At 31.2% G+C, this 60,377-nt stretch overlaps 4 protein-coding genes across 7 annotated transcripts; all 4 read right to left on the bottom strand.

Moving 5' to 3' along the window:
* Positions 1-20: 20 nt before the first annotated feature.
* LOC134240491 (glycine receptor subunit alpha-1-like) lies at positions 21-7,807 on the bottom strand. Its single transcript, XM_062722580.1, has 8 exons — positions 7,627-7,807; positions 6,151-6,221; positions 4,736-4,803; positions 4,153-4,379; positions 3,379-3,461; positions 2,882-3,028; positions 2,092-2,429; positions 21-996 (listed from the first exon to the last, which is right to left on the bottom strand). Exons 1-8 carry the CDS (start codon positions 7,713-7,715, stop codon positions 832-834), a joined length of 1,188 nt encoding a protein of 395 aa, XP_062578564.1. The 5' UTR covers positions 7,716-7,807; the 3' UTR covers positions 21-831.
* A 2,626-nt stretch (positions 7,808-10,433) lies between these two features.
* On the bottom strand, positions 10,434-24,990 carry LOC134240490 (glycine receptor subunit alpha-2-like). 3 transcript variants are annotated; one of them, XM_062722577.1, is made up of 9 exons: positions 24,915-24,990; positions 23,167-23,357; positions 21,949-22,019; positions 17,047-17,114; positions 15,694-15,920; positions 14,761-14,843; positions 13,400-13,549; positions 11,275-11,612; positions 10,434-10,849 (listed from the first exon to the last, which is right to left on the bottom strand). In XM_062722577.1, exons 2-9 carry the CDS (start codon positions 23,238-23,240, stop codon positions 10,688-10,690), a joined length of 1,173 nt encoding a protein of 390 aa, XP_062578561.1. In that variant the 5' UTR covers positions 23,241-23,357; positions 24,915-24,990; the 3' UTR covers positions 10,434-10,687. The 3 variants fall into 3 exon arrangements, with proteins under 3 accessions (XP_062578561.1, XP_062578563.1, XP_062578562.1); XM_062722579.1 differs by lacking the exon at positions 24,915-24,990 and adding an exon at positions 23,816-23,852; XM_062722578.1 differs by lacking the exon at positions 24,915-24,990 and having other exon boundaries at positions 23,167-23,370.
* An 8,597-nt stretch (positions 24,991-33,587) lies between these two features.
* Positions 33,588-47,282, bottom strand: LOC134240489 (uncharacterized). 2 transcript variants are annotated; one of them, XM_062722575.1, is made up of 15 exons: positions 47,206-47,282; positions 46,787-46,872; positions 45,597-45,671; positions 45,323-45,397; positions 44,662-44,799; positions 41,705-41,788; positions 41,242-41,331; positions 41,101-41,145; positions 40,316-40,366; positions 38,659-38,709; positions 38,289-38,516; positions 36,405-36,603; positions 36,220-36,312; positions 35,246-35,353; positions 33,588-34,725 (listed from the first exon to the last, which is right to left on the bottom strand). In XM_062722575.1, the coding sequence occupies exons 2-15, from the start codon at positions 46,834-46,836 to the stop codon at positions 34,051-34,053; spliced, it is 1,962 nt and encodes a 653-aa protein (XP_062578559.1). In that variant the 5' UTR covers positions 46,837-46,872; positions 47,206-47,282; the 3' UTR covers positions 33,588-34,050. The 2 variants fall into 2 exon arrangements, with proteins under 2 accessions (XP_062578559.1, XP_062578560.1); XM_062722576.1 differs by lacking the exon at positions 40,316-40,366 and having other exon boundaries at positions 33,589-34,725.
* Positions 47,283-49,335: 2,053 nt separating this feature from the next.
* LOC134240488 (uncharacterized) lies at positions 49,336-59,481 on the bottom strand. The gene is made up of 13 exons (XM_062722574.1): positions 59,318-59,481; positions 56,502-56,585; positions 55,648-55,770; positions 55,118-55,201; positions 54,810-54,902; positions 54,624-54,668; positions 53,064-53,138; positions 51,949-51,999; positions 51,468-51,695; positions 50,615-50,813; positions 50,435-50,530; positions 50,214-50,321; positions 49,336-50,104 (listed from the first exon to the last, which is right to left on the bottom strand). Exons 2-13 carry the CDS (start codon positions 56,579-56,581, stop codon positions 49,451-49,453), a joined length of 1,836 nt encoding a protein of 611 aa, XP_062578558.1. The 5' UTR covers positions 56,582-56,585; positions 59,318-59,481; the 3' UTR covers positions 49,336-49,450.
* Between the last annotated feature and the right edge of the window lie 896 nt (positions 59,482-60,377).

Genomic DNA, 60,377 nt, shown 5'->3' with positions numbered 1-60,377 from the left:
TTCGAACCCTCGTAATGTTATTTTTCTTACCAACGACAAGTCTTGAAACTTTATCTTAATCATATTACAATGTATATAAGGAAAATTAGTAAATCTCAAATAAATTTTCCAGAAATACGAATGAAACACCTACTATGCATTTTCAAATTCAAATTTCATCAACAAACACATTTTTAGAAACAAAATTCATAGTTTTTCAGGTTTTTGCAGAAAGTGCATAATTATTATAAATATAAGGTACTTAAGTTTCTTCCATTCACTTCGATCATTTTATAATGCATAGCGTAATTAGATTTTCATTTAACTGCAAAGCACCATAAATTATTTCTAATGTCATATCATGCTAATACACATTGGAATCTATCGTTAAATTAAAAGAACTTCGATTTCTTTAAGTTTGAAATTTTAGAATACTTTCTTGAGGTAAAAATTTCGACATTTTTAAAGACCGTTCCGAGATCTTCAGAGAACCTTGAATCACATTTAGAGGTAAAAAAAAATGAAAATAATTGCATGAAAAGATTTTATTTTTTAAGCTTCATTTTGAGACTTTTATCAGGTTATCAATTAAAGAGTTATCCTTCCTGGCTAAGGATCGGAGTACTTGAAGCGAAATTAGTTTTCATGTTATCGCGCTCATTTAGTGAAAGCATGTAAAAAAAATATTGAATTAAAACTAATCATTGAATACATGTTACATGTACAAGCATATGTTTAGTGAAGTATCCATGAACCTTTGGTAGGTAATTCATGGATTAATAGATCTACCGTGCAAAATATATCTCCATTAATTTGAAATTGGGTTAATTGTAATGCTTCATAGAGGATCGTTCATTTCGATAGATAGGCACTCCAGAAAACAATGTTAAATAATATATAAGACACAGGGAAAACAATTCGTGAAATTCTGTCCACACGACGAGCTCTTTCCATAAAATATTCAGGACAAATTTCTTTATCGTTGGTTTCACCATTCTTATCTTTCTTCTCGCTTTTCTAAAAAGAATTACATGATAATTTATTACAAATACATTAATCTTCAGTACTTTGATTTTTCTTTCATATGGATTTGACCCGAGTGAAAAGTAGTTTTGCAGACAAGCAATACAGGTATTTTCTTTTAATTTTACCAGTTCATATTATAGTTTTAAATATCTAAACATACGATTATATTAAACTTTAATAATATAATATGTTGTACGATACATGATTAGTTATATGATGTATCGTCAACTTTCCTTACTTATGTAGCAATGTATCCTTAATACCTGAGTCTTCTATGAGTAAAAAATTCTCAAAAGGGACCTTAAACAACAAAAAATATACTGTCAAATCACTTATTTTCGTGGGAGCTTTATTTTCGTTGTTTTCGATATATGGATCCACGAATTTATAACCACAACAATGTAAAATTTCCTATGAAACATTTCCAACCACAAAATCAAATCCCCACAAACCAATATTTTTCCTCAAGCCTTGAAAATTTGACCAACGAAAATATGTGATTTTAAAGTAATCCTTTTGCACCGGCATATGAACTTAATGTCTCAGTTGGTTCGATACCCAAGAACATAGATTGTATAAATAATTTTTAAGAATGCAAGATATCTACATAAAAGTTGATAAAACAAGGATATCAACAGTCTTGATTGAAACCATCATTTCTCAAGTTATGTGGTCGCTATACATGTATATACAATGAAAATGTCAGCAAATGACTTTTTTCATTCTAAATATGAGGTCATAATTACACGCTTAATAATCTACAGATTTAAAATTTTCCATTTTTCCTGATCATGTCAAGAAGCACAAGGCGGATGCGACCGGTCGATAGGAGTGTTCATTATTTAATGGTACCTGATACATGTATCACCTTAAACGTTTTTGAGGTCCTTGCTTGCTCTGCTCCAGATTTATATTTTTTTAATGAATTTTGAGCTTGCATACTATTCGTTATCTCCATATGTCTTATAAACATAACATGTATGATACGATAAGTAAACCGTTGACGAAACATTTATGTTCTAAATTTTTAATGATCATGTAAAATTAATGATAAATTTGAATTAAAACTAGGTTAACCGTTTCTACCTTGACCTGCTTGTGATGTTTTCTAGTCTGAACGTTAACATAAGCGTATTCGAGTAGCGCCGCAAATACAAACAAGAGCCCAAATGCCATCCAGACATCTATTGCCTTAATGTAGGAAACACGTGGAAGAAAATTCCGGACACCAGCACTTTGCGTTGTCATGGTAAGCACACAAATAACCCCGAGCGAGACTCTCGCGGGAACAGCATCAACGTGAATCCAAAAAGAGATCCAGGAGAGAGTGACGATAAGAATGCTGGGAATGAACACTTGTGACATGTAATATCCCAGGTTTCGTCGGAGATATAATTTAGCCTGAAGTCCAGAGAACTCAACATCTGAAAAATTAACAGACTCTAAATTGTTTGATGAAACAGAGAGAGAGCATAATTCTAATTTTATTGGTCTGTGTCTGTTCGGTTCCGATTACTCTTTAAAATGGATTTTTGAGCTTGTATTGCGTTATCTATCCATTTTTTCATTGTTTAAATGCATTTTGAAATAGATTTTTTGCGTTATCTCCATATTCATGTTTTGAAAATTTAAAAGCAAAAAGCTAAATTCGTTTTAACTTTGAAACTTCAAAAATACAGAATACATATGTTATCAATTATACGTCTTGTTTTTTTTCTGGTTAGAAATAAAATGCTGTCTTACATTAAGATACCAACAGTATCAAGTCAATATCACTTAAATATATATTTCAGAGTGAGATATTCAGAATGCTTTTCCAAATGCAAAGGACCTTAAACCGTAATATTAATTCATGAAGTGTTACATTGGTACATACTAGATGGGTTGACGATGGAGTACTTGAGAGTTTCTACTGGCTTGTGCTGATAAAACTGTGGTAAAGAGTACTCATCGTCTGTTGTTTGAATTATGAAGGAATTCTTCGGCTCCCACATTAAATGCACGTTATCAATAGAATATCCATCTACAAGTTAATATAATTTGTGAGGTAAATATGTAGATTTGTTTGATATTGTACTTGTTCAAAGACCAAATCATGCAAACAAATGGAAGATATTTTCATTTTTTTCAATTTCGGTGATTTCGTTACTTGCTTGCTTCCAAAACTTAAAAAAAATAGAATAGAATTTAAGCGGAACAAAATCGTGCTTTCACACATTGACAAAAGCATCACGTATTCAAATCAAAGCATAGCGATATCTATACTTCTCAAAAAAATATGATTTAATTATTTTTTTCAAATTCATCTATTTCTACTACATGTATTTTGAATTTGAATATTAAACACTTTGTCTTATATCTGCATGTACTCACAACTTTCTGCTAAAATAGAACAAATTTGGTCATCCATAGGAAAAAATCTCAGATCCATCGTGCAAGAGAGTGTTAAGGATACTCTAATAAAAACGAAAGAGGAATGCATCATTGTCAAATTAGTTAATGCTGCAAAGTAATCAACAAGTTCGTTAAAAGTCAACATTTCGCAAATTCTATGTCAGACAAAATTAATTTGTCTGCAAATACAATCTTTTATCACTTTGTGTCATATGCATTATCTTTACACTTAATATTGTATGGATACTCAATTTTATCCGATCATGACAAGGGACCCAGATATACTAAGAGTGCTTACTCCTCATTGGCACCGAATCCCACCTAATTTCACATGTCCTTAATGTTCTTTGCATAGACGTTTTATTGTTTAATGGACTTTTAAGCATTGTCATTGTTTGTAAATTTACCATTTCATATGCATAAATTTTTTCACATTAATTGTTCTTGTGAGTATTAGCTATTCAAGAGTTCTTTTCTGTTTCAATTGAATCAAAGCATTTCAGCAATGTTTGAACCTTTGATGAAGTCTGATTGAATACTAATCAATTTGAAAAAAGGTAGTTAAGAAGGAATTCATTATATTTTTACACTGACATAATTTATACCGTAAATACCAATGTACTGAAGAAACAAACATGTACACATATCTCTTACAGTAGGATCAATACTAATAAACGCCTTTAATAATTATTAAATCAAATTATATCTTTGAAAATAATGGCACTAAAACTCTAAAATAAACTGAATTCAAACCTGATGCTGTATCTGACACGGCCATCATTAGTTATATGGAGAAGTTTGTTTGGGACAGTGATTGCGTGTAAAGTAGCTGTTTTTTCGTTTCTGAAAAACGTATCGGGGAGCCAGACATCGCTCATCCGCCTGTGGTCCAGTTCCAACATGCTGATATTGCTGAGGTGAGAAAAATTTAGGCGCGGATCTATCCAAGTTTGTCGAAGAATGGCGTTGAGTGTGTAATCCTGTTATGATATTGAATATTCACTTGAAATTTTGTTAAATATGAATTCATCAAAAAATAGTTTTAATCGCTAACACTTTACTAAATTTTCAACGGTTGAGAATAATTTTTGCAATCGCGTTTCCGGAATTATTTTTTTTTATAAACAGTGATATGATAAATGAAAAAACACTGAAAGTTAAATATCAACATCATAAAAAAGAAAAACCCATTGTGTTTTGTAACCCAAACCAGACGTTTCGCAAATGTTATATATTTTTTTTTTTACAAAAACTATATAAAGAATTATGCTTTTAAAAATTTACATAAGTGCATTAAAAACCGGGTAAATATAATCAATTGTAACAAACTGCTTACCATCGATACTTCATTAATTGAGTCGATACTTATAACCGACAGCTGGACATGAACTCTTGTTGCCTCATCTATGATTCAAGATAGAGTTCAGTGAGTTAAAAGTTCAGCAATGTGTCATACGTATACCTCTAGCAAATAATTTAAATTTTAATCGTTGAAATTTTTCTTTGAAAAACTTTTGAAAACTCAAACTAAATTGCAGTGAAAATAATTTATTTAAATACGATGTGCCATTATGACTTTCATTTAGACCTTTGAAATGACTTAAAGTTAATATTGGTTAAAAATATAACAACGTAAATGAAAAAATACTGATAATTACATGTAAGCTACTTCAACGCATAAACTGCTGTTCAACTTGATCATGACATGAAGACATATTCATGCATGTATATCATAAAGTAATTAAAAATCCACTAAAAAATTATTCTTCCTATTAAAACATTCATAATTTCCTGTAAAACACACTTTTTTATATTACGCAATAGACATATTTTGTATAATTATGAAAAGAACATAAGTGACTTTTGGCAGGAAATAATTATAAGAAAAATATTTTCTTTTTTTGTGTTAATTTTTCCTTTTCAATTTTTGATTTTTCATACTTAGATTTTTATGCCCCAATAAGGAAGATTCGAGGTTATGTAGTTTTTGCCCTGTCCGTCCATCTGTCTCTTTTTTCATTTATTCGCATAAACTTTAGAATTGTTAATAACTATTGAACGGGTAGAGGTATAGCTTTCATGTTTCATAGGTGAATTCCTTGTTACAAGACCTATCTTTGGGTAGCACCTAATTTGATCTTTTGGCCTTGGTATTTGACTTTTACAAAAAATATATCACTTGGCCATAACTTCTTGAATAGTTGGTACGAGAACTTTCATACTTCACATGTCAAACCATTATGAAAAGACCATTCAGAGGGTGCAAATATTTTTAACCTTTAGACATTTTGATTTTGACCTGTGAGGTTGACCAACTTATTAAAAATTGTAGACTTGATCATAAATTTTAAACAATAAGAACTAGGTCTTTTATATTTCACAGGTGTACACATGTATTCCTTGTGCCAATTGTGATAAGACCAATATTTTTACCTTGACCTTTGGAGTTTGATTTGCATTTAAGAACCCCAAACCCGCCATAAGCTGCCATACAGGTGCATCAAACCCTTTTCCACAAACAGTTATTGTTAACTGTATATTTGACAATTAAATGCTTTAATTTGCTTGTACTCTTCATCAAATTGAAACAAGAGATGCCTTTATCACTAAATAAAGTCAAGTTTTTAAATAGAGGCAGTTTTTTTTTAATCTTACAAATAAACATACCTCCCCCCCCCCCCCAAAAAAAAATTGCACCTAATACGATAAATCCCTCGAATTGGACATATTTGTGTAATTAAACACGTATACTTCTCTCAAAATCAGGTGCAATTCTTGGGTCATATTCTGTTGTGTTCAGCAGGGTATTTAATATGTCTCTCCTGAAATGGAATTTCAGAGATTAATTTTTCGACAAAGATGACACATTAAAATCCTTTGATAAGAAAATGTATTTGAATTTTTTCAAAGAAGTATTTCTATTCATAATGCAGTTGCATATGTTTGGATATTTCTAAAACAAGGTTTTACTTTAAGTCTGACTCAACATCTTTTAGTGGATATGCACTCAACATGTTTAATTTTAAAAGTTGCAAAAATACGAAGGCTGTGTCTCTGCATACGGAATTTATATCTCTCAGTTGATTCGATACGCAAGGGCATGTTCTACGAATGAACAATTTCTAAAACTAGGTAAATTATTGACAAACAAGTTGATAAAACAAGAATACCAGAAGCATTGTTTAAAGGCATCATTTCGTAAATTATATGGTCGATACAGTGACATTGTCAGCAATTACATTTTATCGAGGAATTTGCTGTCTGTCGTTTTTCATACTAATTGTTAGTCTATTACTAGTATTTATATACTATATACGGATTTTTCCGTTATTTCCCGATCATGACAAGGAGCACACGGCGGGTGTGACGAATCGACAGGGGATGCTCATGCACTCCTCTATGGTACCTGATCCCACCTCTGATGTTTTGGAGTTATGAGTTTTCTCTGTCCCTATTTTGTTTTGTTTTATGGATTTTTCTCATCTTGAATACTGTTCTGATCGGTATCGCCATCTGTTTCATTTCAAAATAACAGTGTGCATTGAATTTCCCAAATATTTTCTGATATGCAGCAGAAAATGTAGCTGCAATTATTTAGTAAAAGAGCTTTCCTGCATTTCTTTAATATTTTCATATTTAATTTCAACATTCTTCATGTAAGCTTATTTAATACTAAATACCAATTAATTCGATGCACGAAAATTTATATATCGAAATATACAACTCCTCATTTAATATCTTCCTCAAGTTTCTTGATCTATCCTAATAAAGATTGACATGCCTCATGTACTGAGCCGTGATGAAGAGGAAAACAGAGAAATTTGTATATTTAGAATATAATGATGTTGATTGCAACTGCCATTCATTGCAATGAAACAACAAACCACACACACCTCTCACTGCAAGCTGTTCACGCGTTATTTGGAGCTGTGCTGTGGTTTTAAAATCCCTAATTAATCTATGTCTTACACTGAATATTTTTCAGATTTTCTCATAATTGATTCAACCTAAATTTCACATTCGACTTTTATCTGTGGAAATCGAGAAATATACAAAGCCCCAATAACAGACTTAGTACACAAAATGGTTCAAACGGAGAAAAAAATATGTTTTTTTACATTAAAATTTACTGTGTTTATGTACAGTGTACATTCTAATACAGACTCATTAATAAGCATGTTATCATTGAGGAAAAAATTAAACAGTAATTAATGAACATTGACTTACCTTTTCATTGGTTGGATACAAACCAGGTTTACCATCAAGAAAATAATAGTCAAAGAAGTATGATGCTTATTCTTCATTTCTTCTTGCATGAAAATTCTGTCTGAGGAAGTTGGCGCGTAATATTAGAGATTTAAAGAGCTTCCTTAAGTTTGCGCGATGGGAAGGTATCAGAGACATGCACGCGAAATATATAAAACGATAATATGAGGAAGAAAATCAAGGAAATTTTCACAATACACAAGAAATCAAATTGATTTTATCAATTATTATAAAAACATAAATACTTAAACTACTAGTATTCAATTTCTAATTCAATACATCAAAAGTCATTTTAAAAAATCATTTTGATGAGCATGTATTCGTTTTTTTATTTGCCAATCAGTTGAATAGCGAACACAAAATCAACACAGTTTCAATTCACTTGAGTCATTTATGTCCATTTCCTGAAAACAAACTAAAGGGACCTCTTGCGGTTTGAGGTCACACATCAGAGCTCAAACGTGATGTGGGTGCCACTGAATGTATTGAACAACATACAATAATGGTCTACACTATGACAATTAAAAGTGGGAATCAATAATTCATCAATCTGATTGTTTGGAACTATATATCTTAAGACACCCAGTTTGATAATCTAAGAGAAGGGTAGAGGAACGAAAAAAAAACCGTTTGCCAAAGCCTCTTTTCCATAGAATGAAATATTATATTAATATTGCTTGTTGTTGAGAGTATCATTGAAAACATTTCCCAAGTAAACCATTGTCAACAGAGGTGGAACCGAAGGTACAACTTCATCATTCAGAGTGCAATAGTGTTTCTCGACGAATCAGATTCATCTTATTTACATGAAAGTATAATACAAAGTATATGGAGATAAAGAAAAGCATAGGAGCAGAGCAAACACAGACCTCCAAAACATCAGAGTTGGGATCAGGTGCAATGGAGGAGTGAGCATCCCCTGCCAGTTGGTCACAACCGCCATGTCTTCATAGTCATAACCAGGAAATAACGGAAAATCATTAAAAATTTGGTGTCATATAATTGCCTAACAAATAGTATGAAAAGTGCCAGTCAGTTTTTGACTTAATGATGAATTGTTGACAAGGTCGTTGTTTCGACCATGAATTTACAAAATGATAACTTGAAACAAACATGCTGATATTTTTGTTTCAGTTTTCTTTGACAATTTCTAGATACGTTTTTAAAATTGTTCATGCGTAGAACACGCTCTTGTGTATAAAATCAACTGATAGATATAAACCCCGTATGCAGGTGATAAAGGTATACTGCTGCATAAGTATAAGGGAAGTTGATGATTGAAATGTTAAAGTCATTGCGTTTATCATAGAGCTTGGTTGTAAGATTACGTAATGATTAACGTTCTTTTCCAAGTAAAATATCGAAATATGAAACAGATGTGTCAGACGTTGTGATGTCTTTCATCTCAAGCTCATCGAGATAAGAATGGAAATAACCATTGTTGATAGACGATACGTCGCTGATAAATCTAAATGTTGAATTAAAGGCCATAGCAAGTGTTTTCTTCTTTTATTTTCATATTTAAGATTTTTGACAAATTCTGCTTTGTATGAATAAAAAGTACGTGCTGATAAAAGGGCGCAATTGGTACCCATGAAAAAAGATTTTTGGAAGACGTGGTCTCCAAAAACCACATAGATATTGTCAATAAGAAACTCGAGCATATTTTTAATATCAACGTCAGAGTACTTGTGTGTACAATCAGAATAATTTCGCAAATGATCAATGACAAGGTAAATAAATTAACAAGTTCCATTTTTATTGAAAAAACATCTGTAAATGATATCAAAAAGCCTGGACTTTTATTTATCGCCGGGAATAGTTAGTATATAAAGTTGAAAAGATTTTATTTTGTTGACTTTGGAAAAATTTTTGTGTTTTCAAATGTTCCAAGTGTTCCCTGGAACTTTTAGCGGCGTTGAAAGGGTGCTGTGTCAACTATTACGATTTGTTCTTATCCTTTTTTTTCCTCATTTCCTCATACTCGTATAAGGGACAATGGGTAGTACACGTTCTTTGTTATATTGTTCTAGTATTGAAAATTTGAATTCAATGGTTAATTTACTAAAGGAATTTAATGAAAAGATCAGGAAGTATGCAAAATTTAGATACATAAGGAAATTAAAATCAGCCATTAGAATTTCCAATACGGCAAGGAAACATTCTTAATATTTTCCTATATCTATTACACTTAGTTCTATATCTGCACTATTAGAAATTATAATGACATAATTAAGTCTTTTTCAATAAATTCGGATAAACGTTGAAAAAACGGGATATATTTTTTCAAGGCAACAGTTCCGGATGATACACTGTATTTGATCAAGGTCATCATAATAATCACCAGGGGACAGTTTTACGTATAGTTACACCTCGTATATCTTGGTGAGGGGACCATATGAGTGTAAATATTCGAAACGATCTTCACGATTTAAAATTAACTCTGAAAAATAACCCTTTAAAGTCTTTTTAATAGCAATTTTGGGGACGGCAGTTTTTTCATACAATTTTATTAAAAGTTTTATTATAAATTGATCTTTTTTCTTTGATTAAATGCTGGAAATATGTATCCCATTCTTATTCAAAAAGGATTAATTGCCAAAATGCCACTGTTTCGACTAAAAAAATTCTAAAATAAGTTTTAACATTTTCATTTTGTAGTTGAAGAAAATGAATTGATGTATTTTTAGCAAGCAAAAGGTCTTGGACAATTTCCAATAATTAAGTTTCAAACAAAGTCATCAAGGTGTAATGAAAAGGTATACAGATAGATTAAAAATAATAAATATTTTATTAAGTCAATAAAAAACACATATAAATGCATACAAATTTTATAAACAGTGAAAGGAATGGAAGAGTCCCATAAAAAGTAGACAATACAATGATTTGTAGAATATTTCGTGCGACAAAATGCAACAATTCTATTTTTTGGGTGTGATACATAAAACAAACATGTGCTGAGCAATGTTCTTTTGGGAAGATTCGTTGATTTTTTTTTTTTTAGAGTTTTATCAAATATCTATTATTTTGATAAATAAACACCCCAGAACACGATGTTGAACAATATATACGACACAGGAAAGACAACTCTCGACAATCTGTCCACATGACGAGCTCGTGCCATAAAATCTACATTTTTCCTTTCATCAATGGTTTCATATTTCTTATCGTCCTTCTCTGGCATCTAAAAATCACGGAAAATATCTCTTATCTTACAAATGAAATAAATGACGATTAAATTTTCTGCTGAGGTCTTTTTTCTCAAGCACATAATACTGAATGCTTGCTCTCAGAGCTAGACTACTCAGAAAGCATTGATTGAAATTGAATATATATCAGCCTTCTTATCTTCAATCTTCATTACAACAAATACATACAAAAGAATTTTCACATACTATCAGGGATACTAACTAATCAATGTTTATTGCATAGCTTTGTGAATTGAATTGATTAAGAGCCTTTTACATTGTTAACTGAAAAATGTATATGCTTTTCAGAAAACAAATTTAAACTTCATAGTTAAGCTTTAAAATAATCATGCTTTAAGTATTAAGTGAATAAAGAGATGATTTTTCTGAACAGTCCAAACATTAGTAGTCAAATTGTTACCTTTGTCTGTTTTTGATGTTTTCTTGTCTGAATGTTAATGAAAGCATATTCAAGAAGTGCTGCAAAAACAAATAACAACCCAAGAGCCATCCATATATCTATCGCTTTTATGTAGGACACACGTGGAAGAGAGTTTCTTATACCAGAACTTTGAGTTGTCATAGTAAGCACGCAAATGACCCCAAGCGAGACTCTCGCAGGAACAGCATCCACATGAATCCAAAATGAGATCCAGGAGAGAGTGACGATAAGCATGCTGGGAATGAACACTTGAGACATGTAGTATCCCAGATTTCTTCGGAAAAACAATTTTGCCTGGAGACAAGAGAACTCCACGTCTGAAAAGAATGGAAATAACATTTTAGATGCAGAAATGTTTGTCCATCTTAAAGTGAATGCTGTCTAGCAATTTATTTAAATTTGTTCAAAGCTGATCGTTTGATGGAAGACATTTAATGTTAAATACATAAGTGTTACTCAACTGTTTGTGCCATTTGAAAATTATATGAAAATAAAAGATCTTACCATGGGAAATAAATTACAAGAATTACAAGAAATACATGCGTTAAATATGAAAGCCATATAGCCCTTTCAACTCAAAAGTTATTAGCAAGGTCATTTTTTGCGGACAAAGAAAAAGATAGACAGGGAGACGGACAGGGCAAAAACTGTTTGCTCCCGCATCTTTAATTACAGTGTCATAAAATGATAGATGAAAATATACACAATTCTTTGCATATTTTACAGAGTTAAACTCACGATTTCTCTATAATAGCTTCTAAAAATCATTGCTTAGACACAAGCCTTTTCTCAATTGTCAAGAATAGTTCGCTTGTGTGAAATATATGTGTGTTTTAAGCCACAAACTCATTTTTTTTATTATAATTTTAACTCTGCCAAGAAAATCAATTATACGATAAAGCAATTTTACATTAAACTCGTACACAGAAACTTCTATAAAATTTGAAGGTATGTGTAAATTTTGTAAAACTAGTACTTTTAAACACCAGAAAAATAATCATGTCAAAGTACACTAAAAATGTTTTATAAAATTCTTGAAGTAAGATTAAATTTTTACTAAAGATACACCTTTTGATTAATGATAAAGTTTAAGAATCAAAAATTGCAAATGATAATAATAATTTGTTTTCAAATGATTAAGAATAAAGATTTTGATCAGCAAACGAATGTACACGTGGTTGAAATATGAACGGAAATTGTTCTTATCCCATGATAATCCCCCTAATAAAAGCTTTTATTTTACCTTAACTCATTTCTATTATCGAGGTAAATCAATGGAATGAGTTTGTTTTATACTTCCGCTGCAGAGATTTAATCCTGTAGAAAATATGGTTGTCGATAACCATAAATCCACTGGGAAATGTTTATCTATAGATCAATTAGTGTTCTTGGAGGTATTTTTCCCACAAGAGAGACCGCCTTAATTACAACGTAGAGTATTATCTACTACAGTAACTTTGAGTATTTTCATCTTCGGATTCTTGATTTACCTTTATTGCCAAGAGGTTTTTGTCGCGGGAAATCTTAATCTTGTTAACTCTTCATAAACACGTTAAGGTTTAGAGTAGTCGATAGCTGCTGTATAGGATAGTGGTAATGCCAATGGTTCTATAACAGAATGATGAGGGTTCTGTAGAATGCCACAATTAAGTAGTTTGGTTCCTCAGTGGACACTTCTTTCAATGTTTAAGTTGAAAGATTGATTTATTGAATGTTTTTAATTACCTATTCAAAACTTTGTTTTTACTTTAAAGGAGATGTCACAAATTTCAGCTAAAAAGCTTCAAATAAAGACCTTTCCTCGGCTCTCAGGGCCACTGAGCAGTTAAGAATGTACCATTATCTACCGAAACACGGAACCTCCATTTAAAGAGGTAAACTTTCACTTCAAGGTGTCTTTCTGCAGAAACAACTCCTACGTGTACCTATGTTTATTGACCAAAGGTCTGTCGAGGTCGGGATTTGAACCCACGACCTTCCGATTACGGAGCCAGCGCTCCAAAAATATTGCCTACTTACTTCTGGAAAAGACTTGCTGGGAAACAATAAGAATCCACAGTTACATGTAAAAGATAAAAAAATTAAAAAATCATTTAAATCATACTGAAAGAATTTATGGTTGAACATCCGAGGGTTTCCAATGGCTTGTAAAAATAGAACTGAGGAAGCGTCTGTTCATCTGCATGCGCTGTTCCAATAATGACAGCGTCATCCGGGTTCCACATCAGCTTCACATTATGGATGGAATAGCCATCTGTAAGTCAAAATTGTTACAACTGTTTATAAATAGTCTGGTTCTTAATCTTTGAAAAGAACACGAAATATTTCGACTTTTGACTTCAATATTCTCAAATCAACAGCTGCTTAACAATCCTCAAAGAAATATAATGTACCTTCTTTACACACATGCCTTAATGGTTAATAGACATTGAGAGTTTATCATCTCAATGTGTATTATTTGTACATTCAACAAAGTTTCCAAACCCTATGACCCTATAAAAACTGTCTATTTTTTTTTTGATATGGATGAAAACTTTTCCAATTAAAAGTGTATAATTTTTGTCTAACTTTAAAAATGTTTAAAGTAGATTTTATTTAACTTTTGTAATTCAAACATACCAGAGGGCTAGAGCTCTTCAATGTAATAGTGTAAAGGTTGATTGATTGACTGTATACTGTTAACATCCCATGCGAGATTTTTTTACTCATATAGAGACGTTACCATATACCGGTAAAGAGCTTCAAATTTGACCATTACTCGGCACTCCAGGCCATAGAGCAGTGGAATGTCTTTATCGTGCCAACACCGGCGCCTGCCGTGACACGGGACCTAAGTTTTTAGGGTCTCGTCCGAAGGATCCGAAACTTTCACTTCAAAGTGCCGAGCGCATGGTAAAAGAACAGTTGCTTCCCAATTTTATCGACTTTTTAGGCCAGTCACCGAGATTTAAACTCACTACTTCACGAAGCAAGCGTTCTGCCGACTGAGTTACAGTGAATGGATAAGTGTAAGTCCTTCAATACTGAAATAGTAAAGAGATATACTACTTTTAATTGAGCAAGACCGGTCACGAAAGCCTAGAGGTAGAGCGTTCGCTTCATGACCGGGAGGCCCATGTTCGATTCTCGTTCGCAGTGCCGCGTCGTGACCTAAGACGTGAACATAGGTAGTGACTGTTCCTTCGTCAAGCGCTCCGGACTAAAGGTGAAAGTCACAGGTCTTTTGGATAAGACCTTGAAAACGTAGGTCCTGTGTCACTGTTGGCATTGGCACGTTAAGAACCTTCACTGCTCAAACGCCCTAAGTGCCGAGTACTAGTTTAGGTCTTAATTTTAAAGCCCTTCATTGGCATACGGTGACGTCTCCATATGAGTGAAAAATTCTCGAGAGGGACGTTAAATAATATACAATCAATCAATCAATCAATCAGTCAATCAATCTAATTGATCAAGAAGACTACTTACAACTTTCCATCAGGATGGAGCAAGTCTGATCGTCCATAGGGTAAAATCTTAGGTCCATGATGCAGGAAAGTGTTAATGATAATCTATATAAATATCATATGTGTGTTATTCTTAAAGAATGTTATTCCTAATCATACAAATAATAATAAATAACATGTTCTTTTAAACAGAGTTTCTTTAAATCATAAAAATGTCTCGTTATGAGTGAAAATTCGCAACGACACATAACATCATACAATCAAAGCAACTGAATTTTTCTCTGTTTTGAGAATGCTACGGATGTCGTTTTTTGGTTTTAGATCTTTTCTGTAAATAATATACCAGAATATATATATATATTTTTTCTATATTAAATATGTCGAAGTAATTGATTCCTCCGATCTTGCGGCACAAATAAAGGCGTTATAAACGGTGAACTAAATCCCTTATCTCTTTCATGAATTACTTTGATCACTTCGCAAAATATTTCTGGGCAACCTCCTCCGCGACATATTTGTTTTGATGTGGTTATAATAACTGCCATTATGTCTAGAAAATTGCTAACGGATCGACAGATGTGTGTTTTGTCCTCCCCCACGCCTAAAGTTTGTCAGACTTTGATGCAATCAATTGACTCAAGGCTTTTTACATCGTTATTCACACGTGTGACGGGATTACATATTGTATATAAAGTTCTTTCAAAGATGAAATAGAACAACTAATGCACAGTTTTTCGCAAATTCCATCACCAAGCTCATAAATTTGGTATGGCAAATGTAATTCATCTCCATGATTAAAGATACCACATTATTTTGAAAATTAAATCATAAACTTATTCGTAAAATGATATTTTTTGCTAGTAGGTTAACAAATTCTATAAACAAAATTGACATGTACAACAAATTTGGATCTGACATTCCAAAACAATGTATTAGTAGACACAAGCCACTTAACCTGATACTGTATATTATAAGACCGTCATTGTAGATGTGGAGAAGCTTATTTGGAACTGTAACTGTGTGAATTGTTGCGCTTTTCTCGTTCTGGAAGTACGTATCGGGAACCCAGACATCTCCTATATGCTTCTGGTCTAGTTCCAGCATGCTTATATTACTGAGATGAGAGAAGTTTAGGCGCGGATCCATCCAAGTTTGACGAATAAAGAGGTTAAGTGTATAATCCTGTAACATAAAAATATTCGTGAATATGTTAAAAATAGAAAATATATTTTACACACGGCAGGTGTGACCGGTCGGCCGGGGATACTCACTTCTCCATGGCACCTGATCCCACTTCTGATGTTTTGGAGGTCCGTGTTTGCTATACTCTTCTTTTATATTGTTTTATTTACTTCTGATCTTGGATGTTGTTCGTTATCTCCATATGTTTCATTTATTGTTTTTATTCTTATTTTGATTTAGTGGAAAAATATATATGAAATATTTTTCTTATTTCACACTTACCCTGAGATGAAGTGGTTTAATCGTTTGTGCGTACTTCGATACGGTTTATAAATATGGTCTAATCCAAAAGTACAGGACTAAATTAACAACACTTTTAAGGCAAATGGTAATGTCCAAATGCATGCGAAAATTTCCCAAAGTAACGTTAAACAAGCAACAAACTTATATTATTTTAAGAGATTAAGATGTCATAAAAGTCTCTTAAGATTTAAGAGATTGAATAAATAAATGAATTTTACATAATTCAAGAAAACATTGTCAGAGAATTTTCATTTTATAAAGGTTTCAGGTATTAGATTTATCCGGCATTATTTCTTTATTGCATAAATAAATGACATTTATTTTGGTTCATCCAGGTTTTTTTTCTTGCAGTATTGTCGTTTAAATATACCTTTTACCAATTCTAAAGTTGTTTTCCTGTGAAGGGAAGGCTTTTGAAAAATTCATTATGTAATGAACATAATAATATGGCAATTTTTATTAGCATCTATTCATATTAAACTATCAAATTTTGTACTGCAATCGATAAATAATTACTAATTGATTTTTCATGCAGGATGCTCATTTTTAATCATCATTAATGAGCAGTTAACAAACCATAATTTTAAGATAATTACAGTGCCTGTTAGTTTGTTTTGCATCTTTTCAAATGATTTAAATTGAAAAAAAATTCAAGGCGCACAATGTAAAATACTCGCATGATCTTTAATTATAGAGACATATCCATTAGAACAGGTATCAGATTATTTTACTTTTAAAAAACTGCACCAGTTGAATATGGAGTGAAGTGAAAAACTCTGTCACATGAAACACGTGTTAACGTACATCACTCTCGATTACTCACCATTGACAATTCATTGATTGAATCAATGCTGATGATGAAAAGCTGGACATCAACTTCTGTTGCAATATCTACAATTTACAGTAAAAAAAAAGACACCGTTAATGAAATAATGCCTCAGATGGAGTTCATATAGATAAAGGTATACTGTATACGAAACAATTTTTTTAATTCAAACTTTTATTTCAAATAAGAATCATATTAAACATAAGCCTATAGGATATTGTAGATTAAAGATTATACCAATATCAATGAGTTCACGAAGAAAACATCAATTCGTCATGAATTCTAACGAATATTATGCCAAACCTTGGACTTGAAGGAAGGTCTAACTATTTTGTCAGAATGGATTATGTTTTTTTTTTTTTAGATCTATATATAATAAAAATTCGTTTTAGACAATTAAAAGGCAAAATGCGAACCATTCATCCTTTCGTGTTCACTTAACCATATGCCATGAAAGAGCTCGTGACACTTCCTGAACAATCTATTACGGTTCCAGCAAACAGGGCATGTACATGTAACAATGTCGTCTTTCTTTTTATTATTGTATTTTGGAAGAATTTGGTTTAATTCTACGACTGAAAATCCAGCATATACTCTCAGTTTACTTTCCATGGAGGGAATTCTTTAAAATCACATTACACTATTTATTATGCTAAAATTTATGTGCCAGTCAACCAAGACTAGAACTTCGTTCATTTGGTAAATTTGAAAAAAAAAGTCATTACAAACAAAGATTAATTGCTGAGTCCAGCAAATGCTCTACCAAGCCATAATCTTTAATCGTTACAAAAATATTACATGCTCTAAAATGGAAACCTCAAACATACTTATTAACGTAGCATACTTTAGAAGTAAATCAGGTTTAGATCTTCAAAAAATTCTAAAGAACTTTTAGAAACTTTAAAATCACGAACATTTTCAAAAGACTAAAGCAGCTTACAAATTTTCTATACTTTATACAACAACTCCTCAAAATCTGGATTATAAGTCTTTTGATATTATAGACAACTGCTTCCTCAATAAAAATGAAACTTTAAAATGTTCACTTCTTGCAATCAGCATGATTACATGTACGTAGAAAAAGACTACTTAGATTGTACACACGGGTACTCTGAAGTTGATAATTTTATAAGAAGGATGTAGGAGTTCTTCATAATATTCTTTATGTAGTATTTAGAACAACTTTGTCAGCAAATTTTGGAATTCCGATGAGCACTTAATGTGCACCTTTATCATCTTACCTGTTTATTTATTCCTATGAAGCAAGAGTTTATTTAGAACCTTCGATTCTAGGCGAGAATGGGAAACATGTTGTGGTCTTTGGTTCCACATTCAAATAAATACGAGGGTTGATCCAAAAGTCATGCCACATTGTCAAAATCTTTTGTATTTGGTGTCATATTATCAAATGCAATATACCAAAATATGCACATATATAAATCTAATTAACATCGAAACGTTTGTCTAATAATGTTAAAATTCAATTAATTTCATAGATGATTACAACATCAAGAAAAGGGGGGTGTCGCCGCGTCAAATCTAAACATCATGTTTTAAAGAACATTTTTTTAGGATGAGAAAGACATTAAAAAATATTCTCAGAGTGTCTTATCGCCTAAAATTTTTAAAAGACAGAATGACTATATGTTTTTGTAATGACCAGTTAAGATTAAATGACGACATTGTTATTTCTTATTTAAAAATTGTGTTTGACACTGATGCATTGAAAAAAGAAGATGTCATAATGGGGGGAAAAAGCCGTCAAGAGCTGTTATGGATTTTGCATTTTTACGTCAAAATGAGAAAATTACCAGTATAGACAGCTACACTGATTAATAAGACTCACAATGATAAAAAGGTAAAGAAGAGTCTTTTTTGTAGATGATTTTGCCGATGTTAAGGAGTGTGATAGGTCATTGAATTATTATCAGAAGACAGGAAGACTGGAAGAGGAGAGGTCAGATGGAAACGTTTAACATACGGTGTCTGATGTTGTCAAAAGACATTCGTGTATCTGTTATATAAATGGATATGAACACTGTCTTATTATACTGTTCAAGGAATTTTGACAAAGAAATTTGTTATGAAAAGAGTGAATGTACAATGGCTACCAAGAATTCATTTAAGAACAGTTATTTGTGAACGTACACTGAATTCGATAATCTCAAATATATTTTATTGGGAAACGTTTTTAAGTATTACAGCGCGTACAGTATATCCAGAACATGACGTTATTTAGATGCAGCGACTACCAAATTTGCGCATTGTATATAATTATTAATTAAATTAAGAAATGAATTTAATTTTTGAAGATTCATGAGGTTATGAACTACGACGCTTCATGCCAGCATATTTCATGAAGCGTGTTAGCGCTTCATGATAAATATGCAGGCGTGAAGAGTTGTAGTTCATATACCTCATGAATCTTCAAAAATTAAATTCATTTCTTATATTTACATTATTTTTAGATGACTTGTCATAAATTTACGAAATTCAACTGTCATTTTTAAAGCAAAACAGTGTGCACTATATTTTTTTTTTTATATCAAGTGCGGTATTATGACGTAACAATGGAGATGTCCATTCTTATTCGTGGTACATATTTAATGTAGTTCATGAGAAAATGAACTGCATTTCATTTTGTAAAGAATCATGGGGAAATTTACTGGAAATGTAAATATTACCTTTTAAAGTATTTTTTTATTTGAATTCATTTTTGGGGGGTCTGATTTGAAATAAATTTAGCTTCCATCATATATAATTTTGTTGTTGTACGTCGACTAGTAGCAATTTAAATGAGCTTATATTAACTACAATTTTTGTTTATTGATCAAAATTTTTATTTTGATCAATAAAATTTCAATTTCAATATATATTATCTTTGTCCTTATTTATATCAGTTGAGAGAAGAGGGTTCATAAATGAAGTTGTTACATTACTTTTGGACCAACCCTCGTAATATCGACGATTTATATCTATAAACAATGTTTTCATTCGATTGCCGAGTTTAGAAACCACAGTAAACTTGAAATAAAACAAGAGGCCCAGGGGCCACAGCGCTCACCTGAGCACATCGCCTAGGAAAAAGCACATATCAGATCAGAACTGAAAGTTTATATATGGGGGATGATTTGAACAAACTTGAATCTACACTACCTGAGGATGATTCCATATAAATATAACTAATCATGGCTTTGAAGTACATTGTAAAGAAGATTTTAAAAGATTTTTCCTATATATTCCTATGTAAAACTTTGATCGCCCATTTTGGCCCCACCCTACCCCCAGGGGTCATGATTTGTACAAAATTCAATCTACACTACCTGAGGATGATTCCACATGAGTTTCATCTTTCCTGTCTCAATGGTTCTTAACAAGAAGATTTTTACAGATTCTTCCTATATTTTACTAAGTAAAGCTTTGATCGGCCATTTTGATCCCGTCCTACCCCCGGGGGTCATGATTTGAACAAACTTGAATCTACACTACCTGAGGATGATTCCACATGAGTTTCATCTTCCCTGTCTCAATGGTTCTTGAGAAGAAGATTTTTACAGATTTTTCCTATATATTTCTATGTAAAATTTTGATCGGCCATTTTGGCCCCACCCTACCCCCGGGGTTCAAGATTTGAACAAACTTGAATCTACACTACCTGAGGATGATTCCACATGAGTTTCATCTTTCTTGGCCCAGTGGTTCTTGAGAAGAAGATTTTTACAGATTTTTCCTATATATTCCTATGTAAAACTTTGATCGGCCATTTTGGCCCCACCCTACCCTCGGGGGTCATGATTTGAACAAACTTAAATCTACACTACCTGAGGATGATTCCACATGAGTTTCATCTTTCCTGGCACAGTGGTTCTTGAGAAGAAGATTTTTTAAAAATGCCATTAATTTTTCTCTAATTCATAATTATGTCCCCTTGAAAAAGGGCATTGCCCTTCATTTGAACAAACTTGAATCTTCTTTACCCAAGGATACTTTGTAGCAAGTTTGGTTGAAATTGACCCAGTGGTTCTTGAGAAGAAGATGGAAATGTGAAAAGTTTACGACGACGACGACAACGACAACGACGACAACAAATTTTGATCAGAAAAGCTCGAGCTTTCGGCTCAGGTGAGCCAAGAACACCACAGAGTATATGTCACTCCAGTTTCATATATGGATGTTTACTGCCTATAGACAGTTAAGGCCGAATAAGAACTGAATTGTATGACAAATAAGATGATTCTAGCTTTTCCATAGTCAACTTTATTTATTTATGTAGTACTTGTTATATTCTGGTATCACCTGACTAAAGTGTAAACTTTCTGTATCCTACCGTATTCGATACTTGCTCCCAGTACAATCAGTGTTTACAGGGAGACATGCTTCTTAAATAAGTTGATGTTACAAGGATTTCAACAACCTCGTTTAAAGTCGGCATTTCGTAAATTCCATGGTAGTTGTTAAGAACTTGTTTGCAAATATTGCATATCACTGGATTGTATTTTGTCTGACTTGTTTCATTCCAATTGATAGCCTTTTGTGTTAAAGCTGAATTTGACTACGGAAACCTCAGTCTACCAGATTAATACAAAGATCTCACGGCGGTGCAACCGGTCAACAGGGGGTGCTTACTCCTCTTTAGCATCCGATTCCACATTTTGATTTTCCAGGAATGTGTTTTTATACATCTTTACATATTTAAATTGTTTATAGTTTTTTTTAAGAATCACTGTTTGATATCTTTTACAAAATTTAAAACATTTTATATTGATACAAAATTTTGTGAGGAAAATTTCTAGAAATGAATAGAAGACTTTTTATGATCGGCTATTTAAAAATAATATTTAATTTTGTAAATAGATAAATAAATAACTTTAAGAGAAAGTGAATAAAAGATATGTGCACCTTTCTCGTAATCAGGTGGAATTCTTGGGTCATACTCCGCACTGCTAAGAAGTGTATTCAAAATGTCTCTCCTAAAATAGTGAAAAAGAAATTATTTGTTTGTTTAATTTTGTTTACGCCACCGTTTGCCAGTTGATGGTCTTTAAGAGTGAGGTATCTTTTTCCTGCCAGTACTTACCGTGTTCTTACTCTTGGGACCCCGATAAGGTCTAACGTTCAGCAGTGGGATTCGAAACCTCGACGTATTGATATCTGCTGAAGAGCAAGCGCTCTAATAACGATGGCTATTAACACCTTGCCAAATGTGCAAAGAACAACATCACTCGTCTTGGTAAAAAATACCCTCCATAACAATATGGATGCATGGCCTCATGAAATATTTAATGTAATACGTTTTGCATTTATAGTGTACTTTTTTGTGCTTTCATGGATAACACTTTGTTTGCATCGACAATCAATTATTAAGACAAATTGCAATCGGAACGAAACGAGTTGTTTAAAGCTACTAAATCTGTTGTGAAAGATGTGTCTTTTCAAAAGATGTAATTTCTGCAAAAAAGAAATCTGACTGGGCTATCACTACTGCACTTTTGAAGATGGATTAATTAAAAGTTATTTATCACAGTTCATTTCACAAATCACCATTTATTTTGGAGTCTATATACTTTGAAGTAAAACAGTTGATGGTTAATAGTTTTCTTGATAGTTTGAAATTTTTGAATAGTTGAGAACTTTTAAAGTCAAATTATTTTTTCAGTTTTGATTGATGTTTTGCTTTATGGATTAAAATTATAACTAAACATCATAGGGTGTAAATGTTTTATATTTTACAGATTTTATTTTAAACCTTTCTTAGTTTTTGATTTTCGTCTGCGAGTATCGACCATTATCTTTGACTTAAGTTTGAAAAGAGAATCTGGTTGATTTTTGAAAATTTCCTTTTCAAAGGTAATTTTGGGCAAAGGATTCATTTTTCGTCGTACGACGAGAGGAGCGTTCGTAAAAACTTTTGTCAACATTCAAAAATAAGACCAAAACTTGTATTTTCTTTTCTCTCTTCCGATAATGAAAAACTATTTAGATAAAATATAGCAAACAAAGGCATGGAATTTTCCAGTGGAGGAGAATTTCCTTTGACATCAATTTTGGAAACTTTGGACCGAGAAAAGAAATTCAATAATTATAATTTCGATTTTATGCCAGATGTGATTGACTTACCTTTTCATTTCTTGAGACCCGACGAAGTGAACCACCATGAAAAATATCCAATGAGAGAAAATCCCCTTCTTCATCGTTACTGTAGTTAAAGCTAGATCGATCTGTTTGGGTGTTCGTGTGTAATGTTACAGACATTTAAGAGTTCCGTCAAAGTTCACTGCGATCGTGAGGTGTCGGGTCAATGCGGACGACTGCAAAGCAATGAGTCTTAAATTCAAGTTTAAGAATACATACTTTAATGGAAATAAAAGTATTAATCAATGTACATGTCTAAAAAAAAGTGGGAAATATTTATAAATGTGGACATTTTTTAAATATATATTACAGCCTGTATTTTAATCAATCTCAAAGAAAAACCAAAAATATCCAAACAGAATAACATAAAATTTAAAACGTAACTTATGCTACGCAGATCATTTTTTAAAAAACTTTTTATTTTCTGTAATTTCAAATTGGAATGGAGTTCAGTGAAATTGTGATAGCTCTTAATTGATTCAACAGATTGCTATATTGCATTTGAAAGAACATTGGTTGCAATGATGACAAAACATTTTCACTGCATTGCTCTATTAACACGCTTTTAACAGACAATTTTCCCCAGACAGTCTGAACAATGCTTATTGAAAAAATAATAACGAGAAAAACTTACAGAATTTAGAAATACTTGAACGATAATATGATAGCATCCCCTGTATTTGACCAAATCCTCCCACACAACTTAAAATGATATAATGTTCATCTGATCTTTTAAAAGTGCTGCGCATGCAATGAAGTATTGCTCTAATGTCTCAATGTTGTGCAATAAAATCAAATGCATTGTGAATGAGCAATTCGTCAGAAAACATGCTCAAACTGTTGTAAGTAAATGACATAGAGGTTCTTTTTCACATAATGATAATAATAACACTTACGATTACGTATAACAGAACTCACAAAGAAAGAGAATTACAAGAAAAATATTTTAAATAACAGAGAATGATGATGATGTGTTCTGCCAGTGTACTAACGAACAAAGGTGTTTGCAATGAAATCAAACGATTTCCCTTACAAGGGTAATATTGTTACAAATGGTATTAAAAGCTGGGTGACAGATATATCTACCTTCAATTCCATACGAACAATTCCCTCTGACATTTACGACAGCTTTTTAACAAAATGTATCCCACATGGGAATGGTAAGGGAAAAGTAATAAAATATATACCCTGTATCAAAAATTTCATGTAAGAGAGACGACTTTGATTCATTGTTTTATTTAGAGACCTTGAGAAGGAAATAACATTTTAGACGTTTTAATTAGACAAATCACTCTGTTTGTGGTAAACAACAGATTTCGTCAAAAGTCACTAGTCCTTCAAAAATAGCTAAGGTTTTTGTGTAATACCCCGGTATGGAGATAACGAGCAACATTCAAGCTCAAAGTTCATTCGTTAATACAAATCTGGTGCAGAGCAAACATGGACCCCGAAAACTTCAGAGATGGGACAGGTGCTATGGAGGAATGAGCATACCCTGTCGAGCGTTCACAACCGCAGTGTGCTCCTGTCATGGTTGGGAGAAACGGGAAAAAATCCTAGACAATTCAGTTCGTATATAATGACCCAAGAATTTGACTGTTTATCGTCAGTAAGCATAAATTTTGACATGAAAGGTTGTATTTGCTGACGAGGTCACCATAAAACAAGCGAAATGTCTTCAAAGAAGACAATGGATATCCTTATTTCATCTACATGTTTGTAATGTAGCTTACCTCGATTAAGAAATTATTCCGACGCAGAGTAATATAAGTATATTCCTGCATAAATGAGGAAAGTTGACGTCATTCCGTATATTATTAAGCTTTGTTGTCAGGTTACCATAATATCTTAGTCAGAAATTGGGACGTAAAACAACATACATGCAGCAAATATTTTTTCTAAATTCTACATGAAAAAATAAATGATGTCCAAAACAATTAGCCAGCGTACGTTTTCGTAACAGTTTATCTCTTTCATGATCAATGTCTTATATAATGTTTGTTGAATAGAAGATGACAGTTGTCATTATGCGGTCTTTCTTTTCCATGAATATTTGACCGTGTTCATCTGACTTGTTCGTGAAACTTATTCTAATATTCACTATCCACATCGACATTTTTTCTACTATTATTATCCAATGTATTAATGGGTAATATCATTTTGATATGACTGTCTTTATTTCTGAATATGCATTACGAAAAATCTGTTTTAGAAAAATGTCAATATAGTCTTATGTTAATTGAAGAACAAAAATGAGGAATAAGATAATTTACTAGTATACCCACGGGATATTCACTGGTTAGTATTGGATTGATTGATTATATATTGTTTAACGTCCCATTCGAGAATGAATTTTTCACTCATATGGAGACGTCATCGTATGCCGCTGAAAGGCTTCACATTTACACCTATACTCAGCACTCAGGGCCATTGAGCAGTGAGGGTTCTTTATAGTGCCAACGCCTACCGTGACCTACGTTTTAAGGTCATATTCGAAAGACCCGTGACTTTCACTTCTAGTGCCGAGCGTCTGGCGAAGGAACAGTCACTACCTTTGTTTACGTCTTAGGTTTGACACGGCGCTGCCTGTGAACGAGAATCTAACCCGGGCCTCCCGATCACGAGGTTAGTATTTGAAAGTACAATTTGAAACAATAACTTTTTCATAAATATACGAGATTTACCAGTTGAGAGACACGTTTTGATCAAATACGTGAATCATGGGTAATAAGATCCAATACATACCTATAAGTTCGGTATACTGTGATGGATGCGGAAGCCCATTTAGGACCCATCAAAAATATTTTTGAATTCGATATAACGAATTGTCGAATTTGTTTTAACGAATTTAATTCGTGTTAACGATAAATTTGAATTCGTTATAACGATTTTATTCTGTTCTAACACTTTTGTTGGATTCATTATAACGAATTCAAAATTTGTTACAACGATAAAATTCTTTGAAACGAATTCTAAAATCTGTTATAATTAATTAAATTCGTTTAAAAAAATTCTAAAGTTTGTTATAACGAATTAAATTCATTTCATCAAATTCAACAACGATGACGTATAAAATTTTATATATAAAAATTAATTCGAATTCCATATAACCTATTCGATTTATAATCCGTAGGATTATCAATTCGTCAATTCTTTCAAATAACACAATCCGTTATCTCGGATTTAATTCGTTTATAATGTAAACCCTTCTCATGATTTCATTGATATCAGCTATCTGTACATATCGGATATGGCAATACGTGTTTAATGAATAGAATATTGTAGGTGTTTAGATCGACCTTTTAATACACATTAAAAATCTGTCATAACAAGTACTGATATTTATATAAAAAAAGTCCTGGGTTTTGTTTTACGTGTATATTACGAAAGTTATATATTAAAAGTAAATATGGCTCCTGTGTAATTGTTTTTTATCAAATAAAATATACGTTGAATTAGTTATAAAAGAGGTTCGGAACGACCGCGGTTGCGAATACATAAAAAAAAATAGTTGGATTTGAATGTATCCAACATTACAAATTATATACATATATACATGTTAAATAAATTGAAAATCATAAGACTGATGTTACAAATCGAGATCTCAAATTATTAATCCGTGGGATTTGTGTAAATTGAGATCGTTAAAACAAATTCGACAATTCGTTATAATCTCGTGGGAAATTCGGATTGTGTTAAATATTTAAACCGAGGGAACGAATTGATAATCCGGTCCTTCGAGATCTCGAATAAACCGAGGGAACGAATTGATAATCCGGGCTTCCGTCAACGTGTCCCTTCATGGCTTTCGTAAATTTTATATATGAATTCCCATATAACGATTTGTTGAATACCTTTTAACGAATTTAATTCGTTATAACAAATCCCAGAATTCGTTTATACGAATTAAATCTGTCATAACAAGTTTAGCAACAACAGGCACCAAATGCCGTTAAAACAAATTCGACAATTCGTATATATATATATATATATACACATATATATATATATATATACATTCTAGTTTGTCTGTACATATTATCGTCAGCTGCACATTTATATATATTCTCGCCAGCAACAATATATGTATATGAGCATGGCATCAAAAATGTACAATCCCCTCTCCCATAAAAGGTATTGTAGTCTTGTACATAAAGTCTTGCAAAAAAAAAAAATTAAACCAAGTTTGGTAAATATTTATTAAGCTACTAAATTAATCACGTTTACAACAGTCATTAGCTGCAATAATGTAGCCCACTCCAATTTTTTTAACTGATATTTTCTCCCAAAAACAAAAAAAAGGAGAGGGCTACATATTATTGCAGCTAAACAGTCATCAACTCGACTAAATACTTATGATCTATTATCTTCTGATACAAGGAATCATGATTTTAAGAAAAAAATATGTTTATCGATAACTTACCTTCTTGCAGCCAGAGATAATTTGAGTGAATATAATTTGTTTTTTTCTCAAATAGATACAGTAAAGGAAATATGTGCCACCAAAGTCGTTTGAATTCACAGTCCAGTTCCTGAAAAAGGACTTAACATTATTTCTGCACGCGTTACTCCTCACTAGTTAATTATATTGATTGACTGAAAGAGTTAGGATATTAGGTAAGATAAATAGTAACAGAAACTTCAGAGTATTCTTTCACATCCATCTTAAATTTCATGTTTTTTTAATCGATACGGTACACATGGTACTTGTAGCAATTTCCTCACTAAAAACTGTCCGGTTTTAAGAATTTGTATAAAAAACTGAAATTGAAAATAAACAGAAGGAAATAGAAGGATGACAGAATTATCTGCTTTAAAACATGACATTTATACTTAAGCTTATCTTTCAATAAACATGCGTAACTTACAATGTGTCGTTTAATTATTCAAGCATTAACGAAGCATTTTTGTGCTTTCACATAAGGGCTACGGTGTTGACCATTTAAGTTATATACGTTCTTATTTGAAATGTTCTTGCTTTTAGATGGACAGAACGAAGTAAAGAAAAACAAACTCCTTTTACTGTCCATGACCTTATCACTTTTTCCTTTTTGATCTTTAAAGAGAATTATATGTCTATCCTATGAATAATATTTCATTGATTGCAATTTATTCTTATTTTCCAGAGATATAAAACACTATTTACTATTATCGATAATGTTTAGTTCAAGATCATTAGCTTCAAGAGTTAAGCCATCATTTCTCTTTGTCGACCGGTTTAAAAACAAGTCAGCGAAAGACACTCTTGAATCGTTAAGAGAAAATCAATATTGTTGGATAAATTTTATTAATTTTACATTAAGCACGTGTTTTCTTCCTTTTTTAAAGTTTGAAGGCTAAAGGAATATAACACAAACACAGCATAAGTATTTATTTGTTTTTAAGAATATGTTCTGTTAATGCTTCAGAAATCTAATTACCAAAACTCAGGGAGGTAAAAATAAGGTGTCACTGACCAGCCGCTATGCTGCTATGGTTCATTAAACACTGAAGATGGATTAGGAAGAAAGTTTTTTATTTAAAAATCCAAATTAAAAATATGGATAAAATAAAGCTATTAAATATGGCATGGATAATGTATGATTTGTATGAATGATCTCATGCCATACTTGACTTTGACCATAATTTAATAATCAAAGCAAAAAAATATTTAATTCTATTAGAGTTATCGTGTAAACTTTACATTGAAAAGCATACGCAAAATACCTCTGTGATTATACATGCAAAAATTTTCACAAATTCTGCATATCAATTAAACTGGCATTTTAAAATTTCGTTAAAATATACAAAGATAATGAATGTATGATGTTTTTCTGATACTGCAAACGCTTTATTCGTTGTTAATTTCTTTTAAAATATAAATTAAATTACATCTTATGTGTTATTATCTATCATTTCTATAAAAAGAATGTGGAAAATGAAACATGTTACTGATAATTGATGATTCACTGTGATCATGCGTTTTTGCAGTGAAATACAAACACAGCAATATAGTCGTCGTTAACCTAATTACAGACTCTTGATTGACTTCTTTGACCTAGAAATATTATGCAGTAGATAGTTTCTCGAGTGTCCCATGCTAATGCTTCTCGTTCAAATCAATAAGAAAAGATTATTTTGTCTTAAGTGTTTTGTCGTGTTTCTTGGTCATAAGGATGATCAGTCTATTTCGGTTTTCAGTCTCTAATTATATTCATTATCCCATATCAAGAGTTATTTGATATTAGCACAAAACGGAGAGAATCAGTAGACAATATGTGAGTGAAAGATCAAGAAACATTTTCAACAGTGGAACACAATGTTACACACAAAAAGTAATAAAATAACACATTATTATTATATAGCTAATAAATAGTCTTTGATAAAATACAACCAAAAATATACATTTATATGCCAGCTCGTGCATTTGTACAGCCAACTTGTGCCAATATTCAACAATATAAGTTCGATAATAATCCTATATTATTCAATTTTCAAATTAATTTTCAAAATAATTTCTGCAAGCATATAATATTTAATTTGTCATAATTTATCCTACTTTTTATGTCAAAATTTTCCATGGTAATGAATTTTTGATACCTTGATTATGCAAAATTGACATAAGTATTTCATTCCAAGTAACTTCTATAAAATATTTTTTTAGAAAGGTAAGAAAGCGTCAAATCCTATGACATAAACCAAATACAAAAAACATTAGAACAAGACTCCTACTTCATAGGATTGTATGAAATGTAAAGTCAAAAATATAAAAAAAAGAAGACTTAAATTATTTTTGATAATTGTATCAAAAGCTTTTAAGTACAATATAAACACGGTATACTATTGTGAAAAAAACTCAATTATTCTCAGTGGAACATAAATACACCACTCTCAACCAAAACATATCTCATTTATACCAATTGTAGATATTATATTTTACGACTTCACGAGACATTTTAGTACGTTTGTTCTACAATATAATTAGGAAAAGATGCACTTGACACGCAAGGTTGGCAACATCGGCAATCATATTTCTATCTGAAAACAAAATCTTTTAAAGCGTATATTTGGCTACATTTAAAAGCCCCAAGTGAGTAACATTTTATGTATTCTCGTTGCGCATTTTAGCAACATAACAAAAAGAAATTTTGTAGCCACAACAACCGCTGTGATATCCACATTACGAGTAAAAATGCGCCTATCAATTTTGACCTTAAAAATTTCACAAATTATTTTTTAATTATACTTAAACTTAGATCATTAATCTAAGATTTGTCTTAATATTTATTAACATAAACACAAAATAAGATGATAAAATATACCTTCAATCAAGATAAATTAAGATATTTAATTGATTTGAATGATAATTTTTTAAGAAATTAAAGACTAGTTTTAGGTCAGAACAATTTGATTTGTTTTCATAACAAGAAAGGGGATAAATGGGATATATTCATTCTGCATTTACTCTTTGTATGCTGTTGATATCCTTTTATCAATTAATAAATATAGCACATGAATTCTATATTATATAAAACGAAGGGATTTTTACACTAATTGCTAAAACTAACAGCTAATAATTAAACAATTATTGCTGTTTTTCAGTCCATACGATGATATAGCCATCTTCGAAGTACAATAATTATATTAATCTCGCTCTTCGGGATCGGTTAATATTTTCTCCTCTCATGGCTAATTATAAATCATCCTATTCACCCCTACTAATGTGTTCGGAACCTTTTATTTTTCGGTGTTCTGCAAATTATAAAACCCGATGAGTTCAGAGTAGCTCTGGCAGTGGCTCTGGCGAGAGTTAGCGAGACTTCAGCGAGATAGGGTAAATTATTCACGGAAATGTGGCTAGGAAGTGACTTGCACGTGGAGGCATGGTAAACAGAAAAGTTATATTGCGTTTCAGTTTTCACCACCCTAGAATCAGCTGATAATGTCTGTAGAAATGTACTTCAATCAGTCGATCTCTCTTACATTCATTCAAACTTAAATAAGAACTCTCTATAATACAATTTTCTGCAGTCATGAATTAAAATTTCTTTTTGGACAAATATTTTTGCATGGGAACCGGGACTATATTTTTTGGCGTCAGATCAGCAAATGAGGCAACAGCGTGATTTTAACTGACCAATCAGCTGAATGAGTATTGCATTATGGGTTACTACGAATACTACAGGAATTTTACGCTTGAAAAAAGGAAAATCTTATGGTAAAACTAAATGAAAAGCATTTTTAACAATATCATTTTCATGCTCATAATGACAAACATTTGTTAAATAAACGGCGGAAGTCTAGGTTTCTGAAAGTCCTACTGCAAAAGCGATTTGCGTCTGTATTAATTCCTGTGTTGTACTATCGGTGAATACAATTGCCAGGGAATTCCCTGGCTGAACACGTGATCATGGACGTAAACAAAGTTTTGTCCATTTAAATGCAGATGTTGCTCATTTTCCTTACCCTTGAAGCGCTGGTGTTCTGAACTAGACACAAACTACATTTTATTAAACATTTTTTCCCATTAAACAACAAATTAAAAACGACCGTAACATCTTTCATAGTTTCTTATCTTTGTATTTTGTTCGTAGGAACATTTTTTGTTATTTTGCAGTCCATTTACTTGATCGTAGATTGACCTGAACTACATGTTCGAAGTAAAATGTAAACATGTATTTGGCGTAAACGTTGCTATTCATAATCATTCAACGATTGGTCAGTTGCTCGTGGTAAGATCCTCTGTGCGCATTCATAACAATTGCCATCTAAGGCAAACAAAGGTTTGTCAGTGTAGATGATAATGCACATTTTTTACCAGCGAAACGGTCACTAGTGAACTCTAATTTTCGTCGAAAGATATATTGTTAATTTAACATTCCCTCCTTTAGCCACCCTTTTTCTGTTGAACATCATGCAAGTCTTTCGGAAAAGTCTGGAAACGTTAATTACAGGACATGTTTTCACAAGAAACAGGCTATAGCAATATCATGTTTACTGCCAATTTTATTTATAAAACCGGTTCTACCCTATAACCTTTGAATAGATCAACCTAAACCACGTGTCTTGAATTTAAATCACAATAACATTAGTAGGGGTGCTATTGACCTCAAAAACAGCAATAAACGAGATCATTTTCTAATAAATAATTCAAAGTTGTTAAGTGTACTGTAATAAATATCATTTTTTAAAAAGAGAAAGTTAAAATCAAAGTACGTAAATATTCTAAAATGCATTGGCTATACATTTATAAAAAAAAAGTGAATTTGCATAAAGTTTATCGCTTGTAAACAACTGTACTCTAAATTTAAAGAAATAATTTCTCTTTCAAGGCTTTTCTTATGTGATTGATATAAAAATAAACCTCACGGTCACCCTGAAACCACATGCATGCTGGCAAAATACAAAAGAGAGGTCCTAATGAATTTGCCGTGAACATACAGGTGATTCAGAAGTAAATGAGAGGCAATGTCCATATAATGACGTGTCATAATCTTTCTCGATTGTGATGGTTGGTTTAAAGGAAAATAAAATAAATGAAGAGCTTTAAATACAGTTTATAATTTTCAATAGATTGCAGGTTAAAAAAGGAAAAACAACCCACAAGGACATGTTAATGAAAATCGAAATGAATTTTTAACAATATCAGTGATTATGAGGATGGTTTTATAATTGATGTGTTTCTCAAATAAGAAATGATTCTTAAAAATTGTTATTTATATAATTTTTGAAAAACATGCCGTTATTACTACAACGTGATCATATGATGTCATCTATACAGCTAAGTCTGAAAATGAAAACCTTAACTATTATATCAATCATAGCTTCGCAAAAATGTTATTTTGAAATTAAAAATTTTTGTTTTAAGTATATGTTTTGAAAATTCATGAACTAGACACTCCTATAAAGATTAATATTGACTTTTAAGTTAAATTGTTTTCTACAAAGGCAATTATAATAGGAATTTAACATCAAATTATACAGTAAAAATTAATCTCACCCATTTATACCCTCGTCGTAGTTTTACTAAATCTGGTCAGAGTTACTGCTCACCTTCAGGTATCATAATTTGCAAAGTAACGAAGAAAGTCAAGGTTCCGAACACATTATTACGTAGACGTCGACGTGAGTTACAATGTGTTCATAATGTAAATTTAGGTGTTGATAAATATTTGTGCTACATAGCTTTACTTAACATCAAGAAATAAAAGCATTCAGCATGTAGTTTTCTTTCACAAATAACAAAATTTATCCTTCGAATATATATATATATATATATATATATATATATATATATATATATATATATATATATATATATATATAAAGAAAAATCCACTCCCTTGCTCGCAAATTCTCACTGGTTATACGTTGGGCTACTGACATGTACGAAATATACATAGGCAATATACGTAAGAGTTATCATAGTTATTTTTAAGATAAGTTTATGCCACCATTATAAAATCATTTGATTTCAGATGAAAATTTTTAATAAATCTAGAAACCATTGTTGAAAACTTAAGCTTGAGCCACACTATGTGCAGAAAGGATTCATTCGAAATTGCGATATTCTGATAGATAGGCTTTGGCAAAATCTGAATATGACTATAACACACTTAATTATTTTAAATAAACAATTTATTATGCACATTTGAAATATCAATAAATAAACTTCAGTATTTAACAGGTGAATATGTAACAAAATAAGTGTAAAGTAAATAAAATACTTTACCGACTCCATTCATAAACTTGTCTTTAGTCATTTGGTAAAAAAATAAAAGTGTTCAAAAATTAGACTCTCATGGCGCATAAAACAAATGATATGCATACGAGAAAAATATCAATAATGATAAACAAAAAATAATTTAGAGCTTATCAAGTACTGTAGTTTTACAATGGTTGGGCGACGCCTTTGGACAGCAATGGTCCCTCTTTGTGTAGGTACATCGCAGGCCACACTACATAGTCAATGATGTGTCCGGATTTCGTATATGCTTTGAATGTTTCATGTTTTAGTTCTCTGCTCTCAGGAATATCGACACTAAGATGTACAGGCGGCTGTGTTGACTGCATCAACCAACATAATTCTATACAGTGGTCAGCAAACTGAGTTGTCTTGGGGAATCGCTCTATCACGTGGCTTGGCTCCAAGTACAACTTTTCAATGCTATCCTTGTCAAGCAAGAAACCCTCTCGAACATAATCTTCGTAACGGGGTCTTAAAAAGTCTCCTCGTGCCGAATCAGCTAATCTATTTCTGTATTTGTCGTGACGGCTGCGTGCAGTTTGCTTTTCTTTCCCTGGTATCACACCTTTACTGTACGTGTTATTACAATCTACCACACTACATCCAGTAGAAAAAGATCTCTTGAATTTGGGTTTCAAGACATTGTGTTCTGCTGGAATGTTAAAATCTCTATTGACCTTATGCTTCTTTTGTTCATCTTTACTTTCCTTCTTGTCTGATTCCAACTGTTCTGATTGACGATCTACTGGTGCCATTTGACAGTAAGCTTTTTCATTTGTGGTGACTCGTAACATATCTGCCAAAATGTAGCGAAATCTCTGGAAATTGAAAATATTAAAAATTTAAAAAGACTCTTCCTTTGGTGGGGCACTTTCTATGTATGTGACTAAATTTAAAAACAAATTTGATCAGACTTTAACAGATAATTTAAAGAAAAATTATGTTTATTAAATTGATTCTATATGGCAATTGCCTTGCCAATTGACAAAAAGGCATATAAATGTAACTAAAAAAAGAATTTTAAATTCAATAAATGTTCAATAAACATAAGGTACACTATCCCAAACATTCTACATAAAGCAACATGCATGTACATTGAATGTTGTTTTAATTTTCTTTTGCATGGATTACCATTAATAATTTAGATATCAATTAGCATTAACAACTTGTAAAAGAATATAGTCTAGCTGCTTGCATTGCGCAAAATACATGTATTTCCTTCGATTTCAAAATTCGTTCTATGAATTAAAATCTGAGCGATAATTAGGGGTATTTCTACAATTCATTTTACAATTCACAAAATAAATTAAGCACATATTGTATTCAACAACAGCTAACCTTCTGCGTTCTGAAGATAAGGTCTTTTTGTACACCATGACTAGATCTTTTGACGGCTCGATCAACATCCAATTTTGCTGCATCTGGTAATTGTATTTCATGCAAAACCTATAGGATTTGTAAGTTAAAAGCAAGATACAATTCATCAGATTAATGCATGTACCTTCAAGAAAATCTATTTTTTACCGTTATATCAATGATCATCTAATGTCCAATATAAAATGCACTGTTAATTTGGAAATGTGGACAAAAATCTATGAAATCTAAATTGATGCATTTTTCCAAATAAAAATTTTGTTAATCTTGTTGACAGTTTTAAATGTTATTATAAATTTGAACTTAAACATATTATTATTATGACAATTAACCAGTCGATTGTTTAATAGACTTTGAAATGTTTATTCTGTAAAACTCGATTTGGAATATACATGTTTTTGATTTCAGACATGAATTTGAAGGCAAAGTTACTATACTGTGACAATTAATATATTTAAATACTATTTAACAATTGTTTGGTTGTTTTTGTACATATCTTCAGGTCTGCTGTTCTTAAAATGTGCTTATAAAAGAATAAAACGTCACAATATTCTAAAATATTTTCCATTATTTTATTAACTCTGGATATTAATTAGATGTTTCAGGAAAAACAGTCACCAATACCAAAACTGAATATTGTGGTTTTCATATTTGCATTCTTAGAAACAAATTCTTAAATAAACTTTGTACATCACAACCACCTTTATAAACTACAGCATGGTATGTTTGCTATTTTCATCTTAAATTTCATACTGGAAAGAGAGTATCTACCATGACTTCATTAAATGCACAGAGTATGACTTTCTTGTCGTGCATCTAAAAAACCTTTATTTATAAAGGCCTTTTTATCTTATTTTCGTTAAAAACGGTCAGGCATGGTAGTTTAAAAAAATCTCCTTTGAAACAAATATAATCATATACAAAGAAAGATAACTTACTTCCAATTTGACAATATCACACCAACGAAGATTCCAACAGCCCTCTGCGTTAACAAGTATTGTTTGTGATCTTGAGCACAAATGAAAAGCAGTCTGAAAATAAAAACAAGCCAAAAAAGTAAAGATCAACAAAAACCTTTTTTTTAAATTAATCATTTAAATTTTTAAAATAAATGAAATTTTACCATAACTAAACGCTGAAGAAAGCTGATAGCAGCTTTTTCATCTACTTCAAAACTTGTTATTTCTTCTAGGGAGTCCGTCCAGTCGTCGTCGTACAACTGACTGAATTTCTCGGCCAGTTTAAGTGGACGATTTTCGTCACTGAGGTCCGTAATGGCAGGGTTATTACTCGTCAGCTTGGACCCTGCAACCTCGCTTAGTCTAAGATAAAATGTTCACTTTTGTAATGAGTTAAGTAGCTACCCAAGTTATACTGAATATACTGAACTTGGTTAGGACTGTTTACGCTTTAAAAACCGCGAAGCAGTCTTTAAAAAGCGACGTTTAATAAAGCCTAGATTATTCCAACCCACATTCTGCCAGTGTTACTTGGATAGCTTTTCATTTCATTCCTTATAGTAATTTAAAATTCCCATGATCATCCAATTTAGAAAATAATACAATTTCTCCTTCAAAATGTCTTTGATAATATTTCTAATAGAACATTCAGCGGATTAATACGTTTATGACGCCAGTCCATAAGAAGTATGCAACACAGGTTACACTTTTTGTTTATCGAATCAAATGATGCGCTACAAACGAAGTTAAATTATTTTTCTGACATAAAAGACCTAGGTTCACTTTATGCATAAAATGGTCCTCTCCTTACATCAATTAATTGACTTTCACCCTCTGTCCCATTTCATATATCAAAATAAAGTAGAAACTTGGTGCGTTTGTTTCCTCTAATAAAACTTCTTTTTGAGATTCACGACATTGGAAAACAGGCTTTGAGAAATTGCAATGTTTCTTGAAATTTGCAGAAAACATGCGTATTTGACTACCTTCAGCAGAGAATTAAAATATGATCACAGCCCAAGATCCAAAAAATAAAACATGATTTTTGTTCTTCAGAAACAGATCTTTCATTATGTAATTGCATATTTTGGATCAGAGGTTGTGCTGTACATGAAATATTGAAAAAGTACTTCAACTTTAGGCCATTTTCAAAAGGAATTTACATAATCTGGGGAAAATTAGGCATTCCATGACCTCATAATGCATTGACTAGAGGAAACATTACGTCATGTACAATAGTTACATGGTCACCAACAGTCCAAGTGATAAATACTGCATTTTTAATTTAAACTGAGCAAATTTGATTTTTCAGAAATTCTCAGGGCCAAAAAAAGGCCCTAGGAAGCTCATGCTCTTTAATTCTTATAGTCAACGAATTAACCATAATTAAGTAGATAAAACGTACACAACTTGTAATTATTAACTGAATACCTTAACTTATTTTTCTACAATTCAAAGAAAATATGTTCAAATATTTAAAAAAAGGATTTTTTCAAGGAAAACATTTGACGCAAATTTGTTTCAGAAGTAAACAATATACAACATACTGTAAACATATTACATTTGGCTGTGTATTTTTTTAGCGCATTTGGCGGAAAGCAAGTTCCGCTAATTCAAGTACAAAGCTAAATGTCGTGTACATATACAAATAAAGAAGAATTTTATGAGATACGCTAAATCAAATTTCCGCTAACTAGTTCAAAATTCAAAATCCGCCAAATATCATACACGCTAAATATAATACCTTTACAGTACTCTCAGTTTATCATTAAGCCCTATTCTTTTTTTCATGAAACATTATATAATAATCTGAAAATATACATCTCCCCAATTATCAAGTATCCGAGAAGAAATCTCAGTTTAAATAATTTTTAATTAAAATTTTAATTAAAAAACAAAGAAACAAATTCACCCTTCCTCGAAAAATATACATATGCAAGGTAAAGAAGTCACTGACTTCTCAGTAAAAATCTTATCACTATTAAAATGTGCCTTAACTTTTATATATGTATTGAATTAAAGGAACTTAGTTTTTTTTTTGTATTTACCTTGTTAGTAATTTTTCTTTCTCTTTTAAAAGGTCTTGATATTTATTGGTAAGTTCTGAAACCTTCGTCCTCTCCACTGCTAACTGATGTTTTAGAGCTGAACAGTCATTTGCTTTCAATTCCCTCCAATAAGCTTCCTTTTCTTTCCAGAAATGGTCTGCTTCTTGTTTTACCTTATCCAATTGTGTTTTAACACAAAGTAGTTCATCGCATTCTTTTGCACGTTGTCTAAAGTGATTGAGGTGAAACAAGAAATAATACATTCAATTATAACTTCACTCCTGATTAATGTCTATTTTTTGTATTGAAACGATAACAGTAATTTCCTCAGTTTCGACATTGTCTTTGCAAATCTTATCGTTAAACTTACTCTTGGAGTTCAACATTTTTCTGCTTCAATTTTTCGAATATATCTTCTAAGCTGAATTAGATAAAAAACAATATCAATAATATTTTAATTATATCACAACTACACTACAAAGTTCTTGAATTCCAATACATTTTGGAAGTAGTTAGAATAAGCCGGTGAAAGAAAGCATACCCTAGTCATATGGAAAGTATTGAAAATTAATTGAGACCTCCAAGTTTTTTTTCTTGCATTTCAATTTTAAAATTTACCGGATTTTATGCACCCCTTCCCTGGTAATATTGGAATTTTCTAAAATATTTATTTGAACTCTCCGATATTTGTGAATTGATGAAAAGTAGGATAAGCCTACATGCAGCCCCCCACCCCGGCGAAATTTCACGTCGAAGCCACATTCCCCCTTTTTTCCCTCAGAATAGAAATTTATTTATTTTAATTGGCTGCATGCCAATTGGCAAATCTAAAATCGAAGATTTTGATAACGATTACAGGGATATAAAAAACATCTTTAATAAAACCAAACAACGTCTTGAGAATAAAATTACTATATTAAAATATCTTTATTAATACAGAAATCTAGGTAATAAGATATTACAGCCCTCGCCTCAACTACTGGCAATTATGTAATCTTATTTACATAATAAAATATTGATTAAATTAAATTAAATTAACTACTGGCTTTAACCAAGACAAAGTCCCATATTTTACTAAATAAATAATCAGATAATGTACATCCTAAAATGCAACATAAACGCGATTTTGATGTGATAGAACTTGCAGTTTCTTTGGAGTGGACTTCTCGATGAAGTAACTCGATCATTCAGAGAATGTAATTCAAATCAAGCATCTGTAGCAGGTTAAAAAGATTTATTCCCTGATGCAAATGCATATAATTTATGTAAGTTTGGTTCAGATAGACTTCTACAGTTTTTGATTATAGACCTGCTCAGTCATTTGGAAAACGTGAGTGATCAAAATCCAGCATCTGAAGCAATAAAGTAGTGTGCATCATGAGATTCATTGTAAGATTATCATCCGGAAGATCAAGGTTTGGTTCATTCGACCAAGCAAGTCCAGAAGTGCACGTCTTTAGGTGTATCATCTATTCAAGTTTGGTCAACATAAACATAGTTACTTTGGAATGAAGCTGCTCCAAAAAATTAACATGATCATTCATCTGGAAAATTTACGTCAGATTTAGCGTATGAAACAAGCCTGACAATGCGCATGATATATGTATACATAATTTTTACAAGTTTGGTCAACACATGACTTATACTGTAGTTACTTGGAAATGAGGCCTGCTCCAAAAACTTTAATCTGCCTCAAAAACCATAACATGCCCTAATTATAAATGCATGCCATTACGTCGCTGAAATTGCAGCATCTGAAACTTTGATACAATGAAACATGATATAAGTATCTTCTATGCATCTGTGATGATCTTCTATGCATCTGTGATGAGTTTAGGGTATGGAGGTACTAAGAGAGAAAACTGCTTCCAAAAAATTAATCTGGAATCTTGAGAACGACGCCAACGAGGAGGGTATCACATATGTTTCCCTTAACTTCTTTGATGTGAACAAAAAATTGAATTTTTAAAATGTTTCTTCTTCCTTTAAAGAACAAAAATGAAAATGAAAATTCAAAGAATCATTACCTTTTCATTTTCCTGTGTTCCTCTTTTAAAGTAACATTTTCTTTCGATATCCTAAATAATGAATCAGTCATATAGTTTTAAACTTTTATTTTATCTCTTTATGAAGTCAATTAACGTAGAATAAGAAAGCTGCGACTCCTCCAAATGAGTAGAATGAATTCTCGAGTGGGTATTAAAGAACATACAGACAAAAGTAATCTAGAACAGAAATCTTAAGAAATGACCTTGCAATAAATATAAAATGGTTATCTGACGTCAACTTAGCAATTTTTTTTGCTAAAAGATTAATTAAAAAGTTATCCAATGGCTAATGTTGTTCATTCATTATTTAATAGGTTGAAATGTATACGAGTATATATATAATATCATTGCTACAAAAGTATCGAAACAATTATACTAAATTCTGAGATTTTCAAGGGTATTATATTGTCTTGTTAGTTACCTTTTAAAAACATTGAGAGTTGCAATAAAAGCATTTATTATCAAACATCAAGTAGACATGTACACTTAAAAACTTGAAACCTGGGTCGAAGAGGAACGCAATTCTACCAACATTTAAGAAGAAATTTGGCCAGTTTTAATCAAAAATATCAATTCGCGTTTAGAAATGTAAATTTAGTCTTTTTCTGTTCATTATTAAATAAAATGAAGCAACGGGCATGTAACATGTATTACATGTGTATTCGTGCTTATACTGAATGATGCAGAATGTCACGTCAAATATAAATCTTTTTGCTATCTTTTGCAAGACATTCAAATAGATATACAATGTATATATAAGTTACCTTTGATATTCAACGGCTGTGTCGTATAGGCTGTCGAGGAAAAATCTAAAATGATAGAATAAACTTAACTATAAATTTCTATTTTCAATGACATTTTGAAAGCAAAACAGAATATCACTAAATGTAATATGAAATACTTACGGTAAAGCATTCACTGGATCATTCTTAATTTGCATTCTTACTTTTAAGTCTAAATGAAGCCATTTCCTTAATTTAACGGAAGTGGGTTTTCTGAAATACCATTAATATATGCGTTTGCGCAGTACTCTATTAATTCTTATTATTTTCAATTAACTTTCTTAATTATGCAAAAAACCTAAGAATTCTTTATTCTCTTTTGAATAATAATCTTTGAATGATTCTTAATATCTGAAGTTGGACATTTATATTCTTTTTGATTTTATTTAATATTACGAAATCTTATTTTGTTTTAAAAGACATTGAAAAAATAAGCATTTTATAGAAATAGTTTGTATATGTATAACCTTTACAAAATGAACTCACATATTCTCACTTCCACCACATAATACGGCAAAATGTAATGGAAAATAATAATTAAATTTTCTAATGTTTTATTGTTTACAAAATATTTTACAGACCTTACCCATTAACATTTGCAAGTTCTTCGGATAACTCCACTATCTTGTTCTTTTCAACCAAACAACTGTTCATTTTTTCAAAAAGTGTCCTGAATATTAAGAAATGAAAAAAAATTCATAGGTTGGAGGCACGACTTTCATATTACACTTCTGTAGCTCTTGTGAAAAGACCTTTTTTTGACCAACATATTTGCCCTCTTGACATTGAAATTTGTTTTCGTAGGTGGGGATAGAGCGTCTGCTCTAGAGTCGTGAAGTTAAGACTTAATCCTTAAGTCGCAGGCTCGAATCCCAACGTGAAACCGGTCCTTCGGGTGAGACCGTATAAATAGAGGTCCCGTGTTGCAGTAGGTGCTGGCACGAAAAAGATCCCTCACTGCTCAATGGCCTTAAGTATCGAGTTTAGGACAAAATTTGCAGCTCTCCATCGGCAAGTGGTGGCTTTTCCATATGAAATAAAAATTCTCGAGAGGGACGTTAAGCAACATACAATCAATCAATCACATTGGTGGATCCAAGAAAACTTCACTATATCCATGAGTAAAATTAGCATCATGGCAATGAAAATTAAACAAGAGCACAAGAAGTACAATACCGGACCTGTATTCTTAACATAGAATAACACAAGATGAGTATAATGAGTTTCATAAACACTGATCAATTCATGAAATTAATTAATTTTTCTATGTTTACACACAGCGGGGAGGGTTCGGAAGGTTACATCCATTTTTGGTCTAAAACTAATTACTGGATTTTCAACAAAAAGTTTTTCATCCTGCTATAAGCCTGTAGGCTGTCATTAACTGCTAGTAGAAACTACAAGACTGGTTAATTTTAGTTGTTATACGGGTACATTCATGTCTAACAAATATCTTTCAATGTATCAGCTAGTATTTAAAACAAGTCAAAACTCGGATAAACAAAATTAATAGGAATTTGTTGTTGCGTAATATTAGAGCTAGAATTTTTGTGCATACATTAATTGAAGGTGAAGATAACAGTGATCAATTTCAAAAGTCTACAAACCATAGAAATCTAAGAAAGGGCATTAATGGATCCCCAAAATTTTCAGCAATTAGATTAGATGTCTTGGGAGACTAAACCCATACATATAGTAGACCTAATGAACCAGGCCATGCAGCAAATAGGTAAAAAAAAAAACAACAAAGGACTGAAAACTGAAGAAAAAACAAATCAGAATAAATGATAGGTTATTTGTGCTATCTTGGTGCATCAAAAGAACACAGATTTAAAAAATGCTGGGATTAATGGAGTTGTTGAAATCCCTGTAACATCAAACTATCTGTATGTAGCTGCATCGGATTATAAAGTGATCGCGCTTTGGAAAATGGAATAAGAAAACTGAAGCCAAAACAAGGTACTAGCGGAATATTTCAATATAAATAAAGAAAGTTTACAATATTTGAAAAGTCTGAAGTCACTTCGTTTTTCATACAAGTTTGTCGTTCATGTGTCTTTGATAGTCATTAAATATTACATATGATACATACGAGGGGCGTTCAATAGATAATGTCATCAGGGCTCGGAATGAACCAAAAAGACGTTTTTCTATGATTTTGTCTTAATGATTTAAGTAAAATATTTTCTTTTAATTAAAACACATGTCCGTAATATTTTTATTCAATTTCTGATTGTTTTTAGAACACAGTTTTGAGTATGACCCTGCGTATACTGGAAAATGGCAAATCCTATGATTTGCTGTACTTATTTTTTATTTTCTGAAAGGTGTTTTCCTAAGTTTGGGAAATGATCGAAACAAGTCAAAGATTAAAAGATCTGGCGAATATTGTTGATGTGACAAAACATTAACTTTCTATTTGCCCCAAAACTCGTTTACTCTTCATGGCCCGTGGGTTTAGACGCTGTCAGGAAGAAATTTTATGTAGTGAAATCCTCATTCTGTTTCCTTCCTCTCATAAACCTTTCAATGTTTTCGCAAATATTTTGCTTACTAGACTTCTCCAGAAATTGAACTACCTCCCTATATATTAATTTGAACAACAAGACCGCTAATATTTAAGAAAATAGCGTATAAAACTGATTTTGTGTTCTTGAAAAGTTTTGCTCTTCTTAAGCCTTTGCAGTTTTGTCAAGTACATATTATTCTAAATTTATTTTGAGGGTTTAAGTCAAAATGGATTCAAGTTTCATGATCTCTTTGAATTTCAGAAAAACGTGTACAAGAACAATTTTTGATTTTTTAAACATAATTTAATTGTTTAGATTTTCTACACGCTCTCGTTTTCACTCATTTTTGAAAATATAGGGTGACCGTTGAGTATGAAACTTTTTTACAATCAAATGTTTCTTTAAAACAGTGTGAACTACCCCCAGAATGATGTCTATCAAATTTTCTTTTTAACTTAAAGTAAAAAAAACATAATCAGTGATAATTCGTTGAATTATCACTAGTATACATTGGTTGTTGTATGTACTTGTTGCCAAGGACAGTACCCATTTTTGATGCCCATTATATAATTTTTGTTAATTGAAATCCACCTGTTCATGCGTGTATGAAACAGACATAAGTTGCTGTAAATGTCAAATATTTCAGTTAATTGATTTTTGGGAAATTAACAAGTTTTACAGCAGCTTTTATGATGCGTTTAATTTTACTCCAGTTTACTGATTCTTGACCATTCATTTTTAATGCAGTGTCTCGAGTAGCCCTTGTTTTCCAGCTTCCCACAATGTAATTATGCGATGAAAAGTGGTCAAATGAACTGTTATCAATCCATTAAAGATTCAATAATTAGAGAAAGTCAAGCTTAATGTCATATGATTTCTATGTTGTATGTCATCGAGCTGATGACATTATTTATTGAACGCCCCTCGTATATGTCAGTCTCCCTTGCGTTCTTTATTTCAAGTTAATGCAGAAGTATGTACATCGGGTCTCTATATGAAATAAATTTAAGGTAAGAAATTTTTAATACAATACCTTTGAAGTTCATCTGATGTAATTCCCTGTTGTATATATAAATCTTGTGATGGTGTATTTTTCAGAATGAGATCATCAAAGTTTCCATCCCCCACTTCACATAGATAATATATTTGATCAATATCAGATTTCTTCTCTCTATAACATTAAAAAGTGTAGATAACTTTTAAATACATTAGTACAATTAACAAAAACCAAAACAAAGTGTACAAATATATAATATGGCTATGAATAATTTTATTTGCAGACCTCATGAACGCAAGAAATAGCCTTTTTTACTTATAGTTCGTTTGTTTTTCAAAAACATTTGTAAAATGATTGCTCAATACATGTACATGTATATATTTTTTTATTCAATCATCCATTCATGATCAATATGAGGCAAAGAGAAACTAGGAAAAAACTGCTTTATCGTTTATACCAAGAGACTCACTACAGTACTAGCGATCCCCACCTCACCATTTTCATTGAGGAAAGACTCCATTGTCATCTTTATATGTTTTATGTAGGTAGATTAATATTTATGATATTTTTCTCATGTTATATTTTCTCAATATAACACTACTGTACATTATATTACTATTTTAAAGTTCAGTATATATACTTTTATTTCAATGCAGTATTAATAATGTTAAATGTTTTTTTAAGCATGGTAACTTACGCAATGGCTGCTTCAATCTTTTTTCTGTACAATTGATAACCAGCATAAAGTTTACAGAAATGTCGCAGACCTTCTCTGTGTGAAATAAATAAATAAATAAATAAATAAAATGATTATTATAAGCCCATATGTTATTGAGATAATGTTTTTCATACTAAAAGAAAACAAGAAGTGCCCAATTCATCTCCAGGTGTTGAATCTTGCAAATATAGCCTGAAAGAAGAGTACAAATAAACTTTTAAGACCACTTCAGTTGTAAAAAGAACTGACAAACCTGTATGGTACTTCCCGTGATGAGGTATATTTTCTCCATTGCGTTGGAAAATTCAAAATCCATGAATTAAACCCGCTAAAAAGGAAACATTTTTTCTCAAATTTCATTGATTTAACTACTCTAAACATACATGTAAGATCATTTAAAAACATAGACCAATAATTAGAAAAACAGGGAAAAACATTAAGAGGCTGCAAATTCTTACTAAGAAGTTGTAAAGTGGTCTAATATTTTCACTTGAAATAAAACATATGGAGATAACGAACCATTTTTAAGATCAAAAGTCCATAAAATAATACAAAATAGGAGGAGAGGAAACAAGTACCTCCGATACATCGATCAGATGTGGGATCAGGTGCCATGGAGGAGTGAGCATCCAGTGCCGACCGGTCACAGATCCTTGTCATGATCGGGAAATAATGGGAAAATCCATTGTCAATTCAGTGTAGAGACAATGGACTAACAATAAGTATGAAAAACGTCAGTCAGCATTTGACTAAATGATAAATTGTATTTGCTGACAAAGTCATTGTATCGACCTTAGAACTTACGAAATCACTTTATACGAGACTGCTGATATTCTTGTTTCATCAACTTGTTTATCCATAATTTATCTCATTTTACGTAGAGCATGCTATAGCGTATCGAATCAACTGAGATATATACACCCCGTGTGCAGGTGATGAAGGTATATTGCTGCATGTCAAGGAAGTTGACAATTAAAAAAGTTAAAGCCATCACGTTAATCCTAGAGCTTGGTTGTTCGATTACCATCAACGTGTTTCTCAAGTAAAATATCCAAATATGGAACAGATGTGTCAGACACTTTGGTATCTTTCATCGCAAGCTCACCAGGATATATCGTATTGGCATAAGAATTTAATGGAAATTACAATTTGTAATTGACAATACGTTGCCAGTGTAAGGAGATATAGTCCTGGCGTCTTTTCCTTATGCGAGTTTTATGATACCGGGTATTCTGCTTTTAAAGTTATACATTACATTAACTTAACAATATGAAAATAAAAATATGCACCTTTAAAGGTAGATAGTACATCTAATAGTACTTTGTCATATAAATTTAATTCATTACATTCAATAAAACTTTAATCGATCAGGTAATCCTAACAGGTATACAAAATGAATAAATTACTTGAAAATTACACAAATATATTTTTTTCCTAACTCACCTTTCGTCGTAACCAGCTTTCATTAATGAATAACTCATTGCGTTGTCCATTTTCCCTTATGGCACCTCCTGCTACGTTCTATGTTGCTTTTAAAACGAAAGTTGGGGGTATAATTATATCAAAAGAAAATTTTATTAAAATATTAAATTAAATTATTATGTTCACATAAATGATTAAGTTTTAGTGAAAATCATAATACTTTACAAATAGAAAACAATGTCCTATTAAATATGATTGTCAAGTTTTCTTCGCTTTGTATTTTGCAGAAAAAAAGTAGGGAAATAAATAAGTGATTGTACTGTACATAAATAAATTGTAGCAGTTATAAAATATCTTATTCAGAAATTGATATGAATGTTTGCATTATCAACAGCATTTCATTAATGATAAATTAAGATAAAAAGCCTTACACGACTCACCCGTCATATATGGAGAACTTATCACAAAACTAAGAAAAATATATACTCTGACGTAGACAACTTCCTGTTAAATATCGATCGAGGGTCTGTACAGGTCTGTCGGAAGGGTACTTTTTAGTGAACTGAATGAGTTTAAATTTAAAAGTCAAAAATATGACAATGTAACTTGAGTAATATTTCAGGTGTTTTCAAGAGCAAGAAATTCTTTAATAAAGTTTTTGATTTTTAAATATTGAAAAAGATACTTTGATATCAGTAAAAGTAAATTGATTTGTTTTTACTTTAACACCATTTGAGAGTATTTTTGTGTAACAAAGATATGTAGTAAATATGTTTACAAAAACAAGATATCTATTAAATACATATGTATAGGAATCAAAAAATATGGAGATAACGAACAGTAAGGAAGGATGAATTAAAGTAAAATCTATTACTTAATAAGTTTCTCACATAAACTTAACTTTGTTTTGATTGTTTTGTTTTGAACATATTTTATTGACAACATGTCAAAGGGATGGGACACAACTTAACTTTAATATTATATAGGGGTACTTGTCTCCTGACACTTGAGGTAAAATGTATTTTTTCTCCCTTTTATTATTCCTTACCACAGAACAACCAATTTTCTTGCAAATTGCATTTAAACAAAACTGTCTTGGCTCTCTTCAAAAGAAACAGGGCAAAATACAGACAACATTAGTACCTTTATTGAACTTTGGACGAAGAAGACTGATAAAGAAATGATTAAAGCGTTTCATTCTTCCAACAGTTTAAAGATATTGTTTTCATATCTCTTTCTGGTCATTTATCATTCATTCTTTATTTACTAAAGCATTTCTAATGAAACTGTCCTTTTAGGGGGATTCTTTCTTACGTAAAAACTTGTCTCATAATCTTAAAATCAATGTCTTCTTAGATAATAGAATGTCCTATTGAAGTTTAAAATGTGTTTTATAAGGATCATAAAAGTTTTCTTAATACGATTAATCTTGAGATATAATACTAGTATTATATCAATCTATTTCAAAATGATTCGTATTATATCAAACATCTTTTGTTTTCCGTCGTCGATTTTATTTCATAAATGAAGTCACAACATGTAAAAATTGAACAGTGCAATATCATGTAATATAATGCAATATTGTGCAAATAGAATATGGAGTCATATTTGTTTTGTAAAAAAAAAATATTGACATTTTAACTCGGTCTTATGGTGTTTTTCTTATATAAAAATACAAATAAATTACCGGTAAAGATAAAACGCATTAAATAGATACAGAGCTTAAGGTTGCCAACTTCCCATATCAATACTGATGAAATTTACCTACTAATACCATATGGCTCTCTAGAGTAAAATTTAAATTTCAAAATTTTTTGTTAACTTTATTTTAAGGCCAGGACATAGTTAAGAGAGATCAAGATCTTGTGAATACATATACAATGGAAATATATGTAAAACAAAGCAGGTATTCTTTATACAACCAGGTTTTACATACAATTCTTTTGTTTAAAACATACGATTTTGTACATATTGTGTAATTATGCTGATTCCCAAAACTTAAGCCCTTGTTACGCCATATACAATAAGTGAAATGTTCAAAAATCTAAGATAAAAATAAATGCCTTGAAAAATGTTTTCGTTGAAAATATTATGCAACTATACATTTCAAAACAGTTTTCATGTAAATCATATATATATATATATATATATATATATATATATATATATATATATATATATATATATATATATATATATGCGGATAACAATTTTAATGCACTAAATGCGCATATCGACAAATCATGTTTCTTTAATGATGTTCATGCCGAAACGTTGGAAGTCCGAGATACTGTAAATCACTTTTTATTCGCGAGAACTTTATTTTCGCGTAATTACGCGAGACATTATGCTCGCGAAAATTTCATTCTCGCATTTAATAGTATTCCCTAAGATTATACAGAGCAATGACCACAAATCGTGAAAATTTTGTGTCGCTAATAAAGAGTCAATGACTATCTCGCTAAAATAAGGTGTCGCGAAAATTAAGTGATCTACAGTATATGTTTTAAAAAACTTGAAAGATAAAAAAACCCACATTGGATCTTTTTTTTATATATATTTTTTATATATAAATATGTAGAAAACTTGTTAATTGGAGGAAGTAATAATAAATATAGTTTACATGCATCTCTTAAATAAGTGCTGAGTCACTTGAATACTGCTTTAAGATTAAATAAAAAATCATTACTCTGGTTGTGCTACTCCTTTCGAAAGTAATGGTCCCTTTTTGTGCAAATACATAGCTGGCCACACTATATACCTAATTGTATGTCCTTTCTTAGTGTATTCTTTGAATATATCTGTTTTAAGATGTCCGTTTTCTGGAATATCAGCGTCCAAATGAACAGGTGGCTGGACTGATTGCATAAGCCAACAGAGCTCCAAACAGTGCTCAGCAAATTGTAATGTCTTAGAAAATCCTGTCGATATCAATTCAAATTCCGATATCAATTCAATTTCCAAAGGCTCAGAAAATAGTTCTTCAACATCTTTTTTGTCTAAAAGAAAACCTTCCTTGACATACTTCTGATGGCTAGGCATAGAAAAATCACCTCTTGCCGAATCCACAAGCCTATCTTCATCCGTTTTACGAATTTTTAATGGTATGACTGTATCTGAAGATAACACCTTTGTTTCTCTTACGTCTGGAATGGGTTCAGAATCACTGTGCGTCTGGTTCTTACTATCTACGACTTCATCATTGTTAGTTTCTCTGTTTCCTTCTTCTTCCATCTCATCTTGTTCATTTAACCTTTCCATCTCTTTCTTGAATGCCTGACCACAATTTCTTTTCTTTGAAATGTTGAGCAACATCCCTTTTACTACACGTAAGAATTTCTGAAATTCATCCGTAAGATTCAGGGGTTAATTGGAACAATCTAATATTTAGAAGTTTAAAAGAATTGCATCACATTTCATCATTAAAAATTTAATCATGGATAATTACCTCCTTTGTTGCCGCGATGATAGTAGCCTGTCTAGAAAGTTTTAGTCGTTGTGTGACATTTTCTAAAGCTATTTTTTCTTCCTCTGCTAATTCGATCTTTCGTAGCGACTAAAATAAAAAAAAGGTATTGTTTTGTATTATATAAAAAAATAAATCATAGCTTATTGTTCCAGGCGATGTAAGTTATCAGTTCAACGATTACTTTCTTTTCTTCTGTTTACCTCCATTTTTATATTTTCATCACACCATAATAAATTCTTGCAATCTCGTAAATTGATGATTATTGAGTTGGATTTGTGGCAAAGATGAAATGCACTCTGTAAAAATAAAAAATATAAATTATTTCTTTAATAAAAGAATCTTTTTCAATGCTTAAAATACAATGACAATTGTAAACCTACCATAGTTATACGTAGTAAAAAGGCAACCGATGGAACCTCATCCAAGCCGATATTCATGATTTCTTCAAGAGAATCTGTCCATTCGTCGTCATACAATTGTCCAAATTTTTCTGCCAGTTTTATAGGTCTGTTTTCATCACTAAGATCTGTTATTGCTGGGTTGTTCGTTGTTAATTTTGAGCCGGCTACTTCACTTAGTCTAAATATATACTGTTTAATCTAGTTTCGTTTATCATGCTTGCAAAGGGTATAATAGCAATTGTTAGCGTTGCAAAGTATTAAAAGAAGTTTTTTTTTAAAAATGCTTGTCTCTTAAATTAATAATTAACTCTGCCTTTATTCAAAGCTTGACAAGATTTTAAAAATATAAGAAAAAAATATATAAAGGTCTTGAAAATAAAGATATCTTGTTTAGAATCAATTATAACATGACGTATTTTCTGGAATATTGAGGAAATACATGTACATGTACGAGCAACATTTTATTAATTTGCTTTAGATATATACACGTATTATCTCCAATTTGAAACACTCAAATTAGTTTCTGAATATGTATATGTGTCTATTCATTGATAAACTTGAATTATTTAATTTGATTTTTACCCGAGGTAAATATTTTATCTATACAAATATATATATTTAATATACCCATTCAATTCACTGTAATACGTGTAAAAGATATATTTCAAAAATTGTATATAGCGTTTAAAGTAAGTTTTCTTCATCATAAATTAAACATACAAAAATATTTTAAAAACATTTTTCCTGAAAATACTAACTGGGTAGAAACATTTTCTAATGACAGTTTGTGACAAAGATTTCTCAATATATCTATTATACATATAGATATCACCTAGTCAATAATCGTTCTTTCTCCTTGAGTAAGGTTTCCTTTTGAGTTTTCAAATCATCAGTAATCCTTTTCGCATGTAGAAGTTGCTGTTGAAGTGAAGTGACGTTTGTCGCGTGCAACTGGTTTCGGTAATCAGTGTTCAGTTTTTGAAGTTGCTTCACTTCTATCTCCTTCTCCTTCAACCTTTCAGTATAGTAGTGAATGGCCTCTTCTTTTGCAGCACGGTCCCTTTGTTTAATTAAAAAATATTCTATGACATTCATGATTTTTTGTGATTCATTTTTTTTTTTTAAATTTTCTTTTTAATACCTTTCTTATTCAGTTTAAATATTATTTAAAAAAAACACCACAGTTTGGTATATATTGCAATTGGTAAAGTACTTAGGTGAAAATACTACTCTTTCGAATGGCAAGTTTACAATGTTCCTAGCGGTAGGCTTGCCAGTCATATCTTGAAAATCTCAAAAACAAATAAACTTACTGTTGAATCTCAACATTTTTCAGCTTGAGCTTTTCGTTTTCTTCTTCCATTCTGTGATGGAATGAAATGAATTTATATATTTCGTGAGAGAGAAAACTCTTTCCAAAATATTTTTCCCTCATAAAAAGCAATTATTTTCGAACTTATATCTTGGAATGCATTCGAATGGAGAATACAATATACACAAAGAAAAATGTCCTGACAATGTGAAAATTTTTATACATTAATTGGAATGCTCCCTGAAAAAAGTTGAATTTCCATATATTTTGGGTGCAACTTTTAAATTCATAACTGAAACAAAACTTAAACACAGAAATCATATTAAAGGATATGGACACAGTTTCAGCTAAATATTTTCAAATTTAACTTTCCATTTTAGAAATATTTAATCTTTCTATTGAACAGCAAAAATTTGAAACTCAGTTGTCCAGATACAAGATTAAGAGCTCGAAACCTTTGTTATGTAAACACGGTCCGTGTCAAGTTTTTGTTAAAATAGATTAATACACTATTATATGTTCGTTCAAACCAGATAATTTCAATAAAAAATTAATTCTACATACGATTAGACAATTTCTAGTGATTAAATAAATAATATTTTGTTATATTTTATGAGATTTTCTTTATGTAAACAAAAACAAAGCATGAACCTTGTTTACATTATGAATAACTTTACGTTCTGTATCTCTTTGTTAATCAATAAATGATGTTCAAATTTTTGCTGATAATAAGATGAGGCCTTAGTAAGGAATTGTAAACATTAAATTTTTTTTTTTAAAATAAGCCATCTAAAGTTTATTTGCGGTGGAGAGTCCCAATAAGACTATTCTGCAGCAGGATAAACCCCTTCATTTACACAGTATACACTTTACAGACTTCAATAAGGTAAGGTGTACATGCATATATATCTTACCCTAGACTAATTTAATAGCCTTATCCTTTTATACCTTTTTTTCATTTCATATATGATTACAAAATTCAAATCTTGTGTCAATCTTGATAGCTTAAAAATGCTTCAAAAATTCACCAAAGGTATCAATATTAAGCGTCATAAATTGCATGATTTGTACATGTAATAATATAAAAGATTAAATGTAGTATCTATATTATATAACCTTTTGTATAGGTCCTCTTGAATTTGAATAATGTTTGGTGCTATCTTCTGGGGAGTGGCCTTTTCTTTTAAAATTCTGAAACAAATAAATGACTTCAACAGGATTTCAATCTTCAAATCTTACCTGGATTTATATAGCTTATTAACTGTTTTACTATATAAGTGTTCGTGGATGAAAACCATAATTCAATCCCATTCCCCAAAGACTGCAATAAACTTACAGAAATCATTTCCCACGATTTCCTTACCGTGTAATCGTAATTCTATTTTGTCTTTGGGGCATTAGAACTGAGATGAGCCCGTTTTTGTGGAGGTTTTAATTTTTTAAAGATGATAAGACTAGTGTAGAAATAACAAAGAGATTTAAGAATGAGATTTAAAAAATTATATGCAAAGCAATATATTTTAATACTTTAAAAATATTTTAAAAATCCCAGTTTTTATGTGAAATAAATTCCATGTTCAGCTACAAAACATTGATTTTTCTGTTAATTATAGGCTACACTTTCTTTGCCTTTTATATAGTCTAGATGACGTCATAGTCGATCAATTGAAACGTCAAAGCTAATCGATGTGAGATTAAAAATAATATAAACATGGAGCAACTTTGGAAGAAATTTTGCATTTTTATCTTTGTCAGAAAAATTTAATTAGTACTTTCTTTTTCTAATAACTTTATAACAGACCAAGGAATATTTTAGTACACTTCGTAATTTCCTTTCACTCTGTCACAGAATACGGTATCATTTTTATTCAATAAATAAATTACAGTATTTCACAATCGAAAATGTAATAAATCCTCTAATCTAATCCACGTAGAAATCCATAAAAGATATCAAGTTTTGTTACTAGCAGCTTCTGAATTCAGGACCCTTTACAAAAAATACAATTTTGGTTTGTCATTTCAAACTAAACATGCATTGTTACAACGCACTTTGAAAAATTACGCACTTTGAAAAAGATTTTCAAAGTGCGTTAAATTCTGTTACAAATGCCACAACGCACTTTGAAAAAATAATTTTTTTTTATCAAAGTGCGTTAATATCGACCATATTAACACACTTTGAAAAAATGTGTATGGCTTGGTCAATATTCCTGCAAATCGTATGGATGATAAATAATTGAATTTTTTTGATAACTCTTCGGTGATGAGGTTACTTCAGGATGTGAAAGTGAGTGATTTTTATTTTTCTATGCTTTAAAAATTGCTTCTCTCTTAAATGATTTACTGTAATTTATTTTTTTCCAGTTTGCATGCATTTAATGTAAACTAAATTTACTGAGTTCACTTTCAATTTGCTTAGTTGATAAGTTTAGAATTTTTTTGTTTTATACATATTTTTTTTCAAAGTGCGTAATAAGTCCTCGTGGTAAAAAATGTTTATGTACACTCATAACGCACTTTGAAAAAAAAATTCAAAGTGCATTGACTTTGTCCCAATTTTAACGCACTTTGAAAAAATTTTCAAAGTGCGTAATTTTTTCAATGTGCGTTGCCACAATGCATTCCCAGTCCTACTACATTGGACTTAACTTAATTATGAAAATGGTTGCACTATACCTTAAATGCTCCATTTTAAAGTGATGATACTTTTCCACCAGAACTCTATAACAATAAAACAAATTAAGAAATCAAAACTTAAATGGGATATAAATGTTTACTTAAAAAAATTGAAAATCGAAAGTTAGTAAGATTCCTGAGAAACGTTGGTAAATAAAATGTGATTAGTTTATGTGCGTAATTTACTCTATGATTTTCGAAGGTGGTTCACGGGTAAACACGTGTCTTACATCCTGGGGCAAGGCCAACCAATAATTAAGAGCTAATGTCGGTGGTTTTCTGTGTAAGAAATATAAATAGAAATAGAAATAAAAATTCAATAGCCTTTATTGCAGAACTAGAACTAATTTCTCAAAAGCTACTTAAAATGAAACTGTAACAGTCATGTGTATCTCGTATAACAATGATAGATGCTACTTACAATGTATATTAGATGTTTAAAAGTTTAATATTGTGCAGCATGCCAGGAGAATATATATGGTATCTTCCCTTACCCATTAAATGATGCATGCTCTTCACTTTTACGTATTAGGTCAGTCTTCTCCTTTAAACAATTCCCCAAAACAGTTAATAAATGCCTAAAATATAAAAATGCAACTAACCAAAAAGGGGAGAGAGAGAAGAGAGAGAGAAAACTGAGTAACCATTCTCTCCATCTCATTTTTCTTTTCAAAACAGCTCGCGATATTGTTCAACAGATGCTTCCAGCATAAACAATTACCCCCACCCCCCACCCCACCCCACCCCCGCTGTGTGATTGGTCAACTCACATGGAAATAGTTTGTTGCATGAGCAACCAATCAGGGATTAGAAGAAACTTCCAGTGGTAAAGCTTGCTGTTAGGAGGCGCATACTGTTTACCTAGAGCGCAGTTGTCATCATAGGTTACGACATAATGAAAATCTTCACACTTAACAGAAATTGATAAAAAAATAAACATGTACATGTTTCAATAATTAAAGTTTTTAAGGCGATTGCAATACTTCAGATTGTGTTTATTTTTGATATGAAATAAATATTGTACCAATATAATTCATCTGATCGCAGTCGAGGGCATTCTGGTTTACCCAATAGTTCCACGTTCTCATCAAAGTCAAAGTCATCAAGATCTGCCACGTATCGAACCTGGCGATTTGTTGTTCTCTCGCTGAAAAAAATGTAATACATTAAAACTGGATACCAATGTAGACTTTAATGTGGCCAATTGTTAGCCTCAAAAATCATCTTTTTGTTTCGTCAAGGTTTTTGTATATCCTTTAAGAGATTAAGTCTAGTATTTCCTAATTTGCATTTTAATTTAATGTGTAAAAGTAAGGCTCTCTCAAAGAATTATAACTTCATATTTCAAAAATAAAATGTCCCCATGAATTTTGCGATAGATTTACTTTAAATTTGTTCAAATAGTTATTCCTTGAAATGGAATGGAATCACAATACATGTAAGAAATGCTTTAAAACATAACTGGAATAAGTCAGGCTGATTTAAAAGCTACCCCATACATGAACTGAAATTTTAGTTTTGATTTAAAACAAAACAAAAAAAAAAAAAAAAAAAAAAAAAAAAAACAACCAAGGACAGTAAAGGGGCATTCTTTTTTATACACTAGAACAGTTTTTACTCTTTGATTGTATGAAATCAACAATTGCCACCTTGATTAGTTTTTTTTTAAACAATGCAGTAACTGTTCTGTGCGTTTTAACAAACTAGATAGTGATTCTAAAATAAATCAAAATAAATACAAATGATTACATTTTGCGTTGATCTCGATGCCAAATGTAATATTGCAAAATGTAATAATTATTCTACTTTATTACATTTAGCGTTGCTATAACATTTCGCGTTGTAAAAATGTACATTAATATATCATTGCAAAGTTACCTTATTGCTCTGTCCAGTTCTTCTCCAACTTTCTTATAGCCACCAAGTATGGCCGTAAACTTTCGAACAGTAAGGTGCATTTTACTATAAAATACAATATTTTTGATGTTCAGTGTAATGCAAAACGTTTCATCCTTTCAAAATAAGACTAATATATGTTCATAATGAATTTCATGTTTCTTGATTAATAGAAATCATTGTTTTGAATTGAGGTAACATGGCCTTCAGCATGTCCATTTTTAATGTAAATTTTACTTCAGTTCCCCAATTTTATTTAAAACTTTCAACTCTGCACAGATTCCAGGGGCTTGCTACTGATTTGTATTTCTTTCTAAATACCGTATATACTCGCCTATAAGTCGGTTTTGGGTTAAATTTTGGTCTTAAATTCTATGATAATATCCATTTATAGGCGAGTCATAAAGATCGAGATTGGTATTTTTCTGGATGCTGAAATTTCCGACAATTATTAATGAGAATGTCTAGATATATATGATTATCGATGTATACTTAATAGATTATACATAAAGTACAAGTATTAACATACTTTAATAATTTTTTTTTGGTATCTAAAGTGAGCAAATTTACTTATTTGTTTAATGATAGAAGATTACATATATATCGGTTTAAGGATGACGTTTACTCAGGTTTCAGAAATCAGAGAGGAAATTTTATAAAGTATAATATATTAAACATGTTAAATCAAAAATTGTTCTAAATGGATAAAATAACTAAGTTTTATCTCAATATCAATTTAAAAATTTGATATGTAAGTCCTTGAAGAAAATATACAGGAACAAAACTCAATGTATGGCTATGCAGAGGAAATTCGGACTAAATTTAAAATTTTTCATTTTTGTCAATATTTTTATTTCTTGCAATATTAATCACAAAGTAAAGGTTACATGTATTTTAAGACATCATTTTGCAAATGTTTTATGTGTTTAAGCTCATAAATTATTTCAATTAAATGAATGCTATGAGATAAAGAAATTCAAAAACGTGTACAAAAACCACTGCAGTCAACATATCTCAATAATTTGATCACTGACCCCATATTATATTAATACCATGAGAATGAGGGTAACAAAAGTAACATTAGGCTATAAATAATTTAGAGTTCTTATCAGTCAGATTTTTGCAATATTTGATTAAAAATAGGGAAAAATTATAAATATAACAGAGAAAATTCGGACTGTAATAATTATAACATTTATGGCCCAAACTCTACTCATTTCTTTCTATGGAGAAACTCTTTTCCATTGCTATAATATTTCATTATTTAGAGAGTTTTGTTGCTTGTAATATTTTGTGAGTGAAGAATGAAATGGTCATAGTGTGAAAAATTGAGGTATTTCCCGAGAAATACTCAGGGGCCCCTAGCATGAAAACGAGGTCATTGACCTAGTTATTTGAAATTGAAATTTAACACAAGAATCATAGTTGTACAATGTGCAATAGGTGGTTTTTCGTTCTTATCAGTGGAATTTTTAGTCATCTGAGTAAAGGTATACCTTAACTGGAAAAAAATTATTGAAACCAGGTTAACACGTCAATGGATTAACTTGAATTGTCACCAAATTTTGGCACACAAATGCTCCAACTTATAAGCGGGTCAATGGCAAATCCACCCAAAATAACATCAAACAAGAGGCCCATATCGCTCACCTGAGCATTGTGGCAAGGAAAAAGTAGAAATTAGTTTATCATTGAATATTTTAAATCCAAAAGTAGCCCCATGAACAATCATGGCTTTGCTATTCTTGATAAGAACATTTTAAAAGAATTTTCCTATATATTTCTATGTAAAACTTTGGTCGGTCATTGTGACCCCGCCCTACCCCCGGGGGTCATGATTTGAACAAACTTGAATCTACACTACCTGAGGATGTTTCCCCATAGGTTTCATCTTTCCTGGCACAGTGGTTCTTGAGAAGAAGATTTTTAAAACATACCACCAAATTTTTATTAATTCCCAAATCTCCCCTTGAATGAGGATGTGGCCCTTCATTTGAACAAATTTGAATCCCCTTCACCCAAGGATGCTTTGTTGGAAGTTGGTTGAAATTGGCCCAGTGGTTCTAGAGAAGAAGTCTAAAATGTGAAAAGTTTACAACGACGACGACGACAACGATGACGACGACAACGACGACAGACAACGGACAAATTGTGATCAGAAAAGCTCACTTGAGCCTTTGGCTCAGGTGAGCTAAAAATACAACCGACTTATTACTAATAGGGGAGTATATACGGTAATATATTTGAAATACCTTATTTTAGTACCAATATATGTACTTGTCAATATGGTTTTTAATTTTAAATATGAATACATATTTTTACACGCCGGCGGCTATAGTACCCGTGAACAGATAAAGATAAATTTTATGCCTTTTAATGCTAGACAAGCTGAGCATTGCTGTTTTTATTCTTTTTTGGCTTAATTTGTATAAATTAACTAAAACACGTTCATCGATATTAATTATGTCACTTTTTTAATTAAACGACGGTTTAAAGGGGCTGGGGTTGTGACCATTTTCAGACTATTTTGACCTCCTTTAGAAGAAGAGTTCCATGTAAAGATATAAAAAATGATCAAATATTAAAACTAAAATGTATGAAATTTTTCTCTGCCAAATGATAGTTGACAGCTAGCGCTTAAGATATCATATCTTAAAAATTAAGTTAAATTTGGTGGTTAATTTGTTGACCCCTCAGCCTCCTTAATGTAAACAATTTAACAGAGAAGAGGGGGATTAGACTCACAAGCTCTGATTGCATGTACGTTATAAATTGCATGAAAGAAATTACAAACTTACCCTTGATTCTCCTCATGTTTTTTCCTAAACGCAAACTGTCTCCAAGGAACAGGCAAAGAATAAATAAAGGCTTCAGTTTCACTGCAAATTTGAAATAAAAATCTCAAATACTCTTGAAAATTCACTTTTTCACAATTACTGTAACTATACCCACCTTCGAAACGATCAAAGTAGACATCGGTCCTTTGTTGAACATGCAGGTGCACATTTAAAATTCCTCGCGAGAACTAAATATATGTTTGACATACCTTTCCTTGCTTTAATCTATACAGTATTCCAGATTTTCTCCTTTTTAACTTAAATCAAAGGCTACTTATGACTGATGACTAGGAAAATGTAAAATTAAAAAATACATTTGTAAAACTTACAAAGTAGTTTAACGTTTTTGACGTTTGCCCCCTCCTGAAAAAAAATTGACCAAAAGTAAGGTTTTTTTTATTTAATCAATTTTTTTTTTTTTGCCCATTACATGTATCACATACACCATACAAAACACTGAAATATAGTGTCAGATCTATGTAAAATTAGGGTTTTTTTTGTTGATGGTAGATCCTTTTTTTTAAATGTCAGAAAATGTATATATTACTGTTTACTGAGATTTTTATCTAAAATTTAAAATTTATCTTGAATTAAAAAAAATAATTTCCTTCCCTCCCTCCTGTGTCTGAAACCCTTCAGGCGGCAATTCCAAACAAACAATTTTTTTAAGGATGGCCTTATTTTTCTCATTTTATTTTACTTACTTTGCAGAAAAGAAGAAATTTGGGGGAAATAAAATCTCGGATACGCAAGACAGCTGTTTTTACAAGCGTCCGTTGAAATCTAATCGATCACAAATTACCTTAGCTCTGATTCTGTGACAATTTTTTTTATAGGTATGGCATACGCTATGCTGTCTTCCCTCCCTCCAATATGTGGACTGTATATCTCGTTCTTTGGACCGCTTGTCTACTTCTTTTTAGGAACATCAAGGCATGTGTCCATGGGTCTGTATTACAAATTTTCTCAGAAAAAAATATTATAGTACAGCCTATGTAAATTTCAAATAGAATTGCATGAT

This window comes from Saccostrea cucullata, unplaced genomic scaffold (assembly GCF_032062105.1).
Source record: "Saccostrea cucullata isolate Sc308-1 unplaced genomic scaffold, CSIRO_AGI_Scuc_v1 ctg3081, whole genome shotgun sequence".
Lineage (NCBI taxonomy): Eukaryota > Metazoa > Mollusca > Bivalvia > Ostreida > Ostreidae > Saccostrea > Saccostrea cuccullata.
This window is presented reverse-complemented; position numbering and strand designations above follow the sequence as displayed.

Coding starts and splice junctions, on each gene's coding strand:
- LOC134240491 (XM_062722580.1), bottom strand. CDS start 7,715: ATGCAAGAAGAAATGAAGAATAAGCATCATACTTCTTTGACTATTATT. Junction 4,380..4,735: donor CAATTAATGAAGTATCGATG/GTAAGCAGTTTG, acceptor ATATCATAACAG/GATTACACACTCAACGCCAT. Junction 3,029..3,378: donor TTCTATTTTAGCAGAAAGTT/GTGAGTACATGC, acceptor ATTAACTTGTAG/ATGGATATTCTATTGATAAC.
- LOC134240490 (XM_062722577.1), bottom strand. CDS start 23,240: ATGAAGAAGGGGATTTTCTCTCATTGGATATTTTTCATGGTGGTTCAC. Junction 13,550..14,760: donor CTCCATCCTGATGGAAAGTT/GTAAGTAGTCTT, acceptor TTTGACTTACAG/ATGGCTATTCCATCCATAAT. Junction 10,850..11,274: donor AACATCAAAAACAGACAAAG/GTAACAATTTGA, acceptor CGTGATTTTTAG/ATGCCAGAGAAGGACGATAA.
- LOC134240488 (XM_062722574.1), bottom strand. CDS start 56,581: ATGCACCTTACTGTTCGAAAGTTTACGGCCATACTTGGTGGCTATAAG. Junction 54,903..55,117: donor GAGCATGCATCATTTAATGG/GTAAGGGAAGAT, acceptor TTTCTTACACAG/AAAACCACCGACATTAGCTC. Junction 53,139..54,623: donor TTTAAAATGGAGCATTTAAG/GTATAGTGCAAC, acceptor TATTTGTTTCAG/AATTTTAAAAGAAAAGGCCA.
- LOC134240489 (XM_062722575.1), bottom strand. CDS start 46,836: ATGGACAACGCAATGAGTTATTCATTAATGAAAGCTGGTTACGACGAA. Junction 45,398..45,596: donor TCACGGGAAGTACCATACAG/GTTTGTCAGTTC, acceptor TATTTCACACAG/AGAAGGTCTGCGACATTTCT. Junction 44,800..45,322: donor AAGATTGAAGCAGCCATTGC/GTAAGTTACCAT, acceptor TTAATGTTATAG/AGAGAAGAAATCTGATATTG.